We start from the raw sequence: 72,089 nt of genomic DNA, 5'->3' as shown, positions 1-72,089 counted from the left end.
AGATATGAAAACCAGGAAGGAAAGAAATAAAGATAGAGGGTTTAAAAAAAGAGGGAAAAACACAGAAGAACAAAAGGAGGGGGAAGGTATCAGAAAAATGGGTAAGTGAGGTAAGTATACACAGAAGTATTGGGGAAATAGAAATGAGGGAAAGTGGGTTTTTCTTCTCTCTGTATCGCAAGGCTCTCTAGTACTGCTTCTCAAACCTTTTCAACTGTAATTAACTGGTAAGAATATATTCTACATTGCTACTCACTATTTATATTCATACTCAATTGGGAAAAACTTTTTATTTATTTATTTTTTAAAGAACTAGGGTTGACCCTTGTGGTCCGCCATGAATCTCCATCATTCCTGTCCTGGGTAGTCCCCTCTCACGATGACTCCAGTCTTGGCCGGGTCACTGGCTTCAGTCACAAGACATTAGCAAGGGTGTTGTGAGTGGAGACATGATAAGCTCTTACACATGGCAGGGCTTGTCCTCTGGGAAAATATGTTTTGGTGTGTACCTCCTGAGAACCCAGGAGTCACACTGGGGGAGCAAACTAGGAATATGGATGGAGAGACCACTCCCTGGAGTATGAAGGCCCTAGCTGACCATCCCAGCAGAGCTCCTGGCCGTATGGATGAGGCATCTTGGACGTGGGCACTCCAGGTCCCGCTGAACCATCCTAACTGTAGCCTATGGAGCAGAGGTGATCTGTCTTCACTGAGCCCTGTCCAAATTTCAGAATTATGAGCAAATAAATGTTGTCGTTTTAAGTCCACTAAGTTTTGGGTTGGGTTAACCAAAACATCCTCACCACAGGAAAGGCACCACGCTATTTTCTATCATATTTAATTCTGTTTTAGTTTTCAAAATGCTAAATTGATTTCATGACCCACTAATGAGTCATGGTCCAGTTTGAAAAGTACTGCCCTAATCAATGGCAGATGTATTTAAGATCATGGGTGCTCCAACCTTTCCCTCCATCTGGTTGCTCTTAGAATCATGACGTATAAGAGGTGAAAGGCAATCTGAAGATGTCACCCAGCCCAGGACTGTGTCTCAGAAGGGGCTGCCCTAAGCCACTGTGTTCTCCAGGTAGACAATTCTACTCAATAGATAATTTTACTCAGGGGAAGTATTTAGCCCTTTTGTGTGCCTAGTTCTGAATCCTGTTAAGCATACTTTATAGCCAAGCAGAGTCTACTGATACCCAATTCTGCCAGAAACTGAATTTGTCCCCACAAATGGTGGAAGGCTATCACTCACCCTCCTGCCAATACCCACCCTTTGGTCCCGGTTTCTCAAGTCTCTGGCTTAAGATAAAGGAAGCATCTTGGTATGTCATTCAAGCTTCGTATCACACAATCTTACCAAATACATGGTTTCTTCCTCTGATACAGTGACTCCTGAATCATATTCCATAGACCAAATGGACCAGAACCACTGGGGGGAGCTAATAAAATGCATATTTCCAGGCCCCACTGGGAGATAGAGCCTCAAAAAATCCCTGGAGCATGGTGCCTGGAAATCTACACTTGAACAAGCTCCCCAACTAGATTTGCTGCACACTGGCCTTTAGAGTCCACTAGGCTAAGGGCTATGGTTTGGATTAGTGCATGTCAACTTTTCCTGCCTCAAGCCATGGGCAAGAAACATTCAGTCCGTATGCACACGTACACATATGTAAAGGAAACAGAAGCTTCATCAAACTCCACACTTGATGAAAGCTGTTTCCTATCTTGTTTTATTTTTTCAAATGCTGGTTGGAACTCATTAAACTTATTTTATGATTCACCAGTGGGTCACGCTCTACGGTTAATAACACAGCTGACCTAAGCAAACACAGGCTACGTGTCTTTTCAGTAGTCACGGCTCCTTCTCCTGAGTTTTGCTATAATAATGACCATTCAGAGTGGCATGCTTGGTCTCCATCTGTCCCCAGCAAGTCCTTGATTCTATTGTTAAGAGGGTTTACATTCAGGAAGTACTTACCTACCATCTTCTTATTCATCAGTGCTGGGTCTCCAGCTGAGCTCAGGCTGGAGCTCAGGGTGCAGCTGGACTGGACTGGGGGCCTGGGGCTCCCTCCAGGGCTCAGTTTGTAAGAGCCAGTTGCTTTAGGAACTTTTGGTTGCAGGGAGAAGGAAATAGTACGGGCAGGATGGTGCAGGGGAGTGATGGCTAACCTTTGCTTTTTCTCCACGATGACTGTTCCTGAGTCCTCAGGAAGCAGGAGCTGTGGTTCAAAGCCCAAGATGGGGTCCGTGCAGGCCACAGGACTCTTCCTTCAAGGGCGGACCTTCTTCAGTGTCCAGCTTCTCGAAGCACCTGTGAGGCACCTCTGGGAGCCCCAGAAATGAACTGGAGAATGCTGCTGAGGTAGAATGTTGGGTTCCTTCCTCTGTGTTATCCAGTAATTTCTGTCACCTTCTCCTGAATTTAGATTTTCATCTTATGTCCCTTCTGGGGCTGAGAGGTTCCCTGGCCTTCTGTGTCATCAGGGCCTGCTCACCGCTAACCTGTCTCTTTCAGATGCAGAGTGGGAGACTCCTGGGCTACTCCAGGCCTGGGGATGGGTCCTCACTCCCTGTTTGACTCTCTCTGGGCCTCTGGCCTGCTTCTCAATCTCCATCTTTCAGCCCAATGAGGCACCATCTCCCTTGTCTCTCCTTAGACTTCAGCCCTCTGGCCCCTCCATCATTTTTGACATTTGAGACACCCACATTTAAAAATGTGCCATTTATGGTGTCCAAGAAAGCCAAACAGATCCCCAAATGATTGATTTAGTGGTTGCAGCTGGGCCTGGTTGCAGACAGACAGCTAATGAGGTAATTTTTCTAAATGCACAGTGTAAACAGGATAACACCTCCCTCCTTCTCCGCCAAGTCTCTCTGGGCTTCCACACCTCTCCCTCAACTTTCTGCAGAGATGCACACACTCGTTTGCTCTAGTACACTGTTGTGGGTCGAGTTGTGGCCCCTCCAAATGATACGGTGGAGTCCTGACCCCCAGTTTTTCTGAATGTGGCCTGATTTGGAGACAGAGACTTTATGGAAGTTACTAAGTTACAATGGGGTTATTAGGGTGGGCCCTCACCCAGTATGATGGGTGCCCTTCTGGAAAGGGGAAAACGTGGACACAGAGGAGACAGACATGCAGAGAGAAAATGATATGAAGAGACACAGAGAAGACGGACGTCTATGAACCAAGGAGACAGGCCTGGGACAGATTCCCCCTCAAAGCCCTCAGAAGGACCCACCCTGTTGCCAGCTTGGTCCTGGACTTGGCCTCCAGAACTGTGATACCAAACGTTTTAGCCGTTGAGGCCACCACCGTCTGTGGTATGTTGTGACAGCAGCTGTAGCAAACTGGTACACACAGATTTAACATTTGTGGCTTCTGTGTTCTCTCTGGTGGCAATTCTCCTTCCTGAGGGAAGGTAGGGCAAAGTAGGTGATGGGTGAGGCAGCTGCCCTGGGGGAAAGTGAGGGAGACAGCTGCACCCACCCTTCCAGATCCAAAGGCCCTCTGGGATGACTTCATGTGTTCATAGGTTTCTGTAAACTTTGCAAATCATATTTATTTATTTTTTAATGTTTATTTTTGAAAGATGAGGGGAGAGAAAGAGAGAGAGAGAGAGAGAGGGGGAGAGAGGAAGGGGCAGAGACAGAGGGGGATAGAGGATCTGAAGAGGGCTCTGTGCTGTCATGTAGGGCTCAAACTCACGAACCATGAGATCATGACCTGAGCCAAAGTTGGATGCCCAACTGACTGAGGCACCCAGGCACCCCTGCAAATGATATTTAAACTGCAGTCAGGTCCAACTGCTGATATTTTCTGCAGCTTTCCGTCCAGCACACCTTCTGTCACAGCAGGTGGCCTTTGAATGGCCATACGGGTAATCTCAGATCCAGACAAAGGGAATCAGAGTTGAGAACGTATACATGGGGGTCGAGTGGGATATATTATGGTTTGCAGTTACTTCCGCATAGAATTAAATTCCTCTAGGCATCCCAATGTAGGCAAGGCCTCTAGGGATGCTCCTACTGCCTTCTGTGTCTATTTACCTTGTGATGTAACATAAAGGTGTGGACCAAGTCAAGTCACTATGTGGACAGAACCCAAGGCACCCAGCACCAGAAGTCTGTGGACAGTGGAGAAAAGTCAGGCTTGAAATATGGAAGCAGAAGCTAGTCAGTGGAAAGGCTTCCAGTCATTAAATGTGGAAAAATTGTAAGTCCTTATAAACAGAGTATCAGAAGGGTATGATAAGCCACCAGTTTATAAATATGTATTTTTCTGGATTGTGTGACTTTTGTGGTATTTGTGAGCTTTCTAGAATTTGTAATTTGTTATGACTTCTTTCTTTATTTGAAATGTTTGCTTTTGAACCTAATTTTGTGCTCTCATTGCCAGCTTTTCCTTAAAATGGCTCCTAACTGGGGGTGCCTGGGTGGCTCAGTTGCTTAAGCGTCTGATTTAGGCTCAGGTCATGATCTCATGGTTCGGGGGTTCGAGCCCTGCATTGGGCTCTGTGCTGACAGCTCAGAGCCTGGAGCCTGCTTTGGATTCTGTGTCTCCCTCACTCTCTGCTCCTCCCCCCACTCACATTCTGTGTGTGTATGCATGTGTCTCTTTCAAAAATAAATAAAACATTAACAATTTTTTTAAAGGACTCCTAAGATGGCAAAAGCTTCAGGACCCATCTGACTTCTATCCAGCCCTGAGTGTGGGAAATGAGCAGGGAGGGGGGCTCTGTAGTCGGCAGGCAGGGGACTGATGGAAAGTGAGGGGCACATCTGGACACACTGGAGAGGGAAGCAAAGGTGAAGGGACAAGTTGGGGACAGTGAGCAGGGCTTTGTTCTGGGAGGCAGAAGACCCACTAGCCAGGCCTAGCTCTGCCACTCAGTCTGCTCCATACCCCTGGGCAAGTCAATTTCCTTCCTGGAATTTCTTAACCTGCATAAGAGCTGTGTGCCTGTGTGGGGCCACCTCTAATATGCCTTGGGCTCTAATAGTCTTGGATTCTCTTATCTTAATCACTGAGTGGAGAAAATGGAGTCAAAATTGTTAGTGGTTGGTGAAGCCATTTTCTGAGGGATGAGAAAAGGCACCTGAGAAGCACCTGTCAGATGAGACTTTCCAGAGCCTCAGCTGGTGACAGGTAAGGCTGTGTGTGACAGGTGTGGTCGCTATGGTCATTCACTTGTGCGTTCACTCATTCCTTCCTCCAACAGCTGCACACCAGGCAGATCCCACATTCCGGCCCTACCACGGTACCAGGGAAAGCATGGTGAAGGAGACACGGCCCTGCCTTCTAGAAGCTGCCAGTCCAGGTGGGGAGAGAGCGCACCCAACAGGCAACCAAACCTATCACAGAGGTATCCATACTCTCGCACAGGCTCCCCATCTCCAGCAAAGTTGCTTAGTGACGCTGGAAAGTGTGGATGTGTGTGATCCAGTGGTCTGACCCTGACCACACATTTGAATAATCAGAGAAATTTTTAAAATAAATATATGTATGGGACCCATCTCCGGAAACTCTTAATCAGTCTGGGAAGGGCAGCAGCATTTTTGAAAGCCCCCCAGGAGGAGTGCCTGGGGGGCTCAGTCCGTTAAGCATCTGACTCTTGATTTTGGCTCAGGTCACGACCTCATGATTGTGGGTTTGAGCTCCGCACCAGGCTCTGCACTGACAACGTGGAGCCTGCTTGGGATTCTCTGTCTCCCCCACTCTCTGCCCCTCCCTCACTTTCTCTCTCTCTCTCTCTCTCCTTCTCTCTCTCTCAAAAATAAATTAATTAAAAAAAATAAAAGTGCCCCAAGTGATCATCATATACAGCTAGAGTTGAGACTCCCTCCCCCATGTTTCCCTGACCTTCTTCTCAACCTTAGTTGTGCACAGAAATCCCCTGGGGATCTTGATCAGGGCAGATTCTGACTTTGGGGCCTGGGGGAGGCCTGAGATTCTGGGTTTTAAGCAGCTCTCGGGAGATGCTGATGTTGTACTTGAAACAGCGAAGCTCTGAGATCTGGTTCCCACACCCTCTGATCCCATCTCCACCTATATTCCCCTCGTTCTCTCTGCTCCAGCCACATTGGCCTTCTTGAGGATCCTAAACCACTCCAGATCTGCTCCCTCCTTGGGGTCTTTGCACACACTCTATCCGGCACACGCATCCCCCAGATGTCCTCATGGCTTTCTCCCGCACATGATTCAGGGGTGGGTGACAAAGCACCCTGACTGAGAGTCATCCTTCAAGCCTTCTCAGTCTATTAAACAAGGGAAATGGATTTGAAATTGAGCACACATCAGTACAGTTTTGGGATACCACTTTTATTAATCAACATTGATTTTATTTTTCAAGGTTGCAAAACGATGCTTTTTAAGTTCTCCTACAAAGCGAGGGTTGTGGGGCCATTTGGAAGTAATGGCCCCGGCCTGTGGTTCTTCCAGCAGCAGCCTGGGGCAGGGATGATGCCTGGTTCCTTCAGAGTCTCAGGCAGTCTCTCTCCAGGGGCCATCTACATGGACTCTCCTTCTGCTGGGACCCATTTGGTACTGAGAGTCTCCATCATCCTCGAGGGCCAGAGGGAGGCAGATACCTCTGAACCTCGGGATCCCATGAGGGTCTTTTCAGGAGAATAAAGGAGCTAGGTCAGCAAAACCCAGCAAAACGCTTCCCCCTGCTCTGGTGGGTAGGGTTAGGGTCTGGTGGTGTGGAGCTGGAGCCCTGTGGTAACTCCTGGATGTGCAGTAATTCTGCTGGGAGGGGTCTCTGGTGGATAAACTGGATGTGACAATTTGAAGAGCTCCTGGTATGCACTTCACATGACAGTATGATGAACCAGAGCCAGTTCCTTTGTCCAGAATAAGGATGTTCAGTGACAGGCCACCCGTTGTATGCAAAGAGACCCAAGCTGGCTCCCTGCACCCAGCACACAGTAGGGACACAATGTAAGTGAATTTGAGTTAAAACTATTGAATGATGGCACTCTGGTGCTTCTTCATGGACCCACAGATGATCTGGGGCATGGGAAGAGGGACGCATGAGCATTCACACCCAGCTTGTCGGCCCAGCCAGACCCCAAGAAGCCTTAGGGGAGCTCAGGGCTGCAGGTGAAGGGCAAAGTAGTTTTCTTCCCCAAATACTGGATACATGCTACTCTAATTCTGGAGGTCATTTATTCACTCAACAGATATATTCACTAACTGCCTACTGTGCCCAAAGTCAATGTGAACCTGTGCCTATCTGAGTGATGGGGGCACCGACAGTTTTATCTTAGAGGGGCAAGGTAGCCTGAGGGGGACCTGTGGAAAAGGCCCTGGTCTGGGCACTGGGAGCCCTGGGGACTCCCTGAGCTGTCTCACCAGGGCAGAATTACTCCCTTCCTTGGGTTCGATTCCCTCACTTGAAGAACAAGGAGTTTGAATGAGGTGGCTTCCAAGGCCCTTTTAGCTCCGACATTTTTAGGATCCTGAGATTCTTGAACCACTGACGGCAGCCCTGGCCTCAGAGCTGCCCTGACATGGCTACTTTAAACAGAGAAGGGGTTGGCTCCTGTGCCCCACAGGGACAGGCGCCATATTGGTAGCTCTGTCCAGGGCCCAAGGGCAGAGCAGGAAATCCAACCTTTCCCAAAGAAATGTTTCCATCATGCAGTCAGCAAACGTCCATCTGCCACTGTCCGTGACCCTGCCCACACTGTCCAGGTTCTGTGGGTGACACAAAATCATGACACATGGCCCTCGCCCTTAAGGGGTCTCTCAAGTTGAGGACACGGCCAGGCATACCTGAGAGCACAACAGGAGATTCCAGTGGGTGCATGAACAGGTACAGGAGAAAGGTTGTGGCTTGTGAGAGCGATCTCTCCGGGAAAGCATCACAAATCCCCACATTTTAAAACACAAATGTTTGTGCAGCTTCCTGGCCTTTCCCTGAAACACATTTCTGTCCAGAACTGTGATTCTGGAGCACAGCTGCCCAGGACACATGTTCCCGCTTTGGCACATTGAGGGGAAATGAGTACTGAGCACGACCACGTGCCAGGTACCAAGGAGTCAAGAGTGAGCCACGCAGGCAGAGCCTACAGTCAAACTGGGGAGGAGGCCGACTCCACCAGCCCCACAAAAAGACTGCTGTTCGCATCATCGCTAAACTTGTTTTGTACCCCTTGGGGGAAAAATTGGTTATTTTCAGGAGGAAAGAACATATTCTTACATCACTTATGACAACCTCTGCATCTGTGATAGGCCAACAGAGTGAAATAAAACTCAGTTTAGGTTTGGGTGCTGGAGGGTCTGCTGGGTTCTCTCACTGGAGAAGTCACCCAACTCCCAAACACCAGCCATACTGCATTGTGTTATAATCTGCCTCAGCCAATTACCATGCGGAGGGGCTGTTGGGCAGAGACTATAAACCCTAAATGTTACACCTGATCTCCTCAAGGGCGGTTACCGGAAAAGGGAGGGGCTGGCCACAAAGGGTTTCTTTGTTCATTGATCATCAGGAATGTGGGTTTTGACTGGAAGGACGCACTGACCACTCACCACGCAGCAAGAACTTGGTCTTTGGGAAAGTTCAGCATTGCCACCTCTTCGGTTCAAGCCACAGAGATGGATCGGCCAGGGAGAGCACAGGTGTGAGGTGGGGAAAATGGGAAAGTGGGGATCTGTGGGTGGGCAGCACTGAGGCCCGCAGGGAAAGTAGGGTGGGGGGGGTGGCTACCACAGATAAGCCTTGCCAGGAAGTGAGGAGCTGAGATGATTCAAGGCAGAGGGCAGGAGATGGCTGGTGGAGGGCCTTCATTCCCATGCGGGTTCTATTCAGTGGGTCCTAAGGAGCTATCGAATGTTCCAGAGTCCTGGGGGACAAAATGAATACAGTCATGTTTGAGGACAGCCTGTTTTTCAGCCAAGGGGCAGGAAGATGAGTTTGGGAGTAGACACATAGGTTCCTGGTTCCTGTTAGTTCTGGGGAGAGGTCTAGGACTCTGAAGCAGACCTTAGCACCTGAGGGAGGTGCTGGATTTGGGAGAAGGAGGTGGCTTGAGACTGGAGGGGGTTAAACCTAGTAGCAAGACAGGGCCTGGCCTCTAGGCGAAGAGTGAACAGCAATCAGGCCCTGGGGCCATGCTGGCCTGACTCAGCGCCATCCAATCACTGTCCTCATTAGAACACTCAGACCCAGGTGGTATGTCTGTAAGTGTGTGTTTTTGCACTAATTAATGCATCCTCATCAGAGGGCGCAGTCCAAGTACTCAGTCCCTCTCTCCAGGGGTGGATGAACCACAGACCAAAGTTTTTAAACTTAGGTGGCGTTGCAGGAAGGAAGATGGCGGGGGTCGTTTGTTGTGGTGAATCATGGCTGTGTCTTCAGCAGGTGCCCTGTGCAGGAAGGCTGGAAATCAGAGATATATTTTTGAGACTGCTTTATAACCGCCTGCGAGAGCCTCCTTCTTTGTTTTACGCTTCCCTGAAGCAGAGCCTCTGAACCATGACTGCTTCCCAAACAGCAGCCTTGGCTGCAAATCAAGACAGTCTCTCACCTGTAGGATGCAGGAGGCCAGAGGTGGCTCTGGACGAGTATCAGTCTCTCTCTGCCACGCCTCGGGGTCCCCAAGTCAGTAGCAGCCATCTGTCTTTGTGTCAGCTTTGGCCACAAAGGCAGAAGAAACCTATCACAGTCAAGCGAGTCTTCACCCTTGCCCCCTGTTGCCTTTCTACTCACCTATTTGCCACGGAGTTGGGCACCCTCCTCTGGAAAGCATTGCATCTCAGCCCCGGAGACCTCTTCCTCCTCTAGCCCCTTGAAGACTAGTCTCACTTGGCAGTTCGTCTGTGCCTCCTGTTTTTTTTCCCTTCAGATTTGAGCCGATTCTTAACTTTCCCCCAATAAATCCATTCTTTGAAAGGAAGGACTGTATCTTGTACCTAGGGTGACATATAATCTTTCATCTAAACCAAGACACTTCCAAGAGTGGTATAGATGTTGCCGATGCCTGCTCATATTTTCTTGACACTCACCGTTCTTGTACATCCTGACATTTTCTTACTGCAAGCTGGAGGCCCTTCTCTATTCACAGGAACAGGCTGGAAAGGCCAGAACTATCCCACAATCCAGGAGCAGCTGCAGTCAGGGACAAACCAGAGTTGGTGCAGAGATACCCAGCTTCTTCCCTTGGGAGAACTCTGAAGGGTGCCCTCCACAGTCTCCCAGAATTCCCCAGTGAGGTTGAGCCCCAGGTGCTCACCGTGGTAACCTGCTCCTTCCTAGACCCCGGACTGGCTCCCTCCCTTCCTGTCATTTCCCACATCCACCTCCCAAATCGTTGCCTCAGAGATAATCCTGGGCCAGCAGGGATGTGTGGGAGCCTGATTCTAGGCTCCGTGGTCTGGCACTGTCTAGCATGATGCCGGCCCAGAGCACTCACTCACCTTTGGCCAAATGAATGTATGAATGGATTTAAAGAATGCTCCATTGTGCCCCCCCCCCCACCGTGGGGACACGTGAACCAGTTTCTTGTGGCCCAGAAAGAAATCATACATTTTCTGTGTCCGTTCTTGCTCCCATTCGGCTGTGTAACTATTTCAGAGCCTCTGGTGCTCCCCCCATCCCATCTGCCCACTCAGGTGGTGACCTCGCTTCTTCACTGTGATCACAGAAATCATGGGAAAGGACCTTTCACATGCTCGCTCACGCACACCTACACCCGCACCCACACCCGCACCCGCACCCGCACCCGCACTCTCACCCGCACCTGTACTGGCACCCGCACCTGTGCTCAGAAACTCTGTCCGGCCTCCAGTCGCTGCAGATGACCTGCCTGCACTTGGAAGAACACTGGGGTCCTTGCACTTCTGCCCTCTCTGTTTCCCTCTCCTTCCCCAGGTCTTTGCTCAGTTGCTGCCCCTCAGAGAGACCCTTCCCCAGTTAAAATTGCAGACCCTCTTACTCCTCATCCCTACTGCCTAATTTTTGTCCGCAGCTCTTCTAACTGCCTGGTGTCCTGTACGTTTTGCTTGTCTTTATTGTCTGCTCCTTCTCCACATGTACACTCAGTGTGGGCAGGGATCCTTGTTAAAAAACATTCACAGACAGAAGAAAAGCAGGCAGGAAGTCTTTTGAAGTGAGAGAATAAAAAAAATTCATTTTTAACTTATTTTTAAAAAATGCTTATTTTTTGTTTTGAGAAAGAGAGAGAGAGAGAGAGAGAGAGAGAGAGTCCAAGGTGGGGGAGGGGCAGAGAGAGGAGGGAGAGAGAGAATCCCAAGCAGGCTCTGTGCTACCAGCGCAGAGCCCGACTTGGGGCTAGAACTCATGAACTGCGAGACCATGACCTGAGCCAAAACGAAGAGCTGGACAGTTGAGCAACTGAGCCACCCAGGAGTCCTGAAAATTAAAACAAACAAACAAAGAAACAAACACACATTTATGAACATAAGGCCAGAGATGGACGTTGGAGGTTAATCTAGCCCAACTTTCTTGTTTTACACATGAGGGAATAGAGGCCCACAGGCTCCCAACAGTTAGCTATAGAGCTGGGATTGGAATCTCCCAACCTCAGAGCCCCAGTCTGGGGGTTCATCCCATGGTTAATCATCACATACTGGGGTCCTGATCTCTAGTTCTGTGATCCTCAGGGGTCAGCTTACTCTCTGCCACGGTGTGTTGGTATCTCTTCATGTTCTCTAACGTGGCATTAGCTCCCCCCTCTCCAGAACCAAAGCCCTTGAAATCACGAACTGGGGCTTCTTCCTTTGAAATTCTGGGCGCATAACCCGGTGCTTCCTGCAGTGTGAGCTGGAGGCCCTGGGAAAGCCTCCTGCCCTCCTCTAAACCCTCGATTGCAAAAATCGCCGCTGTTGCTGCACTTCCTTCATGTGCCGGGGCTTCAGGCATGTTGACACAGCAACCATGAGAAGTTCCCTGGGAAGGTAGGCACTGTTTACCCATTTTATGGGCTCGGAGAGTTGAGCAAGTTGCCCCGAGACTGATCCTGAGCTAGCAAGTGGCAGTGCCAGAACCCATTCCTGCTCCATGATGGGGTGGGGGTGGGGTAGAGGACAGATGGCACATTAGAGAACACGTGTATGCCACCGGCTTATTCCCTGATGCCCGAAAGTCCCGTGGGAATGCACAAAACTGTCCTTTGAGCAGCGTGAGTTCAAGGCCTCAGTGGCTGAGATAGATTCTCTCCTGAGACAGAGTTTGGATCAGGCAAAGGAGTGGGAAGGAGAGTACTAGGTCCTGGAACAAGAAGGGGCCCAGAAGGTGCAGAGGCTGTGGGAACAGGAGGGCAGGGCTACCAGACAGACTGCTTCGTTCACAAGTTAGCTGATGGCACAGGACAAGGAGTCAACAAATATTGATTGATTGCTTGGTTGATTACCTCTGACATCTCCCACATTAGCCCCAGAAACAGGGCCTAACGTGCCAACTGTCTGCTTGATGTGGGATTTTAACAGTTAGGATTTTCACGTTGGAACCAAATATAGCCCCACATTGAGCTGGAGCGCTTTGCCTGCAAGTAAAAGGCACAGACTTCGTAGCCATAAACAAGCTCAGATAAATAAAGGCTGGGTCGATTTCCTGGCTGTGAATCTCAGAATGCTCCCTCGGAGGTGTTGATTGATATGCTAAGATTCAAAAGTGAGCATCCCACCTGCCTCTTTAGGATGAGACAATTGTGTCACAACTTTACAGACAACTCTGCGGAGGGAGGGGCCAGCCTGATTTGGTGGTTGCCAGGCCCCAGTGGGGCCGGTGTTCCCACCGCCCTGGGCACCCGAAGAGAGAGATCCATGCCATTGAGTCCACACCACCGGCCTTCCTGAAGAGAAAGTTGAGCCTCAGGGGTCAGTGACTTGCCAGGGGGAAGGAGATCATTAGAGGCCACAGCAGGACTAGAAGTGCACCCGTGCCCATGCACGTCTGTCCCTGGGCCTTGCTCCGTGGCCATTTTGAGCAAAGTGAATGTGTCTGTGTCTAGATTTCCAAAAAGTCTGCACCAAGGGCACACTCTGGACATCCTTCCTAAAGGCAGGGCCACCAGGGCAAAGGCTTTTGCTAGAAATGCACCTAGAGAGAGTTTTTCTGAACTGGAAGAACTTAAAAGGAGAACATGAACCAAATCTCATGACAGTGCAGCTCCTGGGACTTGTAAAGGAAGAAAGCTGTGAGCACAGCCATTCTCAAACAAGAGAACTACACTATCGCTGGGAAGAAAAGGAATATATAACAGAAGAGAACAAACAATCCCTTGCAGTGTGATATGGGTGAGTTTCTCCTGAGCTGCTGCCCCAGTTCAAGACTTTATTACTTCTCTCCCAGGTGGGTACAGATGCCTTATAAAACACTTTTTTAAAAAATATATTAGAAGTTTTTTTTAAGTTTATTTATTTATTGAGAGAGAGACAGAGAGAGAGAGAGAGAGAGAGAGAGAATGAGTAGGGAAGGGGCAGAGAGAGAGAGAGAGAGAGAATCCCAAGTAGGCTCCTTGCTGTCAGCACAGAGCTGGATGCCAGATTCGAACTCACAAACCTTGAGATCATGACCTGAGTTGAAACCAAGAGTTGGATGTTTAACGGACTGAGCCATCCAGGTGCCCCAGAAAACATTATCAAAAGGTTTTAGGATACAGTACAATGCAGAGGAAAAACATGCCATGTGCCTAACACCACAATTTAAACAATATTTACATCTGTTCCTTCTGTCCCCATGTGCGTGAGATACATTCCATGTATGTATACATAATATGTATTATAACACATACATTCTATGTGTGGGCTTATAGATGGTCTTACAGTGGAAGCCCCTTCCCACCTCCCTGCTGGCTCATTCCTCCCTTCCCTCCCCAGTTACTGCTATCCTGAAATGGCTCTGTATTGTTTCCAGCCATGTTGCGGAAAGAATAGGGCCTCAGACTGATGGATGTTTTGCAACTTTGCCTTTGATTTACTATTATGTCTTTAAGCTGTAGCCATGTTGATGCATGTAGATACAATTTCTTCTTTTAATTGAATTAATATATTTAAAAAAAATTTTAAAGTGTATTTATTTTTGAGAGAGAGAGAGTGGGGGAGAGGGGCAGAGAGAAAGAGAGAGAGACAGAGACAGAGACAGAGAGAAAGAAACAGAGAAACCTAAGCAGGCTCCCTGCTGTCAGTGCAGAGCCCAGCTTGGGGCTCCATCTCAGGAACCCGTGAGATTATGATCAGAGCTGAAATAAGGAGCCTGATGCTTAACTGACTGAGCCACCCAGGCGTCTCTAAGTGAATTAATTTTAATTTTATGCCTTCATTGAAGTCTATTGTATTAGTTTGCCAAGGCTGCCATAACAAAGTGCCACTGACTAGGTGGCTAAACAGCAGAAATTTATTTCCTCTCCATTCTGGAGACTAGAGGACCACGATGAGTGTGTCAGCAGGGTTGCTGTCTTCTGAGGGCTCTCTCCTTTGCTCCTAGATGGCTGCTTCTCCTCCCTGTGTCCTCACAGGGTCTTCCCTCTTCACCTGTCTGTGTCCTCATTTCCTCTTCTTATAAGGTCGCAAGTCATATAGGATTAGGGCCCCACCCTAATGGCCTCACTGTAACTTAATTACCTCTTTAAAGACCCTATCTCCGAATAGAGTCACATTTGGAGGTATTGGAGGGCTAGGACTTCAACATATGAACTTTGGGGGAGCTCCGTTCAGCCCAAAGAGAAAGAGTGGCTTGTCTCTCTCTCTTTCTCTCCTTTTCCACTCTTATAAGCAATGCCATCTTCATATATGTCTCTTAGAACACATGAGCAAATTTCCCCAGGACCAGCACTGGCGAGGGCGAGGGCGAGGGAGAGTACTGGATGCAATGGTGTGCACATTGTAACTTGATTACGTATTGACAGATTGCTTTCCAAAGCAGTCCTATAATGGATACTCTATCAGCCTGCAAGGGTTTCATGAATGCTCAGTATGGCCAGACTTCAAAGTTTTGCCAATTGGATGGTTGTGAAATGGCGACACATTGTGGTCTTAATTTTAGTTTCCCTGATGGTTCATGAGTTTGACATTTTTAGGTATACTTAGTGGCTATTCATGTTTTCCATTCTATGAATTACCTGTCCGTATCTTGGCCTATTTTGCTATTCTGTTTTTATCCTTATTGATCTGCAAGAAATTTATATGTATTCTAGATACCACTCCTCAGTTAACTATAGTGATCTCTTCTCTGCTCTCCTTGCTTCCAGTGTCTCCACTTGGCAATTCCTCTTCAAGGATCTTTACCCCCCTCCCAGAGACCACGGGATAAAATGCAGACTCCAGGCCCTCACAATTGAGTTGGAACATAGTTTCCAGCCTACCTCCCTAACCTCTTTCTCTATAGATTCCAACCATCCAAGATGAGCCCCAGCTCCAGGAGCACATATCCCATTTGTGCCTGGAGTAGCTGGTTTCTCCATTGCTGACTGCAGAAATTAGACATGCCTTTCCAAATGCAGCTCTGATTTCAGTTCTTGGGTAAGGCCCCACAGTCCCTGAGCAGTGGGAGGACAGTTTGTGCATATCATGACCATGGTCCCTGCACCCACTGCTAGGGTTGGGTTGTTGAGCTGAATCTCCTTGGCCAGAAGGTGAGCCCCACCAAAAGCAAGCAATTTTTCCCCCTTATTCATCTTCATGTTCTCGATGCTGGTACATGGAAAGAACTTGATGTTTGTTGATTTTTATTTTTTAAGTCCTTATGTGTTATTTAAATGGTTACGATTGTAGGCAGTGGCGATAGAATTGTTCAGCTTATTCTTCCTGCCTGAAATTCACTTATTATCCCTAAGGTCATAAACTTGGGTTCACAAAAATCTCTGCAGGGTATGTAATGGAGAGATGTAGCTTGGCTGAGTAAGCCCAAGTTTGGGGTATTGGGAGAGAACCCACTGTGAGTAAACACAGAGGTTGTTGCTTTAATAATCACAGCAATGCTAAGATAAAGCAATGAACGTGTAATGTCTAGAATGAGACAATAGTCTGTTCTCTCATCAGACAGTGTCTGAGTGTTGGGTTCTAAGCATCGTACTTTAAGAGGAAGGAACAGACCAAATAGAGGACCAACAGGAGGGATGGTAGCCAGGAGAGTAAGGGGGTAAGATGTCATGTCACCTGAGGTAAGACTGGCAGAGCCTTGGCTGTTTATCCTGGAGGCTGGAGGAAACAAGTGTGTATAACTGCCATCACACACCATGTACAAAGCGCTCTCTTTTGGCACAAGGAATAGAAATGTCCTGTTTCTTTCCAAGAGATAAGCCAGAGCCCATGGAGGGAATTTACAAAGAGAGAGATTTTTGCCAAATAGATTAAGAAATTTTAAGCATATGGAATGTGAGAAGATGGTTTGGCTTCTTTGAGTATTGAGAACTGTTTCATCAGAGGAATATATGGTGGCTGGGTGACCAGTTGGCAAGGGATGAGATCTAGGGGACTTGGGGATCAAATGGTGATTGGATTTGGATTACATGGCCCTTAAAGTCTTTCCCAAAGCTTTTCACAAGTCGGTGGCTTTGAGTTAGATAGATCCAAGTGGGGGACCAAAGTCTCAAAGCATCTTTGAGTCTTGTTAAATGACAGTTACTCTTTGATAGGAAGGGCCACCTCTGCTGACAGTCTTCCATTGCCCTCCATCCTCAACCCTGTCACCGTCTTAACCAACTCCATATCTGTATAGATGTCTGAGCCAATATACTTTCTGTACTTCCCACCTCCAAAGATCTTCTCTACTCCTTGGGTACCCACTTATGTGGACAGACCCTGGGCCAACAGTTCCCAAACTGTAGAAAAACATGGGTAGCTTGTTAAAAGCATAGCTTCTTGAGCTGCAGGAATACAGCATACGGTCTAGGCTTAAGCCACTCAGCACACTGCATTTCCATGGCTCCTGTGATTGGTCTGGGGATTGGCATGTAAGCAAATCGAGCCCATGAGATCCCATAAGACAGGGTAGATGCTCTTTTCCATTGGCTGAGACATCATTAGGTCTGAAGCTGTCACCACTGCCATCGTTTTACGAGGAAGAGACTAGAAGCAAAGTCAAAATATGAGAAGATGAAGCTGAGAGATTTGGAAAATCTTGTTTAATGATACAATTTGAATTCTTAATCCAAATACACCTGAAGCCCAGCCTATCCCTGGGTTGTGTGGTTATCTGAATGAATTAATTCTGTCTTTTAAGCCATTTGAATTAAGTTTTCTGTCACCTGAAAGTTTTCCGAGTGGTACAGACCTAAACACCATTCCTTGTCCACAGATTTGGTTGGGTTGGGATGCCAGAAGAGGTGTGCTAACTTTGCAAAACTTGTGCCCTTGCTAAAGGGCACGGCTGCCACCCAAGCTCCAGTGGGTCAGCACCTATTTACCATGGATTGAGGCTCCATTAGGAAACAAGCATTCTGCCAGGTCCATAAATGACAGTCAGAAATAGAAGATTCGGGGCGCTTGGGTGGCTCAGTTGGTTAAGTGTCTGACTTTGACTTAGGTCATGATCTTACAGTTCGTCATTTCAAGCCCCATGTCAGATTCTGAGTTATGCAGAGCCTCCTTTGAATCCTCTGTCTCTCTCTCTCTCTCTCTCTCTCTCTCTCTGTGTCACTCTCTTTCTCAGAAAAAATATAGGGGTACCTGGGTGGCTCAGTCGGTTAAGCGTCTGACTTCAGCTCAGGTCATAACCTCACAGTTTGTGAGTTCGAGCCCCGTGTCGGGCTCTGTGCTGACAGCTCAGAGCCAGGAGCCTGCTTTGAATTCTGTGTCTCCCCCTCTCTCTCTGCCCCTCCCATGCTCGTGCTCTGTCTCTCTTTCTCAGGAATAAATAAACATTAAAAAGAAAAAAAGAAATAGGAGACTTGGTCCTTCCCCTCACCGAGTTTATAGTCTACTAGGCACAAAGCAATTTATGAGGCAAGTGTCAGGTTAGTGATGTGGGATAAGGACCTTTGGGGAGTCACTGTGTTTTGGGTTGGCCAAGTAAAAATTCATGAACAAGAAGGCTTTAACATATTCTTAAAAAGGGTATGAGTAAAAGAAAGGAAGGAGGCTTTATTAAAAGCTGGGACCTGGGACACCATTTCTAGGCACCTTACATAAAACCATGAGCAGTATATGGATCACGGATAGGAAATAGAGTTAAATAAAATTCTATATAATGATATCACATAGTGTCCTTTGGATGATATAAGTGCACAGGTAGATGTACCTGGGCAGAAAGATTAAAAATCCTAAGGGCCTAGGAGTTAGAGACCTTTGGGGTTACTAGTACACTAACCCTATGTGGCTAACAGTGGCATAAAATGTTTAATTGGATAAATTACATGCTTTGAAAGTTGCCAGGTTGTCTGTGTTCCTGTGGCTTTACAGGTTAATTGCTCTGTTAATTTGGAACAGGGCCTGCCTCCTCTAAAACTGACAGTGGACTTAATCTTCACAGTCTCTCTCTTACTTTCTTGGGAAAGCTGGGACGGAATGAACATTGGACCATACTCCATGCTGTTCCTGTTTTTAGAATGAGGTTGACAGAGGTCCCCTCTACCAGACCTGCTCTCCTGCTTCCAAGCCAGGAGACCACCACTTCCTATAAGTATTCAGAACCCTGGAGCAATACCTAAAGTCCCTCCCAGTCTTTTACCCTGGTGACTTGGAACCCTGGTGCTGGCTAGGTCCATATTCATTCCATATGTAACATCCTCATGCCAGATGCTTATTTTACCTGTTTCTGCTCTACCTATACAGCTAGTTCATAAGGGCCTTGTGGCAAAGGGCCACGTTTTGTGGGGGGAGCCACACTAATGTCCATTAGCCTCTCCTACCCCGAACCCTCACTCCATGCTTTGTTCATATGAGTCACTCAACACGAAGTTTGCTGAAGAAATGGATGTGTACCTTTCATTGTGCCACTAGATCTTGGAAATTCATCTTCAATTCTCATCAGCCAGGAGTCTGGATCATAGTGAAACAGGTCTTTACCCTTCCCCTGTGTCACCTTTCCATCTCCAGGTGGGCACCTGGACACCCTACTCCCCTGAAATCTCCCTCTTCAAGCACTATCCTCCAGGTCCAGATTTCATTTGTCACCTATCCTTGAATATATTCCAGCAAGTTCTTGTTCCCTGGGTTCCCAAGACTTGTTCATATGTCAATGTCACTAGGCCGGAAGACCCCATTCCCCCAGGGATGAGGCTTGGGAGGGGCACAGGGGTGATGGGGGTAGACATCAACATCCTGTCTCAGAAAATAAATACAAATCCACAAAAAGGTTTTATGGAGGCTTATGGAGGTTCCCACTGGCAAATGGCCATCCCTGTAACGGCTTATTTCTGATGCCAGAATTTTCATCTTCTGGGGATTAAAACATTGTTTCATGTTAAACTAAGAACTCTTTCCACCCATCACATTAAGCTGTTATATATTATTATCTCAGCATGAATGAGTTCATACGGGCTTTCAGGTGTGCAGATGACAAGAGGGAAAGGGGCGTAAAGGAGGGGAGAACTAATTAGGATACACTGATGGAGTGGAGCAATCCAAAGAGCCAGGGTCAGGTCAAGGGCACACAGGGCCCAGAGGTCACAGCAGGAAGAATGTGAAGCAGCCTTCTGACTGTCAGCCCTGAGTCTGGAGTGAGGGGAGTAACTGAGCCATGGGATCTGGATCAACAAGCCTCATTCATACCTTCCTTCACTCATTCGATACACATTTGCCAAGTGGGTAATAGAGTGGCTCACGTATTAGCTAACCTATGGCATTTTTCAGGGGGAAGGAAGTTACCATTAATATCTATGCTGGGATAACAGACAAACCTGGATGTGCAGTCACCTTAGTAACATTTGCAAGACTTCATGCAGGACAGACATAAACACCCTGCTGTGCTCGAGACACCTGCAAATGAGAGGCAGGGCAATGACACAGTGGTAACGAGATTAGCAAACACCCGGGAAATACTTTCTTTTAGTGTGCCAGGCACTGTGCTAAATGCTTTCTGTGACTCATTTAATCCTTGTAGTTGCTGATGTTATTCCTATCACACTGTGGAAAAGGAGGCAGCAGACCCACCATGGAGGCACTTGTGCTAAACCTGATGTCAGCAAACCAAGACTTAATGCCCAGGGTCCCCTTCCTTATGAATTTGTTAACAGCATTTGCTTTTCTTTAGCTTACTTTATTATTATAATACAGTATATAATACATATAACATACAAAATTGGTGTTAATTAACTGTTTATGCTATCGGTAAGTCTTTTTGGTCAATAGTAGGCTATTAGTAGATACATTTTGGGGGGAGTCTTAAGTTATATGGGGATTTGCAACTGCGCAGGGGGAGTCAGTGCCCATAAACCCTGTGTTGTTCAAAGGTCATCTATACCTTCTTTGCTAATAATTTCCTTTTGCCGCCTTTAAAAATCTCTCTTTTCTATAGCTCTGCGGAGCTCCTTTCTACTTGCTGGATGGATGCCGCCTGCCTGATTCGTGAATCATTTAATAAAGCCAACTTGCTCTTCCAATGTACTCGGTTGTTTTTTGTTATTTAATAACACAGATGTGAAAACTTGCCAGCACCGAATGGCTAGGCAGAGGTGGACAGGATTCCCATGCAAGCTGGCTGGCTCCCGAGCCAGGCTCTTCTGTGCCAAGACAAGAGTAGATGCAGCACCGAGAAGGTTCCAAGGAGGGGGGGAAACTTCCATCTGGGGAACCCAAGTTGGGTTTCCTGGCAAAGAAAGCATTTAGCCTTCTCTGTGAAGAAGATGAAAGGAGAAGAGTATTCTGGCAGGGGAAAAAAAGTGGTGGGATCAGAAGCATAGAAGCAGGAAAAACATGAGCGTGTTTGGAAACCAAGATGATTAGGTTTGGGCCAGAGGATTTTGGAATTCATGATTGCTAACGATTCCTGAGGGCTTACTGAGGGTTGTGCCTTTTAATCACCACAGCACTTTGTGAGGGTGCCACTATTTTTATTCCCATTTTACAGATGAGGAGACTGAGGCTGTGAGAAATAAAATAACTGGCTGCAGTCAACCACTGGTAAGAGGTGGTTCTGGGAAGCCCATCCTAGCAGTCTGACTCCAGAGGGCACACTCTTAATCTTTATATCATAACCCCTTCCAGTAGACTAGGTGACACAGGGCACCTGTGATGCTGACTAGGCTGAGGAGGGCTTAATTTATCATGGGTGCGAGGTAAGGGCAGAGGGGAGGAAGGGATGAAGGGCCATACTGTTGGTGCTCTGTTTGGGGTGAGAAGAATCTGGAAAGCTCATTTTTATGGGGCTGTGGTGGTTTTTAATTTGTTGGAGGAGGGAGTATTTGTTGTGGATGTCCTGCTTCAACTCTAACTCATCGACTCCAGCAATTTCTCATGAAGCCTACTGCCTGGCTTTAATTTTTCCCTTTGTATAAACAAATGGGATTCTCTAAGCAAGGGAGTCATGATATTAGAATATTAAGTAGATGACTTTGTGGGCCTGTCAAGAGGGTTGGGAAGTGAGATGAATGTGTATCATCAAGGTCTTTAAAGTAGCCGGGAATCCTCTGTCACCTACTTCTGCAAAATTCTGGTTCCCTCCAGGTCCTTTGAAGAAAAGGACTTTTGCTAGAAAAGGGAAAGGGGAAAATGTCCTCGATGTCCTTTGAGTGAGATGGAAAGGACTTCCTTCTCGATGCTTTGATTCTTCAGCAGCGTCCCCCAGCCAGGCTGAGGCTGTGGGTCAGTTCTGGCATGAGTCAGCAGTGAGAGGGTTTGCTGGCAGGTCCCACCCGTGAGAATGCATTCTTATTTCAGCAAATGCCGGCTCTCCCTGACGTTGGCACCTGCTACTGAAAACCTGGAAGGGCCTTCCCATTCCTGGAGGGCTAGACGGCGTTGGCCTGGCATTTGCTGCCCCTTCCTTGGGGCACACCTGTGGAACTGTCATGCTCATCTGGCCCAATGATTAGTGTTCTCAGAAGGGTTCCCAGCATCTCAGATCTAATCGCGCATGATGATAAGTGGTTGCACCTTTCTACGGAAATCAGCTCTCGGATTAAAAAATTCTTCATGTCCTTAGGGTGCTTGGGTGGCTTAGTTGGTTGAGTGTGCAACTCTTGATTTTGGATCAGGTCATGATCTCATGGGTTAGGCTTTGTGCTGACAGCGCGGAGCCTGCTTGGGATTTTCTCTCTCTCCCTTTCTCTCTGCCTCTTCCTTGCTCATGCTCAATCTCTCTCTCAAAATAAATAAACATTTACAAATCTTCTACGTGTTCTCTAACACTTGTGAGATAGCTTTGTGCAAGAGCTAGAGGGATACAAAAGTCTAAGCACAATGGGTAGTTTCCCACCATTTTAAGTGCTATCAGTCACAACTCTGGCCTGCTATCCTGCTTTAAAGAGAAACTTTATGCATTCATTAATTTACTTGACAATTAGTTCACAAACACCTCCTGTGTCAGGAATGAAGCTCGTACTGGGGCCCCTGTTGAAAGGGTAGAAACCATTCCTGTCCTGTGGGGCTTGCAGCCAGAGGCGATGAGCGCGAAGATGAAGACAGTCGCCTAGACAAGAGAGTGAAGTTGCGGGCAAGTCTGCGAGAGGAAGCCTGGTGTTTAAGGCATCCAGACCTCCCAGCGCGCATACGTGGTCTGAGTAAACATGCCGACCTAAGTTTTTTCTCTATATAACTTCAGGTTTTATACCATTGTATCGGAAAGGCCAATTCTAGTGCTATTGGATCCTCAGTGGTTGCAGCAAATCTTTTTACGGGCTTGACTTATTTGCCCCAAATGAATGATAAATTCCAGCTTGATTCTTGGAGCATTTCCCGAGATGCTTGGTGATGAACCCAGAGAGACGGAACTAGAGAACCCCTTTTCCCAAACTGCTGCTTAAGCAGCTGTGAATGGCAGCAAGGAGCCTACCAGCAGCTGCCAAGTCCCCCTCTGCCCAGAGGCTACAGCTGCAGTGAACTCAGTTAAGGTGGGATGGTTTGCCTGACTCTTCCCTATAAATTGAGCTACTTAGGGAGGAATTAGGGTTTTCTTCCCCTTAACATCAAAAGGATGGTACGTGGGGGTTCCTGGGTGGCTCCGTTGGTTAAGTGTCTGACTGTGGCTCTGGTAATGATCTCTTGGTTCATGGGCTCAAACCCTGGGTCGGGCTCTGTGCTGACAGCTAAGAGTCTGGAGCCTGTTTCAGATTCTGTGTCTCCCTCTCTCTCTCTAACTATCCCCGTCTCGTGCTCTGTCTCTCTCTCAAAAATAAATAAACATTAAAAAAAAAAAGAGGATGGCACACGAGGTAATGCATGACATCTCTCTCCTTGCCCAGGAGCATCAGCTTCCTGAGCCCACGCCACACTCCATCACCATCCCCCTCCTACCCCAGTTCTGAGCCAACCCAAGAGAACTTAGTGCAGGGATTAGAGAGTCCTGCTCCCTCCAACTTTTATCATTTCCACATTCCTCTGCCAGGACTCTCACTGATTTCCATGATATGGGCTGTAAATAGAGACTCGGCAAAAGAGAGGGAAGCAAGTCACAGATTCACCACTGCTTTGTGCTGGGACAGGAAATATGAGAATACTGGCTTTCCCTTCCCCTTAGCAGCCACCACTGCTCTCCTTAGACATGGAGGGATAGAAGGGGTGGCCGTGGGTATCACTGAATCATCCAACTACCAGGTTATGGCTGCCTGGTCCTGCATATCAGAGGCAGCTTCTAGGCACCACTGTTTCCCTTCCAGCATCCTGCAGGTGAGCAGTTCATGTACTCGGTCAGAACCTCCGCATGTCTGTCCTATACCAGGCGCTGCTCCCGGGGGCATGGCATGGCCCCATCTCTGCCCTCAGGGTGCTCACAGAGTAGCAGAGACCACACCAGATGTGTTCTAGAGTCTCCTGTGGTTACTGAAGCTTGGAGTTTGGGATGGGAAGCGTGGAGCTGGTGGCACCTTCCAACCCTGTGGAAGAAATATCTCCTGGTAGCTCATCGGAGTTTAGGTAGGTGAAGACAAAAGATGAACCATGGCACTAGGTCAGCGCAGGACACAGCGGGAGGCTGGTGACCTGGCCACACGGCACCGCTGCTAACTGAGCACAGGCACCCTCCTGTAGGTGAGGGCCACTCGAGGTGGGCTATCTGGGTCTGTGTGGTCGGGCCCCCAGCCAGGGTGCAGGTATCACAAGGAGGCCCCGCCCCTAGGAAATGGTGAGCAGCTGTGGTTCTGGCCAGAGATCTGGCCTACAGGAGCCTGGGGTAACTCTGGAGGGTGCCCTTGGGTGGAATCTTGGTGTCTGGTGATCTGAGTGGCACAGGTGGCCACAGCACATGGGGACTTGGTGACCTCAGCCCCCCCCCCCCAACCCCCACCCCTAGACTTCCCCTGGGCACATGGACTCGGAAGAGCTGGAAGTGTAGGCTGAAGCTGCCGCTGATATTCCAGCCTGGCCAGATGGGGCTTGGGGTGTGGGATGGGCCTGGATCTCATATGTGTTTTGAGGGGCATCTATGTCTCCAGGGAGACAGAGGCAGGGAAAACAAGGCCTCATCACAGGTTCTCCCTCTTTGCAAGTTCTTCCTGGGGAGCACCAGTAAGTCCACAGCTCCCAGGGCTCCGTGGCTGCCAGGAGCCCCCAGCCATACACACCAGCCCGGCTGCCTTTCTCCCTTACTCTTTCCCATATCACCGCTGCCTGCAAACTATCACCCATCCACTTAGGTGGTGTGGCAGGAAGAATTCTACGATGGCCCTATGATCCCTCCCTCCGAGTGCTACTCCTATGATCACATTACATTACATGGGGAAGGGATTTTGCAGATGTCATCAAGGCTTCTAGTCAGTTGATGCTCAGAGTGGAGATCCTCTGGGTGGGCTTAATCTAATCACTGGAGCCCTTTCAAACCACAGTGCTTTCTCTGGCTGGCTGCAGGAGGGGAAGTAGATCTGAAGTCTTTCAAAGCTCTGAGCACCACTGCTGGCTTTGAGGGTAGAGGGACCACATGGGAAGAACCTGAGAGGGCCCTCTAGCTGCTGAAACAACCCCGGACCAGCAAGGAAATGCCCTCCTCAGTCCTACAACTGCAAGGAACTAAGTCCTGCCTATGTCCTTAACTGGCCCTGGAAGTGGATTCTTCCCCAAAGCTAAGAGCCCAGCCTAGCTTGCACCTTGATTTTGACCTTGTGAGACCCTGAGCACCCATGGCCCCTGACTGACAAGTAAATGGACGTTGTTTGAAGCCACCATTTCTGGTCATTTGTTATACGGCACAGAACATGAAGGCATTGGGAAGTGCAGACAAACAGGAAACCTGGCTGGAGTGCCTCCCAGCACCCCATCCCCAGCCCTTAGGGTCTCGGGGACCTTGCAGAGTCCACGGAGTCCTCTTGGAAGAGGATTTCTGACCTTGTCTTGTTCTAGCCCCTTCAGTTCTCCCTTTAAGATTCATTTGCCCCAAATGTCATCCAGCTCCAGTTGCTTCTGGGGCTCTAGGTTGGCAGGCTGGGTTTCCTCTTCATCTTTTCTGTTTCCTCTTTCTCTCTCATCTGGGACCGATTCCAGAGCCTTTCTTAGCCAGAGTTCCTCCAGAGCTGTTGCTCCTTCTCCAGCAGCTCAGGCCTGGCCAGCATGTTTTCCCACATTCCCTCATCTGGAGGGAGTGAGGGCCGATGCCAGCCTCTCTTTCGCTGCTGCTGCCCCGGCCCATCCCTCAGCCTCTATCTGGACATGATGTCTGGACCACGATGTCTCAGCCCTGGTGTCCCATGGCTGGCATCCTGATCCCTGCCCAGGGGTCTGCATCCCCTCTAGCTCTGGATCTACCAACCCCTTCCTGGCCAGCACAATCTCTGCCCCGGATTAACATCTCTGCCCCTCGGCTGGCCTGTCTTCTTCCTGCTCACCCGTCTGGCATGGTGAGCTTCTGGCACAGGGTAACACACCCTCTGGATTTCTCCCTTGCCTCCATGGTGAGGTCAGAGGCCACCATGAAACCAGAAGCCAACATGGAGTGGCTCATCCTCACCTGTGTAGTGATCAGAGCTGTGCTCCATGTGCATGGGGCAGAGGGCCCTGAATGGTTTCTGACTGAGGGTGTGACAGAGAGAAGGCCAGGATACCCACATAGGGTTTGTGTGGGCCCCACGGTCTCTCCCTTGCCAGATTTATCCTCCTATCCTGAACTCTGACCTGCATCCACAGGTAGCCTGTCCCCTACTATGAGGTCTTCAGGTGTTAAGAACAAGTTCAAGGCCATCTATCATCCCAAGTTATCTCCACTCCAACATGGAGTATATGCCAGGGATATGCCAACTTAAAGATGTATCACTCTGGATTAAGCTCAGGCATTATCAGTCTTTAAGAGCTCACTGTTAAACACACGAAGCTAATTTTCTATTATTATCTCCTCCAAAGGAAGGGGCTTATCAGCTTCTCAGTTCCTTTCTAGCTCGGGAATGAGAAATGAAGAAGAAAGCTTTAAGGACAGACTGGTGGAGACACGAGTCCCAGAACCCCAGACCTGGGAGGGACCCTGAAGGTCTTGTGGTTCAGCCTGCTGTGTGTGGCCAGCCTCCTGGACAGGTGGCTGTTCCAGTCTCCCCTGGAGTAATTCTAATGATCGCAGATTCATTAGCAATCAACTGAGGCAACCCATCTTTGGACCCTCAAATCGACATGTCCTCCTTATAGAAGTTGCTATCTCTGTCTTGACAGCGTCCACGCATTGTAAAAGCCTGACCCATGGGACCTCACAGACTCCCCCTTCCTTCCCTCAGCAAGCTTTTACTTAATGCCTATTATATGCTGGGCATGGTGTGGGGTTTTAGAGAATAATATGACTCCGGCATGGCACCAGCAGCAAGAAGGGAGCCCCAGTGCTTGAAGACAGCAGCCAGCCCCTCCCCATGCAACCCCTTCTCTGGTGGGATAGAGCCTCTCAGAGTCTTTTTAACTGAACACTTTTTCAGAGTCCCCTCAAAGAGGGACTCATTGCCATTATTCATTTCCAGACCTGCCCCAGTCAGAGCTCCCACTTTCCTCTCTGATCTCCCAGGGTCCCCAGACTGAAAGTGAGCTTATAAGAAGGAGGACTGCCCAGCACAGGGCAGAGTAGGATCATGCTATATGCTCTGATCTTGTCCACCAGCAAGACTGTAGGCAGGTCACAGACCACCACAAAACCCTTGCTATACCTCAGTTTGCTCATCTATGAAATGGGAATAATAATCGTACCCACCCCATAGGGATGCTTGAAGCTGAAGTGAGTTAATATGTAGCACAGTGCCTGGCACACAGTAAATGCTATCATCATCAGCAGCAGTAGTATCATCATTACCACCATCATCATCATCATCACCACCACCATCATCACCATCACCATCATCACCATCACCATCACCACTACCATCATCATCACCACCATCACCACATCGCCATCATCATCACCATCATCATCGCCACCATTACCATCACCATCATCATCACCATCACCACCATCATCACATCACCACCATCACCACCATCATCATCACCACCACCACCATTACTATCACCATCACCATCACCATCATCACCACCATCATCACCACCACCACCATTGTCATCACCATCATCATCATCACCACCATCATCCTATTAGCCTTGCCTTTGGAGTAGATGGAAAATGAAACCCTTACAATTTCCCTCAGCATTCACATTTTTCTTCCCTGTCTTATACTCAATAGAAGCGGAGGGTTTGCTTCTAACCCTAAGGAAGTGATCTTTCTTGAGATGGCTCCTTTCTGGTCTGTTGAGATAATAGAAATGGCTACCCATAATTGAGTAGCATGTGTCACACAGCATCGTCTTGCATCCTTACCACACCCTGGGAGGTAGGTATTATTATCTCCATTTTACAGACAAGGCAGTTGGGTCCTTGGGAGCGAAAAGTGCCCCAAGGCTGTGTAGCTGGTAAATACCAGAGCCTAGGATACAAACCCAGATGTAGATGTTTCTTCTTTATTTACTGAATCTTAGATGCCAGAGTCTGTTCCTACCACCAGTATAGGTCTCTGTCCCCCAGCTGCAAGGCACCCACAAGCAGCGGGTTCAGTAAGCCTCCTAAACCCTTGTCTGGGTTGCTGCTAGAAGTTTTGAAGTTTCCAGGCTTCCAGATACAACCAGAAAGGACAGGCATGAAAGGACTGTGTAGAAGGGGACTTAGGGAATGGGAATCGCTGAGTGACAGAACCCGCAGAAGAGGGGACTAGAGGAAGTCAGGAATAACAGGGACCCTGGAGCCTGACTGCTGTGGGTCAGGACCACCATCTACTAGCTGTGTGACCTCTGGGTCTCAGCGTCTTTAACTGCAAAATGGGGAACAAAATAATGATACCTACATTACTGGCTGGTTGTGAGGATTAGATGAGATCAATTTTATGAAGTTTCCAGTGCAGAGCTCAGTCTATGTTAGGTATTATTATTATGTTGATAGCTTCCCAAACATGGTTGGTGATGGCTTCTCCTTCATCAAAGGCAGAGCTGAGGAACGACCTGGCAGCTCAAGAGAGGGTGGGAGCTGGGGGCAAACCCCCTTCCACCTTCTCCTTCTCGGCCTTCCGTGTCCACTTGGACCCAGGCCCCAGCTTCCATCCCCCACTTCTCCAAGCTCTGGTCAGGTTAGGGCACCTCATTTCCTGAGCATGCACACCTCAGAAATGCTACACATGTTGCCAAGAAACCACCATCCTCATCTATTTTAAAACGTTGTCAAGCTCCCTGCTTAATGTTTTAAAAGGTTATGTTCTAAAGACAGACATGGTTAAGTAAATTATGGTACATCAACCTGATGGGATATTAAGCAGCCATTAAAGCGATAATTATGGGCATTGTATAGCAACACGGAAAGTGCTTATAGATTAATCTGAAATGAAAAACAGGATAAAAAAGCGGATTGCACAATGGTGGTAACTAATCAAAACTATATACCTGTGAACAAGTGCGGGAAAATAGTGGCATTGCTTTCCCTTTCTTTATTGCCTTCTTCCTTCTTCACGCCTTTCTCCATTCTTCCTTGTTTGCTCTTCCTTTCACTTAACAGAAGTTACCGAGCTCCTACTCTGCACAGACATCATGCTTATTACCCGACTTAGAGGGGTGAAGAGACAGTTTCTGCCCTCAAGACATCTAACCAGAGAGACACATCTGAAAACAATCTCGACGGGTCAGGATATAAATAATTCAGTGTGACAAGGAAAGTAATTAACTCTGATCAGGGAAACCAGCAAAGCTTCCCTGATCAGTATCCTGCTAGCTGAATCAGAAGGCATTCAGTTGGAAGAGGGTTCCAAGCAGAGGGAACAGCATGTGCAAATGCATGGAGATGTGGGAGAAGGAGACTCACACCTCTTTGGACTTTTGATTGATCTCTGGGTTCTGTGTCCAATAGGTACGTGGAGGGACTACACGTCCACCTGGCATTACTTCATGGGTCAGGAGTGTCTCAACCCCATAACTATATCTAGGATCCTATCATAGCTCTGGAATTCAGGAATTTATCAAAATAATTGTGAATCCACCTGATAGTTTCATAGAATCTGTGGATGTTGGTTGGGAGAAGTTCATGGAGCATCTAGCTCCTGATCATCCTAATCACCCAGGAAGCTAGTTGGAAATAGGAGTTCATCTCCATTAGGGCATTTGGGCACAACTGGTCAGGCCCATAACCTTTGTTTCAGGAGTATGGAGATTATAGTCCAAAGAGGGGAAGTCAGTGATTTATTCAGTCACTGAGCGAATTACTCAGCTCAGTCTCCAAAGCCAGTGCTCTGTGCAGCACTATGTTCCCTTTCCATCAAGACCAGTGTAACCTTCTCCCTCCCATGAAACAGCACTTTCCTATTTGCCCTATTCTTACATCTCTCTGTTGGGAGCTGTCAGCCTTTCCTAAGATTATAAGAGGTCATGGACAAGCCCTTCTCATGACCCACTCATGACCTTCAAGGTTCTGCCCCCCATGACTTCCATCTTCCTAGGCAATGCTGTTTAGCATAGTGCCTGATCCCTTCTGTCTGCCAGGAGCAGCTGTGGGGGGGTGGGGTCTCAAGGTCACATGACCCATCCCTCCTCCACGTGCAGCTCCTTCTTGCTCCCTTGAGAAACCAGATCTAGGTAAGGCATTCTGGCTAGAATAAGGAAAAGTGGCAGACTGGGTAAAATAGTCCAGAGTTCTCATCCTCCTTCCAGCTCAGAAGTTAGCAAGAGAAAATCCTTCCTGACTGCAGCTCAGCCTTCTTATCTGGCAATGGTGAGGCGCTAGGAATGTTTGAACCAGTGACCTCAGGCTGGCAACCTGAGTGACCTCAGACCTCCAGGCCTGACAACCATGTGCCTAAGTTTCCGAGAATCTTCAAGTGGAATGATAATGACTTAGCTATTGTAGATAACCTTGCTTTCTTCAGTTTGACCTACATGCTTGTGGGGTACAAAACAGTGAGGGCCAGCACTGAAATGACACAGTGGAAGGACCAATGTGGACCACAAAGAGTCTTTGGGCCATTTGCTGCTTGTTTTTCTACCTATAAATGTGTTCCTTTGCTTTGGCATTTATATGGTTTCAGAACGCTATTATCTTGTCAGCATTGTTCTACAGCATTGACATTATCTCTTAATTACACAATTACTTTGTTATGTACTGTGGACCTAGTAATAAAATATTTGATGTAGTCAAGCACAGACCAGGTTTTTGAAAACATAATTTGAGTCAACCCATCTTATAAAAATCACTAATGAGTGTCACAAGTCTGAAGAGACCTTTGCTGTGTTCTATTTATTCCCCCATTGAAAGGAGGGAGAGACTGAGGTCCAGAGAGGATAAAGGGGCTGTTGTTGCTCATGCAGGTAGTTATTAGAATGAGTTTTGTGGACAAGAAACCCCACCTTAGGTCACACAGCAACTAGGCAGAGCTGGAGGCTAGAGCCCAGGCCTGCTGATCCCAGAGCCACCACATCTTCCCTTTTTTATGAGGAGGTTACTTTCCTTCTGTCCTCTGTCACTCACAAGATCTGTCCAGGTCAGCCAGTCACCATGAGTTTAGAAGGCAATCCCCAAGGAACTGGCTTACTCCAAGGACCAGGTCCCATTTCTCACAGATGGCTCAGTGATTGAAGGAAGGAACGTGACAAAGTCCCACTGGGCTCAGTCTCTTCTCTGTGTCAAAGGATTGCGTCTCCAGAAAGCTACTAGTAAGAAGCAAACTGCCAGTTGGCAGAGGCAGGGTCTGAAACCATTCGTGCTGTTGGCAACCGTTAGTTAGCCAAGGAATTAAGCCTAAGGGAACAGCACTTGAGAAAAGGAGGGTGGTTGAGGGGAAGGGGGGAGAAAGAGAAAAGAGTGGGGTGCCCTGGGGAGCATGGGTGACGAGCTGGCAGCAGCATAAGAATCATCATCAAAGGGGCAGGATTTACCCGTTGATGACATTCACATTTCACCTTATCACTTTGCATTGCTTGTGACCCTGGTCTGACCCAGGCATGGCAGACACCTGCAATCATTCCTCTGCAGTGACCTCAGAGGGCCTTGCAGATCACTTTATCTTTCTGAGCTTGGAGGCAGCCCCTGGATTCTTCCAGAACAAAATCTTCGCTGTCTTCATCGTATTTGCCCTCTGTTGTCAGTTGAATTGTGTCCCCTGAGAGATATGTTGGAGTCCTAACCCCCAGTACCTGTGCAATTGACCTTATTTGGCAATAGGATTTTTGCAAATGTAGTCAAGTTCAGATGAGGCCAAACTGGAGTAGGATGGGCCCTAAATCCGATGGCTGGTGTCCTTATAAGAAGAGGGGACATTTTAAAAAGGGATTTTTTAAATGTTTGTTTATTTTGAGAGAGACAGAGCATGAGCCAGGGAGGGGCAGAGAGAGAGAGGGAGACACAGAATCTGAAGCAGACTCCAGGCTCAGAGCTGTCAGCACAGAGTTCGATGTGGAGCTTGAACTCACGAATTGTGAGATCATGACTTGAGCCGAAGTTGGATGCTCAACTGACTGAGCCATCCAGGTGCCCCAGAAGAGAGAACTTTTGACATGAGCGAGGAGCCTGCCATGTGATGATAAAGGCAGAGGCAGACACTTTAGTGTCTACAAGCTAAGGAACACTGAGGACTGCAGCAGCCACGAGGAACAACCAGCGGGAGTTGGGAAGAGGCAGCAAAGGACCCCACCCTAGAGCCTCCAGAGAGAGCACAGCCCTGCTGACACCTTGATTTCAGACCTCTGGCCTCCAGAACTATGAGGGAATTAATTTTATTGTCTTAAGCCACCTACTTCGTGGCACTCTGTGACAGCAGCCCTAAGGAACTCATGTGCCGTCTCTGGGCATCACCTCATCCTGGCTCAGAGTTCTATCTATTTGGCCTTTCTTTCCCACTAAATGCCTCCATGTTTTCCACCTGCCTGCCATTTCTTTTCCCTTCTCCTTTCCCGACACTCATGTCATGCCATTTTCCTGTCTCCAGATGTCCCCTTCCTATTCCCACCTGGGGCCTTCTTGCCCATCCAGGCCCAGCGCAGATGGCCCCTCCTCAATTACATCATCTACAAACACTTCCAAAGGCATTTGTTTTTCATCTGGGCCACTTCCATATCACTGCTTGAATCTTTATTCGGTCCCTCCAGGAGAGGGGGACCCCGAGGAGGAGAAGGAGAGGGAATGTAAAAAGAGGCTTCTCTGGTTGAGTTCTGCCCTCCTTCAGCCCTGCAGTGACTCGGAGGTGCCAGCTGGTGACCCCATCCTTCCTTCAAAGCATGAGGCCGTTTCTCTAGACAAAGGCCCAAATATCACAATCATATTTTAGGAGTAGGGGTTGTCTATCCTCTTTTTTTCCTCAGTTCAAGGTGATTCTAGGTGAACTAGTATCAACCACAGCTGGGTCTCCCTCTGGGCCCAGTCGCTCTGTCTAGCTATGTATAGCTGGATCTGGTCAGAAGGACAGAACTGCTCCACAGATGGGAACCTCAGATGTAATGCTTGCCAACCTCAAGGTCCATCCTGCAGAGGTACTCTCTGTGCATTGTCACACACACTGAGGGGGAGGTAGTTGTGACACACGCGTGCGCATGTGCGCACACACACACACACACACTATCTTGTTTGTGCATCCCTCATTAGATCAGACTGTACTGTGTGTGATCGTCAAGTGTACTGTGTACTGTGCTCTTCCTCGGGTGTTCTCCCAGCCTGGAGTGTTCTTCACCAGACACAATCTGATGCCTCCCTCAAGTCTCAGGTCAAATAATGTCTTCTGGATCAAACTTTCCTGTGGCCCATCAGACTGAACCAATCACCCCTCTTCAGTGCCTCTGGGCACCACATACCCACCCCTACAGTTGTACCTGTCACACTGCAGTGCTGGGGCTTCACAGCCCAAGGGACCATGGCCTTTCCCCAGAACTGGCACAAGGACTAGGGTGGAGCTTAGATAGTCTTTGTGGAGCCCATGAATGAACACATGCATGCCTGTGTGACACCTTGCAGGGTGTTTTTATAAAGTGGATGAATTTTTATTTTTACAAAACAGATTGTACTTATTTATATAATAGGTACAAAATCAAAAAGTTCAAACAGGGTATGTGGTATAAAATCTCCCTCCCTCTCTGTCCTCTAACCACCCGATTTCTCTCTACAGAATTGTTAGCTGACTCCTGTTTTATGTGTGTCCTTTCAGAGAATCTCTGCTAATATAAACATGCATGAATTCCTTTTTCCCCTTTTAGCACAGATTATAGCATCTTGCTTTTTTAGATTTTACTTTTTAATGTATCTTGTAGATCCTTGAGTATCAGTCCTTTGAGGGCTACCTTTTCTCGTCAGCTGTGTGGCGTTCCTCTACAAGAGTGCCCTGTGATTATTCAGCCATCTTTGAAGGTTGTTTCTGGTCCTTTGCTGGTATAAGCCATGCTGCCATGGATAAACTTGTACATTCACTGACAATACTTAATACTGAGAAGTTACTTTCAAGTGGTGGGATTTGGGGCTCCAATAGGGTAGACAGAATAATTTTTCTGGCACTGTAGTGGTTCCTGCTAAGGGGCTCGTTCAACACTTGTTTCAATCCCTCTCTCATGTGCTGAGTCTGAGAAGCTAAAAACCACATTTCCCAGGCTTCCATGCAGGTGGATTTAGGGTGTGATTCAGGATCGACCAAACAGCTGTCCTTGGGTGAGATTCTGATTTGGAACTGAGTTGCTGAGCAGAGAGGTGGGCAGTGTTTTGCTAGGGAATCGTGGCAGAGAAACCGGGTTCTGCAGCTGACAGTTGCAGGGGCAACAGCAGCTCCTCAGCTGGCCCAGTCCTGTGCTGTAGTCTTGGGAGATGATCCTGGGAGCTCAGTTTAGTGGCTTTCCCCCAGATTGTGGTCCTCAGATCAGGAGCAAATGCCAAGCCCCAGCTCAGTCCTGTATTTTATTTTATTTTATTTTATTTTATTTTATTTTTTTAAATTTTTTTTTCAACGTTTATTTTTGGGACAGAGAGAGACAGAGCATGAATGGGGGAGGGGCAGAGAGAGAGGGAGACACAGAATCGGAAACAGGCTCCAGGCTCTGAGCCATCAGCCCAGAGCCCGACGCGGGGCTCGAACTCGCCGACCGCGAGATCGTGACCTGGCTGAAGCCGGACGCTTAACCGACTGTGCCACCCAGGCGCCCCAGCACTTCAGTCCTGTATTTTAGAAGTCCAGCTATATTTTATAAGTCCCCCAGGTGATCTACATGCACATTCAAGGTTAAAAAGTACTAGCCTGGGCTATAGAGGATCTCAGCTAATGTAGTAATTATAATCACCCAGAGAGAAATGACTGCTCCAGAATCCGAGGGCATACCTTCAAATGATTAAATCATAATCTCTGGAAATAGGGCCTGGGCATCAGCATTGCCCCCCCCCCCTCAGGTGATTCTAGTACACAACCAAAGTTGTGACCCATTGGCCTAGAGTAACAGTTCTGAATCTTGATTGTACATTAGAATTATAAGGACCAATATGGATGATAAAGGAATAATGATATCTCAGTTAGAAAACTGCCAGCTGCAGCTAACAACATAATCTTAAAACTCAGAGGGGGCATGTATTAGTCACATAATGAACAGTAGTTGGGATTCTGCCTTCACATGTTTGTAGCAGTTCCAGGCCTCACATCTGGACACAGTGAAATCCAGGGGCAGAAATGGGTCTATCTTTCATGGGGTCTTTGTCTTAAGAGCAAGGAAACTTTCTCAGAAGGATGCCCAGAGATCTTCTCTCAGATCTCACTTGCCAGACCTGTACTCTATGCTCACTCAGAAACCAGTCACTGGCAAAAGGAATGGGACAGTCAGCTCTAACTTGAAGAATCCACCACAATGAGAAAGATAGGAGGTGAGCCTGCAAAGGGAATCTGGAGCTTTTAATTTAACTTCATCTTACTCTTTGAGAGAGTTTGTTCTGTTCACTGATGTCTAATTTCCATTGCTAAAGATTTTCCTTTTAAGATTATCCTTTTAAGACTGAAACTTTTAAAATTTTAGGATTTTAAGCAACCATAAAGCCATTAACAATTATTATGGCACCATTAATACATCAAAAGGCTTTTTGTTTTGGGTAACAAAGAATAAATCGTTTTATGAATTATATGTTGAAAAGGTAATATATACATTTAAGTAAAAAAAAAAAGATACAAAGATATTTATAGTAAGATAAATTGATGTCTCCCCTATGTGTGCCCTCCCCAAGGCAGTTACTATTAAGGATTTCTTGTGTATCCTTCCAGAAATACTATAAGCATGTTCAAACATATACTCATCTATATTTACCACATAAACATTAAGCAAACAATATGTACTGTCCTTCATCTTGTCTTTTACACTTGTGTACAACTTTAAAATTGACATTCCTGTTTTTACATTTTACTTGAAGTGGTACGTTATTAACTCTAAGTAGACTGTGAAAGATTAGATATACATATTATCCTTCCTAGAGCAACCATTAAAAAATAATATAAAGAGATGTAGTTTAAAAAGTCAGTAGGATGGGGCGCCTGGGTGGTGCAGTCGGTTAAGCGTCCAACTTCAGCCAGGTCACGATCTCGCGGTCCGTGAGTTCGAGCCCCGCATCAGGCTCTGGGCTGATGGCTCGGAGCCTGGAGCCTGTTTCCGATTCTGTGTCTCCCTCTCTCTCTGCCCCTCCCCCGTTCATGCTCTGTCTCTCTCTGTCCCAAAAATAAATAAACGTTGAAAAAAAAATTAAAAAGTCAATAGGTTAATTAAAATATATTACAAAAAATCAAACACTGCAAACCAAGGCAGAAAAGAGGAAACAGAGGAACAAAAAATAGAGAAGAACAAAAAACTAATAAAATGGAAGGCCTAAATTCAATCATGTTGGTTGAATTACATTAAATGCAAATTATGCTAAATTACATTAAATGTAAATGGTCTAAACTTACCAATTGTCAGATTGGACAACAGAACAACATCCCAATATATACTGTTCCAAGAGACACACTTTAATATGAAAACACAGTTGGTAAAAAGTAAATGTTGGAAAAGATAAACCATTTAAACATTAATCACAAAGTGACTGAAGCAATGTAAAATGGTGCAGCCACTATGGAAAACAGCACAGCAGTTCAGCAAAAAATTAAAAATAGAATTACTATATGATCAAGCAATTCCACTTCTGGGTATCCAAAAGAATTTAAAGCAGGGTCAAAAAAAGATTTGTACACTCATGCTCATAGCAGCATTATTCATAATAATCAAGAGGTGTAACTAACCCAAATGTCCATTGACAGATGAATGGGTAAACAAAATGTGGTCTATACATACAATGGAATATTACTCAGTCTTAAAAAGGAAGGATATTCTAACATATGCTACGACATGGATGAACTTTGAGGACATAAAGCTGACTGTAATAAGCTAATCACACAGAAACAAATACTGTATGATTCTACTTACAGAAAGCATCTAGAGTAGTCAAAATCATGAAGAGTGGTTGTCAGGGGATGAGGGGAGGAGGGAATGGGAGAGATATTATTAAATGGGTATAAAGTTTCAGTTTTACAAGATGAAAATATTCTGGAGATTGGTTACAACAACAGTGTGAATATACTTAATACCACTGAATATTTAAAAATGGTTAGATAATAAATTTTATGTGTATTTTAACACAATTAAAGAAAAGATAAGTGAAGTGGCTACATTAAAGTAGACTTCAGACTAAGGAAAATCACCAGGGAGAAGAGAAATATTACAGAATGATAAAAAAGGGTCAATTCACAGGAAGCCATAACAATTCTAAATTCTAAATGCACCTAATGATGGAGCTTCAAAATATATTAAACAACCATTGGTAAAACTGGAAGGAGACAGAAAACATGCAACTATAGTTGGAGATGTCAGTAGTCCTTTCTCAGTGACTGATCCAAGTGGACATCAGTAAAAGTACAGACGACCTAAGCAACTCTTGCCAACTTGATCTCATAGACATTTATAGAGCCTCTCACAGCAGAATGCATATTCTTTTCAAAAGTGACATTCTTAGTGTGCAGCAAGTCCTTCCAACCTTCCCTTCTCCTCTGGCTCTACCTTCATATAATTATTTCTCTCTTCCTACTTTTCTCTCTTTCTTTTCTTTACTCTCTTCTTCCTCCACTCTCATTCCAATTTCTCTTTCTCCCACTCTTTAATGGGCATATATTCTGTCTAGAACTAATTTCACAAAACTAGATGTTCTTAATTTAAAAACAAGTGAGTTGACTGTTTTCTTCCTAAATAAAAAAAAATAAACATTTGTAAATCAACTTGCTTTTTGCATGAGGTGGTCAGTTGATTTCTCCTCCTAAATTCTGGTCTTGGATATCTGCTGTAAGTTACATTGGGAGTTCACAGCAAGATCACTGGGACTGCAGTTATTGGAGGAAGGAAAACTTCATGGAGGAGGTAAAATTTGGAATTGGATACAGTTTGTATTACAGTTCAAGGGAGCTTCCTTTTAGCTTATCTCTCTGTCTTCAAATCATTGTAAATGGTCTGGCTGTCCACATGGCATCAAATGATGAGAACACACAAATGTGGGCATCCAACCTCTCTCCACTGTGTCTCTCTCTCCCACCTCCTCCAGTTTGAGGATAATCTTTTCTTTCCTCATAAATGCCTTTTCCCCCTTTGCTTTACAGAGCCAGGACTATGGTTCTGGCTCTCTGTGATAACTGTAGGTTTTCTCCTCCTGGGACTCTCCATTTTGCCCTAATTGCCTCACATTGTATGGCTGGGGTTTGCAATTAGTTTTGCCACTTCTCTCAGGGCCTGCCAGCTCATTATTGGTTTGTCTCTGGATTTCCTGCAGCCTCTGCTACACTGTCTTGCTAGCTTTGGACCAGAGCCCTGTGCGTGACCTGGCTGCATGCTGCCTGCTTCCTGAGGACCCCTGGGAATCTCTTGCTGTTTCTGTGTCTCACTAGATGAGTGCTGCTTTCCTTTTGGAGTGGAGACGGCTACCCATGATACCTGAGAAAAATGGAAGAAAGCGTGAATTCTGCATAGGTGGTCACACCGTGTGTGCATGTGGATGCTTGCACTTATGGAAGTGTATGTGTGTGCCAGAAGACAGCGTGCTCATGAAATGGCCTGTGTGAGCAGCCTAGACCAGCAGCATGTGCGTGGTGGTACAAATGAAGGGAACAGAAGACCTGCCTGGAGTCCTGGAGCCAGCCTACCACCTCCTGTGATTTCCCATATGTTCATGGGGTTCACATGGATTCTGAATTATGATTTGAAGGTACCCAGTTTCTCCTCCACTGGGGCCTAAAGTTTTGCCATTTGGCATTTTTTAATTTGTGTTAAACATTGTCCTCTGGAGACTTCCCTTAAAAATGCAAAATCTTCTGGAAAGAAGCTCCCAGAGCCAGAAAGATGAGAGACTAAAAATTAATCCCCTTTACAGTTTTATAGATGAGGAAAGTGGCATGCCATTTGGCATGTGGATGGCAGAACTGGGATTTGAACCCAGATGTTCTGACCCCTGTTCCAGCATGCATCACATACCTGGATCACAGGGCACCACCTATGGGTCCTTCACAATGTGCCAAAAAGGCTTCCTTACCTATGAAGGCCATTCTTCTTCTTTTTTTTTTTTTTACATTTATTTATTTTTGAGAAACCGAGAGAGACAGAGCACAAGCAGGGGAAGGGCAGAGAGAGAGGGAGACACAGAACCCAAAGCAGCCTCCAGGCTCTGAGCTGTCAGCACAGAGCCTGATGCGGGGCTTGAACCCACAAACTGTGAGATCATGACCTGAGCCGAAGTTGGACATTTAACCGACTGAGTCACTCAGGCGTCCCCTATCAAGGCCATTCTTAAGAACATGGTGGACAAGACCAATTGGAACCAAATATGGTGGTGATGTTCATAAGTTTGGATGTTTCCATAACTTGGGGTATTGGTTTTTCCTCTAGAACAGTGGTATTTAATAGAAGTCAAACATGAGCCACATATTTGAGTCACATATGCAATTTAAAATTTTCTAGTAGCCACATTAAACAAAAGCAAAAAAAAGTAGAATTAATTTTAATACTATACTCAGCTAAATATTTATAAAACCAATATTGTAAAAAAATACTATCATTTCAAACTCTGAACTCTGTATAAAATTATTAATAAGATCTACTTACATGTTTTTTTAAACTGAGTCTTTGAAATCTAGTGAGTACTTTACACTTTCAGCTCATCTCAGTTTGGACTAGCCACATCAAGGGTTCAATAACCACATGTGGCTAGTGGCCCCCTAACTGGACAGCACTGCCCTAGACCCTCCCTATTCAAAGCCCAGAATTCTGCACCCCTTGTTCTGTCCAGGGCACTATCTCTACACACTGTTTTTCCTCAGACCCAATGTCCATAGGCCCGTAGACACCTTAGGAGCTGGGGTATTTCTAAGGGATTTCATGTTTTATTTATTCCATAGAGTCCTCAGAGACAGATGGGGTGCTGGGGAGGACGTGGCGGGTGTTTGAGGTGTTTGCGTTCAACTACCTGCATTGTTGTAATGTGGGTGTCATGATGAACATTTGCAGATTACTTTATCAAATGTTAGACTAAACCAACCCCCCTGAAAGGGCAAACAGCTTAAAGATATCCCTACAAAGAAATCACAGATTGCAGATATACCTGTAATGCAAATGCACGTGGGCACTGAGAAACAGTGAGTTGATATTTTTTTCCTCCCAGGACAGTTATGTGATGGGATTAAAACACTGGTGATGGGGCCAGGCTTCAAATTTCAGAATTACCAAGAAGACCACGTGAAATGTGAATTTATGTTCAATGTTATTAACAAAGAACTTCATCCTAAGTGTATTTTATGTCTTGGGATATTAGCATGTGACAGTTCTAGTTTTTGGCATATGTTTTGTCATGTATGCAATTCATTTGTTCTAGAGTATGTGAACAAAATTCAGAAATACAGACTTTATTGAAAAATGTATTATTTATTTTTGAGAGAGCTCAAGCAGGGGAGGGCCAGAGGGAGAGGGACAGAGGATCTGAAGTGGGTTCTGCGCTGACAGCAGTGAGCCCAACGTGGGGTTGGAACTCACGAACTGTGTGATCATGACCTGAGACAAAGTCAGATGCTCAACTGACTAAGCCACCCAGATGCCCCCAGAAATACAAACTTTAAAAAAATAAGTCAGATCAGGTCATTCTTCTGCTCAAAACCATGCAGTGATTTTCCATCAGACTCTGGAAAACCCCAGGGCCTTATGATGACCATGGGTCCTCACCCTTCATGCCTGCTCCATCAGTCCCTGATGCCACCCACGTTTCTTGACTCTCATTCCCATTTTCTCTGCTCCAGCCACACTGACCTCCTCACTGTTTACCATTTTTGTTGAATCTACAATAAAAGACATTCAGCTTTACACATTTGTTTAGTGTTTTATAAGTGGAGTCATACTGTGCAAATTCTTCTGCTAGTCTCTTGGTCAACTTTATTCCTAACATTCGCCCATGACATGATTTGTAGCTATAATTTATTCATTTTTACTACTGTGTAGTATCTCATTGTATAATTATGCCATATTTTTAAGAACACCCTCCTGCTGTTGTTTCAAGGTTTGTTTTGTTCCTATTCAAATGGGGCCATCATGAACATTTTTTCAGGAGTCCTGGGGCATATGGGCCTGCCCAGGGTTCATAGGTATGACATCATCTACATGTCTTTCCACATTCAGCATCACTATAGGTGCTTCCCCTTAAGCTCCAAATGTCCCCCTCATTGTCCTTCTTTTGTCTGCCAAACTTAAGACCAACTTACTGGATGTCTCCTTTGAGAAATATTCTCCCGAAGTCTTGACAACTTTGCTGTGTTTGTGCCTCTGCTTGAATACCACTCACTGTGTCTGTTAAAGGTAGTGGTGCCTCTCTTAACTAACATTTGCCCGTCTGGGATGCACACTTGCCAGTACCTGAGGCCCCTGAACCCTGAGGCTGGGAAGCTGCCTTTGGGTTCCCACTTCTGTTTTTCCCTGTTGAGTTGTACACTAACCAGGAACTGGTGATGTTTGTTCCCAGACCCACGTAGGTGAATGCTTCTTGTTACCCTAGTGATGTGACTTAATCATGTGTGATGTGGACCAATAAAATATAAGTGCAAAAGAGTGAAATTTGTTCCTATACAACCTAAATGGAATGCGCCAGAAAGACATATAAGAATGTTGATACATGAAGAGGTTTGAATGAGCTGACATCCAGCTGACACAAAATGCTCTTCACTGGTCACAGATGTGTGTCTCCTCAAGACTAATATGGTAGAGACAACTGTGGGCCCATCTTTGTGTCTGTGTTCTAGCCCAAGGCCTAAAACAGAGTAAGAGTTGATGAGTGTATATTGATCAAGAGATGACTGAATAGGGGCACCTAGGTGGCTCGGTTGATCGTCTGACTTTGGCTCAGGTCATGATCTCACAATACGTGAGTTCGAGCCCCTGGTCATATTCTGTGCTGACAGCTCAGAGCCTGGAGCCTGTTTCAGATTCTGTGTCTCCCTCTCTCTGCCTCTCCCTGCTCACACTCTCTCTCTCTCTCTCTCTCTTAAAAATAAATAAACAGTAAAAAAAAGATGACTGAGGGGAAAATGGATGATGGGCATTGAGGAGGGCACTTGTTGGGATGAGCACTGGGTGTTATAAGGAAGCCAATTTGACAATAAATTATATTAAAAAAAACTAATAAAAAAAGATGACCAAATAAATAAATGTTGTCTTTAAAAAAAGAAAAAAGGTCTCTCTATAGGTTAATCATGCAAGCAAATCACAGGAAAAGTAGGTGTGGGGGAAACAACTGTAAAAGATTGGGAATGACCTGCAGATATCTTGAAAGATTCTGCACTTGGAGTGCTGTAGCAAGTGTCCTTAAATCCTAACTCCAATTTAAAGATAAAGAAACTGGCAAATTGTAGTCATACATGATGGATGTGGTTTATGCATGGCAGATGATGTGGACCTTCAGCCAGCAGACCCACACTCAAAGAAAAGGGCCTGGCTGCACATTAAAGAAGAGGAGAATTAGTATGTTTGTATGTTTTAAGATAAAATATTTAGTAAAAGATGTGTGTCAGTTGGTCTCAGCAGGAAAAAATTGGCATTCTCAAATGAGGTACTTTAAAGAGAGTGTAAGAAAAGGACTTTGTAGAACTGTGAGCAGAAGGAAGGGGCGCCACAAGAGAGAGAGAACCACAGGTGAGGGGAGCCAGGGCTCCTTCTGACAGAAGCTGGGCTTGGGGTTGAGAGAGAGAGCTGGGGGATTAATACTCTGGGCTCTCACTTTTCTCTCTCTTGATCTCCTACCGGTGTCTCCTCTTGGTCAAACCCAACATGGGGGCAGAAAACAAAGGAGCCTGTTGACATAGTCTATGCAGTTGAAACCCCCAGGGTAAAGAGCAGACAGAGAGGGGATCAGGGAGCAAATGGAAGATGCCCAGGAAGGTATCCTTTGTTAATGATTCTCTACTTGGATATTTTCAATTTTCTGACAAACCGTGAGTCCCAGTCCAGCCAGATTGGAGGGCTTCTCTTTTGTGTGTTTCCAGGTTTATCTCTTCCACTAGATGGTGAATATCTAGAGTCAGGGGCTCTGTCGTGGACATCATTGGGTCTCCAAGCCTGGCTTTGGGGTTGGCACGTGGAAAAGGCTCAATAATTCAATGAATGAATGTTGGTGACACTGTAAGAAAACTTATTTGTCAAAAAATCAGTAATCTCTGTGCTTATTCATTTATTTAACAAATATTTATTGAATGACTACTATGTGCCAGGTGCTGCCCTAACCAAAGACACAATGGACACCAGAGCTACAGTCTAGGATGGAAAGCAGTCACCAAATTATTTCACACATTTGACAAACATTTATTGAACAAGTATGTGCTAGGCACTGTCCTCGGTTCTGGGAGTTAAACAATCAACAAGATGAGATTCTACTTTCATTGACTTTACACTTGAATGGGCATGTTGCACACTATGGTAGCCATCTTTAAAGCTGAAGGTAGGCAATGGGACACCACTTTTTCAGAAGCAAATTATGTCTGTGGCTCCTGATAGGTGAGAGGCAAGCAGGATGCCACTTTAGGTCATGGAAAGACAATCTGCTGGGCTGGATGGAAGCCAGAGCTTCGGGTGAATGTCCTTACAGGGCAAGAGTGTCCTTGTTAACCACATCTGATCCTCTGGCATTGGATGACTGGGATGGGTCCCAAGTAAGAATATCTGAGCTCTTCATACTTCTCCAATAACAGAGCTTTACATGGTAGGTCTTCAATTAATTTCTGTAGAATTAAGTTGACTCTTACCAGCCTTTTGGTGGATGTTGACTCTCCAGAAGCTGGACTTGGGTGATGAAGGACTAGCTGGCACCCCAGTGGAGCCTTGGCAGGGGAATGGGGATAACATTGCCTTGTTTAGATGCTTGGGATTGTTTTACAGCATGTGTCACTTGGCTCTGTATGTTAGAGGCAGCGTTTTCTGGGAAGCTAAAGAGTGGATTAAACCTAGCTTCTTATCATATTAATACTCCCCTAAACTCCTACACTACCAAGCTTTGGGAGTCTGTATTCCTCTTGTGAGCAAGTACCAAACTGCTGGGAAAGTGGTATGAAAGGCTGCATTCTGTTCGCACATTCCTCCCATCTTGATGTGAGGCTGTGAGGATTCAGCTGGATGGAATGATCTCTCAGGGTCCCTTTCAGCTGGGTCATTCCCTCTTTGAGAACTTTTTCATCCTCCCAGGATTTGGCTGTGGTGGTTGGGCTGCTCCCTCTGACTGGTCCATCTCTGACCACCAAATGAGCTGCTGTGAATCAGCAGGATTCACATTCAGCATTGGCCTTTGGAGACAGCTGCCTGCCCAGTGTGATTTTGTATGCTCCCTGGAAGGGACTTTTCTCCCTACGCATGTCCCCAAATACCTTCTCTAATCAGCCTTTTGATGTCTGGGATTGCTTTCCTGTGGACAAAGCCTTCCATTCCACAATGAAGGACTGAAAATAGAAATGAATGCACATGTGTTTGGCATTGCACACAACAGACTGTTCTTGGCCTCCTTGCTGCTTGCTGCTCGTGCTGTCCCCTCTGCCAGGAATATCCTTCCTGTGCCCTTATTTCCCTTACACTGATTCTTTAAGAGTCAGTTCAAACATTTCTTGCTTGAGGGGATGTTGTAATTGTCTTGATTACAAGGAACAGACTTACTCTGACTACCTGAAATAGAGGCTAGTTGGGAGGGCAGGGGTGGCAAAGATAAAAGTCAGCTCATAAGGGGGTGAACTTGTGGATATACAAGAATAAAGGACCTAAGTCTCTGCTTCTACAACTTGTCTCCCCCACCCTGGACTATAAGATCTTACAGATCTTATAGTAAGAACTAGAAAGTAGAGACTATGCATTATTCATTTTTGAAAGCTCAGACCTAGCACAGAGCCTAGTACATAGTATAAACCCAATAGATGTTTGTTGAATAGGTGAACGAATAAACAACTGGATCCCAAGTATGAGTAGAGGATGTTGGTGTTATCTTTGGGGGACTTATAGTCTATCTGGGGAACTAGAAAACAAGTAAAGAATAAGTAAGAGCTAAACAGTGCAAAACAGTGGTTAGGAACCAACACATATCTTGCAAGGTGAATCAAAGGTGCCTTAGGGGAGAGGAGATTTAGTTAGCAAATCTCCCTGAGAAAGACTTCAATTCACAGTAACACGTGGCTGCCCCATGTTAGACCTTTCAGAGTGTAGACTTTTGATGGGGAAACTGGAAAGAACGTTGAGTGGTATCCAGTTTCATATAGGGCCCCACAAAGGGTGCCTAGGGATGGCCAGGGGGCAGGCACAGGGAGCTGAGATGCTTGGCCAAGGGCTAGCTTGCAACATTGCCTTAGACACTTTCCCAACTCCTTTGGGACCCATGAGTGGCACTGGCTGGTAATCCTCGTTGGTCTAATCTGACTGGTTGGTCTAACAAAGAAAGTGAGGCTTGTGCACTGTGTCTGTTGAGTTACTGCCAGCTGCTGGTTATGGATGACTGCAAGGCCCTGGGTGGCCCTCAGGGATCCACAGTGAACCACACAAGTTATCCCGATGCTTCTGATTTTATAGACTTAGATCAAAGGTCAAGAAAGAAGGGATCTTAGCAGCTCTCTTTGTTTTGGAGACTGGCCCCGGGGTGAATCCCATACCATTCCCTCTTCTGTGAAGTGCTTCACTGAACTTTCCCACAGAATTTGTTGCCCTTGCACAGGCTGTCAGTGAACAATTATGAGGGAACGTCCTGCACCCGGAACTTCATCTTTTCTTATACTCGAAATGGAGTAAGTGGCTACACAACTGAACTCATTGAGCCCAGCCCCTCGATGAGAAAACAGGCCCCGAGAAATTAATCTCTGCATCTTCATGCAGCGCTCTGAGTTTAACCTGTTTCCTCACATATACCCACACTTTTGTTTTTCATTTCACTCATTGAGGAGGGCTCCCCATGCTCTGGGCACTGTTCTCGGTATTTGAATGGTATGGTCGGGTGGCAGGGAACAGAATGCTCATCTAACTGTGGCTTCAACGATACAGACACCCATTGTCTCATAAAACGAGAAAGAAGTCTGGGACTGGGGTGTGCAGGGGCTGCTGTATCACCAGCTCAGCAATGTTACCAAGCACCGAGGCGTTGCCAACCGCCTGCTCTGCTGTGCTTGTGCGTCAGATGGGGGGATGGCTGTTCCCGCCTCCCCGGCAGCATCCTGATGTCTGAAGATGGAAGGGAGCCAGGTCAGGAACCTCCACCTCTCTCTCTTTACCAGGGAAGACTATCCTTGGAAGTTTTCCGCTGACTTCTTTTTATATCCCATTGGCCACCCCATCACGTGCCTGTTCCTGCACCAATCACAGGCAGATGGGAACGGTATGCTAAAGCTGGCTGCCACGGGCCGGTTGTGACGCACTGTTCATGAGAAAGACAGTGTAGCATCCCCATTCAGAGTACAACCTCTGGGGCCAGATGGCCAAGTTCAAATCCTGACTCCACCAATTCTCAGTTACATAACCTTGGGCAAGGGGCTTGACCTCTCTTCTTCTCAGTTTTCCTATGTGTAAAATGGTGATAATGAGGCCTTAAAGGTTGATGTGAGGAAGCGCTTAGCACCATATTTGGCTCATGGTAAGTGTTAACTTCTAATATAGCTATCCTTCCCTGGGCTGAGCATTTCTCTGCTTGAATAACACCAAGAAAAGGGGTAAGATGTTGGGTAGACAACTCTAGTGTAAAGAGGCAATGTTAAAAATCCTGTGAGTGGTGCCTTGGTGCAGGATAGTGGTGACAAAGGTACCTGATTCAGAGCTGGGGGTTATCAGGGAGGGCTTCTCAGAGGAGGTGGCACTAATGTATGATTTCAGCAAAGGTAGCAGTTACTCAGGCAAAAGTAGGTTTGGGAGGGTGGGAAAAGCAGGTCTGTCTTCCAGGCAGAGGGAATAACAGGCATAGAGACTCCCCAGTGTGATAGTCTGTGGTATATGCAAGACAAGTACAAACAGTTTATGGAATGAAGTGGTGGCTGGGGTGGCTCTGGAGGAGTGTGTTGCCAGGCTGGGGAGGGCCCTGAATGCTGAGCTAAGGAGCTTGGGTCTTCCTAGTCTATGGCTTGTAAACTGGAAGTGATGCTGGGTTTATAGTTTTGGTCAATGACTCAGGTGGTGAAGGGGGTGGGGGTTCGGATGGATGGGAGGGGAGAGGACCAAGGTAGGAGGCTATGGTAATATTCCAGGGGAGGGAGTAACAGCCTCAACTAGGCTGGAGAGTAGGGAAGGACGGTCAATCAGCAGGATGTGGTTATTAGATGTTGGGGGGAGACAAGACAGCCCAGTATGACCCAGTATTGTAGGTTTGGTGACTGGGGAATGAGAGGGATTGGAGAATACAGGCAGGGGGATATCGAGAAAAGGGGTGGTGTATTCAAGTTTAGCCATGCGGTGTCAGGGGCATCTGGCGATGTCAGCAGATCTTCCCACGCACAAAGCCTGAAGGTTAGGAGACAGACCGGGGCTGAAGACGACAGATTCAGGAGTTACCAACACAGAGGAAGTTGAGAGATAGTTGAGATAAATGCAGTCATCCTGGGAAATCAGAAACACAAACAAGGGACAAAACCGCAGCTCCCGGCTTCGCAGGGATTGCCTGTGTTGTGCTTTGTTTAGGCCCTTTGTTGGGCGGGTGATGGTTCAAGACCTGTAGCAAGGCAGGGGTCTTACCTGACTGTCTTGCTGTTTGATACTCAGCCTGCTGTGTGCATTGCGGCATGCCTGCCCCCTGGGTTCCTTAAATTTGCAAGCCTTGATGCAAGGTGAGGAAAGAAGGGGCTTGAGATGGAGCCCTGCAGAGCACTGGCATTTATGGACAGGTGCAAAATAGAGTGCTGCTCGAGGGAGATGCAAAGGGGCACAGGGGGTAAGAGGGGACATGCTGGAAGGATGTCACAGGACCAAAGGGCGGTCGTGTTCATGCTGAAGGCACATTGCATGGTTTTCTTCTATCCTGGCACAGTGCCAGGGACAGGTGTCTGGTATAAACTTACTTCTCTATATTACATTAACAGCAAGAGTCAGGCATCCCGAGTGGAGGGGATGGGGAAGCAGGTTGTCTTCCTGATGGTACCCTGTGGGTGGGGTTAACATCCCAGCCTCTGGAACCACACAAAGCTGAGGCTGAGGACTGACTATCTGTGTGACATTGGGCAGCTTACTTGGTGATTCCAGGCCTTAGTTACCCTGTCTAAGAATCAGAGACACTAATACCTTCCCTAAGGATGGGAGAGGGTTAAAGGAAATACCGTGTGCTTACATTCAGCATATATGGATCCTTATATGCTCGAACATCACTTTTTTTTTTTTAGTTTATGTTTGAGAGAGAGAGAGAAACAGAGCACAAGCAGGGGAGGGTCAGAGAGAGAGGGAAACACAGAATCTGAAGCAGGTTCCAGCCTCTGCGCTGTCAGCACTGAGCCCTATGTGGGGCTCGAACTCACAAGCCGTGAGATCATGACCTGAGCTGAAGTCAGACACTCAACTGACTGAGCCACCCAGGTGCCCCTCAAACATCATGTTTTGAATGAAGGTGGGAGAATGATGTTGCTAGTGGGAAAAAAAAAAGCCTGGAGCAGCATAGGCTTGCCAAGAACTAAGGGAGTGAATTAGGACAAGGATATAAGAGAGAAACATAGCCGCGTCGGGGAGCCAGCACAAGGACTTTCAGTAAAGAACAGTCTGGTGCCAGGAGGCTTGTTATTCTAGAGAGATCCAGACTGGATGAAGAAACCAAGTCTAGGTTCTAGAAGCATTCTGTGTCTTCGCAACTTCCGGTCTTTCTGGAGCTTGCTTCCTCGAGCATCCTCATGCTTTTAGGTGGCTGGCATGGTGGAAAGGATATGGGTACTGGAGTCAGAGAATTCAGGGTTCCCAAATCCCTGCTCTATCACTTTACCACCTGTGTGATCTCGTAAAAGATACCCAACCTCTCTGGGCTTCAGTTTCCTCATCTTAAAAATGAGGTGAACGCCCTTCAACTGCTTATTATGTGGAGTAAATGAGATTAGTGTATATAAACTGGCTCACAATGTCTGGCTCTTAACAGGGGCCCAATTATTTTTGTCTTGTTTTTCTTGTGCCTTAAGTAGTTTCTAGTGCCCTCAAGAAGAGGGGCTTAAAAGTGTCTCTTGGCCAGTCAAGAGACCTCACTGTGAGGAGGGGAAGAGGACCTGGAAGGATCTTGTTTTCTGGTCTAGGGGCCTCATCCTGAAAGAAGGAATCCCAGGCTCTGTGGGAAGGGAAAGGCAATGGGACCCCTTGAAGGTGGTGGAAACCACTGGCAAGCAGGGTCCCAGCGGGTCCTGTGAAACTCCAGCACCTTACCTTTCTATCTCTAACACCATGACATAACTCAGCCACATCCCTGGTCTTCCTCTGCCCTTACACCCCAGGGATCCTGGGGCAGGGAGGAGCCAGGATATCAGGGCTCCATAGCTCCTCCTCTGCTGCCTCCCAGAGGCCACTTCCGGGATGGCCGCCCTGGCCCAGCCTTCCTTCCAAGTACAGATGGCATTGGCCCCTGTTGTCCTACCTGGATCTGCAGTCAATCCTCGAGTCTGTGGGATCTGGAGGAAAAATCTCTCAGGGGGCTTCTCTTCTCCTACTTCCCCTCCCCCCAATATATTTGCAGCACACAATCGTACAGCATTTGGCTGTTCTCAAAAAGCTTTCACATCCCATAATTTACAGAGAAGGGAAATGGAGTCAGAGAAATGACCCGCCTAAGATCACATGGCTAATACATGGTGGAACAGGACTAGAACCCAAGTACTCCCAGCCCAGGGCCATTCTGTGCTATAAAATATTAAGCACCTATATTTTATCTCTTTGACTTATTTTTAGTGGGTGGTTTGCTGGCAGCTTGTTTGGGTATTGGGTATGAGCCTTACCTATGTTCTGGCACCAGGAGGAAATCTATATTCCTTCTCCACCCCCCACCGTTCATCCCCTACATTCACTGTCTCCTTGAGTCCTTAAAAAAGTGTCCTGAAGGACAGAACCCCATCCCCCATCTCCCTGAGAGTCTCTGCCAACCCCCCATGGGTACCTCTAATACTCCATCTCTGGAAAATGAAGCTGTTTCCTGGCTTGCTTAATGGCATTGCCTGGAGCTCAAGAGATCTGCACCTTCAGGTGACTTATTGCAATACCCATCTACGCGGACATCCCTTTCCCTTCTGCATGCATCTGCCACAGCGGCAGCCCAGCTCCAGAGGCAGGCAAAATCGTGTCTGTTGCTTTCCATTAAGGGGCAGGAGGAAGTTACCAGCATTGATTGAAATTCTCAGGTAGCATGAGTCCGGGCGGCATTTGAAGAGGGGAATTTAATTCAATAGTTTATATTCCACTTAGGTTCCTTCTCTATCTGCCTGCTAGTAACAGCTGTAAACTGCCACAGCTGTCTCGCGGTGTAGAGGAAACAGTCTGGAGAGTAAAATGGAGAATGTTGGGATAAATGTCAAGAGGATAAAGAGCACGGGCAGAATGGGAGTAAGTGGCCAGGTGTGTGTGCAGGGACCCCATTCACACCTTCCTTCCTGGACCTCAGCTAAATGAGGGGCTCAGTACATGATCATTCAAGTCCCCTCCTGCCCTGAGCTTCACACTGTCAGAGAGAGCAGTGTGGGGGAGGTGGTGTAGGGGAGGGGACCTGAGTCTGGAATCAGATAATAGGGGCTCAAACCCAGTCTTGGTTCTCACTTCTGACAGCACAATGGGTGTCATACGGGCCTCCCCTCATCTCTGAGGGTGAAATGGCAAGCCACACAAGCCTTCTCCCTCCTGGGTGCAGTGAGGTCAATGAGAAGTGTGAGACAGCGTCTTATGCCCTGGAAAGCCCCATCAGACCTTACTAACTACTGTCACCGTTGTTACTGGGCCACAGAAAACCCCACAGCCTGCTTCTCACTGGTCCCTTGCCCATGGGCTGCGGCTCTGACTGGGTAGGATCCTTTTCCTGTAGGGGTCTAGGCCTGTGCTAAGCCAAGGAGGCAGTTGTGAAAGTGTTCAAACAATTCCTAGCCACCTCTTCCAGCAAAGCTCATCTCCAGAAGGCACCTGTCAGAGGATGTTAGTATATTTCCCTGAAGAGGTAATCAATATTCTCGGCCCCCAATGGTGGGGCTTCCTTCCCGTAGCCATTGGTCAGTTAGTTCTCACCTTAGGAAACTGTCAGTAGACACTTGAGGAGGTGGGACCTAGGATGGGCAAGTGTAATCATCTTGGCAATCTTCAACTTACTTTCTTCTGTGCCCCAGGCACCATGCTGGGCATGGGGGTACAGGGCAGCTAGCTTCCCTTATCTTCATTTTGTGGTCTGTGCATTTAGCAGGCACCCAAAGATCATTAGCTATGACAGGGGCTGGGGACACGGTGGGAGCTTGGGTGCTTTATGTCTGATTAAGGGGACAGACACACACACAAAGGATCTGACTTTTCATGCTGGGCTTCATAGCTCCCGTGGACACCTCAGGAAACTTGCTATGATCCGTCTCCTGCTCTCTCCTTTAAAATCTATTTATACATGGGGCACCTGGGTGGCTCAGTCAGTTGAGTGTCCAACTTTGTCTCAGGTCATGATCTCGCAGTTCATGATCTCCGCGTCAGGCTCTGTGCTGACATCTCAGAGCCTGGAGCCTGCTTCGGATTCTGTGTCTCCCCCGTTCGCACTCTGTCTCTCTCTCCCTTTCTCAAAAATAAATAAAATTTAAAAATAAAAATATTTATACATATATAATTGTAAATAAAACCCTGTGATCTGTTTAATACAACTATCTAGTTCATCACCATATCATTTAGCTCCTACTCTGCACTGACATGAGTAAATTATGATATATTTCCTCCAAAATGGCAGCCCATATGTTGACAAAAATCTTGTTATTTTCTAAAAGTGCCACTTTGGCTAAATATGCAAGAGAAGGAGAAGACAGGAGCAGGCAGACAGCCTCACTACAAGCCCAGTCTCCTGTCCTGAGAATGATCTAGCAGGCTGGACCCTGGTGTGTGGTCATGTGTGCGAGCAAGGTGTTTGTCCTGAAAGAGTCTGGCATCACCCCACTGGGGACACAGAGGTCCTGATCGTAAAATTCCAAGCCTCTGCCACAATGAAGGGGCCATGCCAGCTCTAGCACCTGATGGGGGTTAACCCACCCTTATCCACCACTTCCGGCAACCCTGGCTGTGGTCCCTCTGTGTCCTGAGCATCCTATGTCATTCACGGGGCCACTGCTTACCCACCCATGCTCCTGGACACTGACCTGATCCCTCCCTGCCCATGCCCACCCTGCTCCCAGCTGCTGGAAGCCCACTCTGGGTGAGATCTCTCGGCCTCCCACCGGCCTGAGAGGATCCTCTTGGGAGAAGCAAAGGGAGACCGAGGAGAGATAGTCCCATGTGGGGAAAGCCCTGAGAGACACTCTAAGCCACTTCGTTACACTGTGATCTGGGACAGGCAAAAGCTTGAGGAGGAACAATCCCCGAGGGAGATGATGTGAAATCAGAAGGTAGAAAACATAAGCTCTGTGAACCAAAGACGCTGCCCACTTCTCACCACCCCACTGGACCGCCCCAACCTGGCTACCACATTACCCACCTGGATTGTTGGAGCAGCCTCGTCCTGGCCCCTGCACTTCACACCTGGCCCCAAAGTATGCTTCTCACCTTGTAGTGTACCACCCTCCCTTCCTCGTCTGCTATGCCACTGGGTCTCCCTCCACACACTGGGTACCTTGCAGCCCTGTCCCAGGCCTTTTGCACTGCGATCCCCCTCCCTCCACTTCATTCAGCTCCTTGCTCCAATGTCACCTCCCCAGACTTTCTCTGACCACTCCACCAAAAGTCAGACCCCATCACAATTATATCCCCAGCACATAGTAGGGATTTAATACATGTTTGTTGGATAAGGGAACATGTGAATGAGTGGCTGGCGATAGCAGGAAGGGAGTGGGGAAGCAGACCGCAGGCCCCAGGGCACAGGGTTGGCGCAAGACGGAGGACTGGGGTCCTGGGTGTTTGCCAGGACACTGAGGGTCCCCAGGCTGGGGAGGGGGGCGGGGCAATGAAGGGCGAGGGGTGCCCAGGTCAGCGTGGTCAACATGCCTGCTCTCCCCCCGGGGCGCCCTCGCTGAGTCCCCTCTCGCGTTCCCCTTTTCCCCTTGTGCCTCTTGCGTTTCCACTCTGCTGGTCCATGTGCAGGAATAATGGATAATGACAGGCTGGTAATTAGACTGGCAGTGGGGTCTCTGTTGTCCCAGACAGTCTGGCCTCTGAGTCAAAGTTCTGCCCTCCCCTCCCGCCCCAGCACCATGGCCTCGCACTCGCCATACCCTTGCTCGAGGCCTCTGTCTTCTATAAAGCAACTTGCCTTCCTGGATCCTGAACAGTCCGAAAGGAGCTGGATGGCATGTTGTGCTCTGGACAAAATTGGAGAGGTGTGGAGCACCTTTCAGCTGGTGGTCACATGTTGTGAGAAAAGGTTGAATGAAGAGTGTAGGCTGGGGTGCTGGGGGTGTCCCTTCACCCCCCAGGTTTCAATTTTCTCCTCCATAAACCTCTCAGAATTGGACAGGATCAGCAGTCTCAATACTGTGTTTGGAATAATCTGGGGAATGCAAATGACATTATTTGGATTCTACGAACAAAACCATGACCATTACCTGGCCAGAGGTCTTCTGTGGGGTCTGTGGGCACCCGTGGGGCTTCGGAAGGGGGCAAAGGGCAGAGAGGGCATGGCACCTCTTCCACTTCAACCAAGGCAGCCCCCCTCTGCTTCTGACTCGGTAGTGAATCATGATTATGATTTCACTTGAAAAAAGGCTTTTCCCACTAACACTTGAGAAATACCAGCAGATGGTCCCCAAATTCTCTTCCAGTTCTGACACTTATGGTCTTAATTTCCTTAGGAGCAGGAAGGCTCACAGGATTATTTTGTTCCTTCCACTAAGTGGTGGCCCTAGTAGGTGCTGTTTGGTGAAGGCAGGTTGATGTGAGGTAGTCAGGTGCACCCCTCAGGAACAAGCCTGGAACGTAGTAGGTGCTCATTCATACCTGACTGTCCCAACTGGAGAGCCAGAGTGGAGAGAAGCCTTATCCTGAAACAGCATGTCAACGGAAAGAAGTGTGACAAGGACGCTAGGAGCCTGGGGCATGTCTACAGACAAGCAAGTGGTTGGCTCAACTCCCTGACTCCCGAAGGCACCTCTTATACCTCCTGGGAGAAGCTGACAGCAGCAATTAAGCAAGAAGTCCTTGAGTGTTCCCTTCCCCACAACACCCCTTCCCCAGCTTAGGAGTAGCCAGTGCTTTGTCTGAGTGACAGCTCATTTAAATGGGCATGAGTTTTTGGTCTCATCCAGAGACAGAGAAGCATTCATTATCTCCTGATCCCACTAGCAAACCATTTTCAGCTCTCTGACCAGCCTACCCTGGGCTTGGCCTTGATGGAGGTGGAGTGCCATTGGGAAGCCCAAAGACTGATGGGAAGCAAGTGGCACTGAAAACTGAGAAGGAGGGACAGAGATGGAGGGGCCAGAGTAAACCCCACGAGAAAGAGAATCAGGAGTCCCATGTGGTAGAACATGCTCTGAGAAATATGGTGCCTCGCTGAGGTGACGAGCCCTCCTGTAAGTGGTGGGTCTGTTTGGCTGCAGGCTACAGAGGCTCTGATTGAAATGAGGACACGTATTTGTCTCATAAGGGGGAGACCAGAGGAAAGATGGCTGTGAAGCCACATGGCTGTGAAGTAGCAGAGACAAGATTTGAAGTTCACCAACAGGTTTATGACTGTGGGCATGAGGTGGGAAAGCCTGGGGAACGTTCCTCAGCTCACTCTTCCCAGCCAGCTCCTTCCTCTGGGTCTTCGTGGGGAAAGTGCCACATCTTAGCCTCTGGGGGTACGGGCCGGCCCAGGAGGGCAGGATGGGGCTGGTGGCCCGGGTCACCAGGCTGTAAGGCTGACCCACAACAGGGGTGTGGTGGGAAGTAGGGAGGAGGCAGCCTTCACAGAGGGCTGGGTGGGTGCAGAGTCTTAAAAGGAAGCCCCATTGGGAACAGAATAAGTGGACAAGGGGTGGAGAACTCAGGCTTCAGGGTGGGGCCGGAGTCTTATGAATCCGACTATCAAGAAAGAAGAAAATGGGTTCATCTTCCAGACACACAGGCCTTTCAGTCCTTAAATGACCCTGTGAATTAACAGACGAGGAAACAGAGAGAGAATCGTTAAGTCATTTGTCTGAGATTATTCAACTACAAAATGGCGGAGCTAGGATTGGAACCCAGGTCTGCATGGAGGTCATTCAGTGTTTTCCATTTGTCAGCTCGGTGAGGGCTCAGGGGAGGCAGCTGCCTGGTGGATGTAGGTGTGCCTGAGACTCACCCCTGGTGCTCTGGGTGTCATGGCTATGAAACTGGCTCTGTTGCACGGCCAGGGTAGATCCCAGTGCTGTGCAGGCTGCCTGAGTCAGAACTGGCCAAGGGTCTGTCTGGCTGGGCCCACTCTCCCTGAAGGTCTCCCGGCTGCTGGGCAGGGCCAGTGAAGGTGGCGGGAGCTATCAGCACCATTATCTTTGTTTCATTAAGAGAATTTGTGCATTTTGTGGGCTCCTCAGCCTCACAGACACCTGGGTCCAAGGTGGATTCCTCTCTTCTCACCCACTATGATCTGGTTTTTATTTCATTTACATCCTGATGGCGTCCTTTCTTTTTCCCAGGCTGCTTACACAAGCGACGCCCAGCCTTTTGGGAGTCTGTGGCCTGCTGTCATTGTTTGCTTGATTTTTCAACACCTTTCTCTTGCCCAAAGGGTTGTTTGGCAAGGAGTTTTAAAAATTTCATTACTGCGGTTTTCCCTGGTCTTTCATTCTTCTCTCTTCTAACATGAAAGGGAATATAATTACTTTGTGTCACCCCCACCCCACCTCTCACCCTGGTTGCTGCTCTTTGTCAGGGAACCCTTGTCTCACATCCCCAAGGTCTTAACCAGAATAGCCAGAGACCGAGCCCCTGGGCAGGGCAAGATATCAAGGGTCCTCTGGTTTGACGTGGCACCCCAGAGAACATTCAGTATAAACAGAAGCCACCTCGCTGCTCGAACATGAATTTCTCTAACTCAAACACACTCTCCAACACAGACTGATCCACGTGCAGAAAACCCGTACTTCTCAAGGGTAAACTACGTTTTTAGAAGGAAGCTGTTTCTGGTTTACTGCATACATTTTAAAGTTTTGCAGAGAAATGATGCTCTTTCAGCAGTTAGAATGTAAAAGAGCCAAAAACTGAGCAAGTTGCTGTGTGAGGACTCTTTGGTATGCTTCCCAGAGCACACAGAACCCAAGCAGTTGTGAGTTTGGGGGCGAGGGAGGAGGAGAGTATTTTAATTTGTATTAAAGATATACAAAGAATTTAGGACTCTAATAATTTTACTGTAGTAAAGAATGTATTAAGTAGGGATAGGCTAAGACACTGTGACAAAGAGACTATCGAAATTCAGTGGGTTTACTTTTCTCTTCTGCAACCATCCAGAAGTGGGCAGATGGTCCACAGTGGGTAGATGGCTAGGCTCTACGAGGTCATCAAACATCTAGAACAACGCTCTCACCCACATGGTCACCACCAATTCGTGGGCACTATGTCCAGCTGCTAAAACATCCGAACATCTAAATATTTCAAAGGCAGGATTCCAAAGTTGTGGCAGCATTTCTCTTTAAATCCCTTGACAAGAGCATGGCCCCACAGCCTGCGGCAGGAGGGACTGAGGTGGGGTATGCTACTGGGAAGCCAGAGCCGAAGCATGAGGTGTTTGTTAAGAAGAGGAAGGGAGAATACATACTGGCAAGTAATTAGCAGATTCTACTATCAAAAAACTGTTTTCCCAGATGATCCAATCAATCCCTTACTTTAATCTGACCTTTAAGAACATCAACGATTAAGCGTCTGACTTTGGCTCAGGTCACGATCTCATGGTTTGTGAGTTCGAGCCCCACGTCCAGCTCTGTGCTGACAGCTCGGAGCCTGGAGCCTGCTTCAGATTCTGTGTCTCCCTGTCTCTCTGCCCCTCCCCCACTCTTTCTCTCTGTCTGTCTGTCTCTCTCACTCACTCTCTCTCTCTCAAAAATAACATAAACATTTAAAAAAATAAAAAAAGAAAACAACAACCAGGGTGCCTTACGCCACGCTTGATCTCAGGGTCATGGGTTTGAGACCCACTTTGGGTGTAAAGGCTACTTTAAAAAAAAAGAAATAAAAATAAACTAAAAATGGGTGAGTACTATCTAAAGAAATAAGTAAATAAATAAATAAAAACAGCAATAACCTTCTCCTCTCTCCCCTAAAAGACCACTCCAAATGAACCACTGCAGTGAATTAAGGTGGCTTCAGGGGAAAAAAAAGAAAAAAAAAAAGGTAACTTGTGCCCTTTCAAGCTAATCTACTAAAATAATGCAGCCCCCTTGTTTGCCAATGCCCCATGAGGCTGAGATCTTATTTTTTCCCTCCAAGGAAGCCACAGGAACAATAAATAGCAGCACACTGAGCTATACACATTTTATTCTGTAAAGGCATAGAAATCCTACCTGGAGGCTTCACTGACAAGGCTTCCCAATCTTTCCCGAGATTTAATACAGGAAATAAATTAAATTTTAGCACTTAGTGCCTGCCTCATGGTGGGCTCCTGGTAAATGGCTGTTGAATAAATGCTTTAGAAAGTGCCTGTCTCCATAATGTCTAGGGAGATCTCAGAGGAGGGAGTCAGCTTTCGCCAGCACAGATGGGTTTTCTTATCTTGTTTGTGCAAAGAGAATGGGAAGGGCGGTTTTGCTTGCTCCGGTCAGGCCCTGCCAAGCAGCCCTGTGCCCGGGAGTCACCCCAACCCCCAGTTGGAATCGTTGCTGCGTTCAGGTGGGGTTGGGGGCAATCTCTCTGCCAGCCTCCCCTTATTCGTCCGTCACGCTAGTGGTTGAAAGTTGGGAAAATCAGTATCACAAACATCTGTATTCTGTTAACATTCTGACAAGTATATGAAGTGCCTTGAGTTCGCTGGAGACTCTTCAGGTCCTGCTGGGTTGTAGCTCTCAGAAGGTTGATGGTTCAGGGCGAGGAGCTAGAGAGGCCAAAATTATGCATTGGGCAGGGAAGCCAGGCCAGTCAGGAGCCAGGAGATTGCCAAGAGCAAGGGGGGCATCAGCATCAGAGGGGAGGGCCATATAGGGGCTCAGCATCCCGGAGAACAGGAATCAGGCGCTGTCTGCAGATGCTACTGGGGCAGAAAGGGGGATGCTCCTGTGTCCAGGAGACAGGTGTGAGAGCAAGGGAGTGACAACAACATCAATGGCATTTGGGAGGTATATAGGTAAGCGTTATTCACGTAGTGTGGTATTACAAGGGCAGGGCGATTGTCATCATTTTACAGATGAGGAAATGGGCTTAGAGAGGTTAAATAAATGTCTAACTTTACACAAATGCTTGATGACTGAGCCAGGACCACACCCCAGAGAAGGTGGAAGGAGCGAGCAGAGAAACAGTACACAGGAGAGGATGGCTGAGCTGATGGCTCAGTGGGCTTTGGTGATGGAGGCATCCATCAGCTTCCTGAGCACCTCCAGACAGGTGCAAGAATTCTTGCACAAACAAGTGCAAGAATCACCTGGCAAGAACAGTGAGTGTGGGAACTTGGAGAAAGCTGCTGTCAATAGTCAGCATTGACCTGGCAGACCTCCAAACTTGAGAGGACAATTACAAGGGGGAATAGGCAGAGAACAGTCAGAAGAGAGGTATTGCATGTAGGATATTTCTGTCCTCAGCTCCCTAGGATATTAGTGTTTTTCCAGTGACTTGGGCTTCCTTCCTTTCCTATGCTCTCCTCCGCTCTCCCCTGCCCTCCTCTCCTCTCTTCCCCGTCTCCTCAAGACCATGTCCATCCCTCGGTTTAAACTTCTCCTCTGAGCTACAGTCTTATACAACCAACCACTTGTGAAATATCCCCCATGGCTGTCCCACAAATGAAATGTCTAGAAGAACCTCTCATCTCTTACCCCACCTGGCCCTCTGCCTGTGTGCCCCATTATGGCTGAGAGATGGTATCACCATCCCCTCAGGCATCCAACAACAAACCCACCCCAAATACCTCCCCTGAGCTGGACACAAAGCCCTGTAGATTCTACATCCTGAGTATCTCTGGAGTCCCCTTCCCACTGCTGTGCTTTGGCCCTGATGCTTTTCACCTTTCACCTAGACCCTTGAAATGGCCATAACTTGTTTTCCCTCATGAGGTTTTCCCATCCCAGTCCAATCTCCATAGAAAAGCCCAAGTAAACTGAGCAAAACGTGTGTCTCTCCATGCATCCTTCATCTGAAATCCTTTACTACCCGCACCTACCAGCATACCCAAGAGCCTGAGAGCAGCGTAGTCAGCTCTGGATAGTGGCCCCTGCTCTTCTCCAGTGGTCCACACAGGGAGTATGCTCTTTCCACACAGGTGCCCACCTTCCTTCCTCTTTCTTCCTGGCCTGGCTAGTGCCCAGTCCTCTCTGAGTTGAACCTTGCCACCATAGCAGGAGATGCTCTCTGACTCATCCTGCCTGGGCATCAGTCTAGGATTTCATTCACCACCTACTTGTCACCTACATTTCCTTCCTTCCTTCCTTCCTTCCTTCCTTCCTTCCTTCCTTCCTTCCCTCTTTCTCCTCCCTCCCTCCCTCCCTCCCTTCCTTTCTGCCTTCCTGCCTTCTCTTTCTCTCCCTCTCTCTTCCTTTCCTTCCTTCCTTCCTTCCTTCCTTCCACTTCTATTATGAAAATTTGAAACATATACAGAGTTTGGAGAATAATATAATGAACTCTCATATACCCATCATCAGCTACAGTGATCAAATCTTGGGCAACCTTGTTTGATATAGACACTAGACACCCCTTCAACTCTACGCATACACACACACTCACACACACACATACATAAACACAGTTATACACACACATGTATGCTGAGTTAGTTTGAAGCCAATTCTACATATCATATCATTTCACCTATAAATATTTTAGAATTTGGGGCACCTGGGTGGCTCAGTAGGTTGAGCATCTGACTTTGGCTCAGGTCATGATCTTGAGGTTTGTGAGTTCGAGCCCCGTGTTGGGCTCTGTGCTGACAGCTCAGAGCCTGAAGCCTACTTCAGATTCTGTGTCCCCCTCTCTCTCCGCCCCACCCCTGCTTGTGCTCTCTCTCTCTCTGTCTTTCAAAAGTGAATAAACATTAAAAAAATAATAAATATTTTAGAATTTATGCCTAAAGGTAAGGACTCTAAAAAATAACCACAATTCCATCAACATACCTTTTAATTGCTTAAAATCATCAAATATCCACAAATGTTCAGATTTTTCAACTTCATTTCATGAATGCTGTTTTTAACAGCCAGTTTGTTCAAACCAGGATGCAGGAAAGGTCTCACATTGCAATTGACTGATTTGTTCCTTCAGTCCCCTTTAATCTAGAAATTGTCTCTTATTCTTGCCCTTTGAAGAAAACCAAGTCTTTGTTCTATAGTTTCCAACTGTCTGGATCTTGTGGACAATGTTTGCATGGTGTCTCTTAATATGATCTCTGTCCCCTATGCTTCTTGTAAACTCTCCCACTGGGTATTCTGACTGTCTGCTTCTCAAAGACCATAGTCACCTTTTACCTCTGCATCCCTAGAATCTGGACAATGCCTTCCTTAAGGTAACATAGAGATGTTTTGGTAGGCAAGAGGGAAGGATGGAAGGAGGAAGGGAAGAAAGGAAGGAAGAAAGGAGGGAGGGAGGGAAGGAGGGAAGGAAGGAAGGGAGAAAGGAATGGACAGGACAGGAAGAGAATGGAAAAGAAAGACCAGGTAGTGTGGACCTGTGTTTCTCAGTATAATCCAGAGACCAGAATCACTTCTGACAAACCTGTAAAAAATGGTATTTCCTGGGCCTTATTTCAACTTTATTAACATCAGAACTGAGTCTTGAGCCCTCAAATCTCTATTCTTATCTCTGTCTGGGTCTGAGTTTCCCCACCTATGCAGAGAAGGACCCCTTCACTATGGCCCTTGCCAGCTCCAACACTCTGAGCCTGAGCCAGGTTTCTGTGGTTCTGAAAAAGGGGGTGATTCATTTCAAATGTCCTGCATTTGGAAAAGCAAAAACCAAGATAAAAACTTAGTCTTTTCTTTTAGTGAATTCACCCCATCCAGGCTATGGGTTTCTTCAGGGTACAGCCCGCAGTTTCCCAATCTCTTCAGGTGGGCCATGTGTCCATTGAATGGTTGGTGAAGCCCACCATCTGGTGGGGCTTCTGGTCAACCCTGCCTCTCCCCCACCTCCCCAGATACCGAGTCCCCTTCCACACCTTCTCATATTTCTGAATCTGATGGAAAAGCCAGGCTTCCCCTCTCACAACACTCTCCCTCCTTTCCCTACCTCAGGGCTGTGGGCTTTGGTTTTCTTTAATCATTATTTGTTTGTTTATCTTTCCACTGGTTTTCAACCCCAGGGACAGTTCTCCCCACCAAGCCAATTTGAATTAATTTTGCAGGGACAATTCCACAAGACAATGTATCAATGGCTGTATTAAAATCAAGATGTATTGCCTCTCTCCCATCATTCCCATCCCTTAATTTCTTAGTTCCCTCAAAGGCACAATCAAGTGTGTCTGGTATAATTTGTTCTTTATAAACCCAGACTGCTCATTGCATGCACTTACAATTTTAGAAAGATTTTTGGCAGTGTTTTATTTCCATAATACTTTTCTTTATTGTATTTGGTGATTGAATCTTGGTGATTAAGGTGACATCAAGGTGGACTTTAGGCCAAACCCCGCCTCACAATGGCCTTTCCCTAGACTTCTTCCATCCCATGCAGAGCTGTGCTGTCTGGCTGTGACCAAGTCACACCTACTGCCTGAAGGTAAGGGCCACCCAAAGCAGCTGGGGACATAAGCTGAAGGGTACTTTGTCTAGGATGTAGTGGACAAGCCCAAAGGATAAAAAAGGGCTTGCAGAACAAGGGTCCCTGGAGTGTGGAGGGGCAACAGCAAGCATGGTGGTTGTTATGGGTTGAATGTGTCCCCTCAAATCCAGTACCTGTGAATATAACCTTATTTGGAAATAAGGTTACAATGTTAAGATGAGGTCATCAAGGTGGGCCACAATCTGATATGACTGAAGTCTTATTAAAAGGGGAAATTTGGGGCTCCTGGGTGTCCCAGTCAGTTGAACATGGACTCTGATGTTGGCTCAGGTCATGATCCTAGGGTCGTGGGATCAAGTCCTGTGTCGGGCTCTGCACTGAGCATGGGGCCTGCTTGGGATTCGCTCTCTCCTTCTCTTTCTAACCCTTCCCCACTCATGTTCTCTCTCACTCTCCCTCTCAAAATAAATAAACCTTTTAAAAAAATAAAAGTGGAAATTTGGACACAGAAACTTGCACACAAAAGAGAATGGAATGTGAAGATAAAAACAGAGATGGGGGCAATGTATTCACAAGCTAACAAATGCCAGAGATAGCCAGCAAACCACCAGAAGCTAAGAGAGCAGCATGGAGCAGACTCACTTTCAGAGACTTCCAGAAGGAATCATCTCTGCTGGCCCCTTCATCCCAGACTTCCAGCTTCCAGAACTGTGAGACAGTAGATTTTTGTTGTTGAAGCCACCTCATCTGCCGTACTTTGTTATGGCAGCCCCAGGAAGCTAATCTAATGGGCAAGAATTGGGCTCTGTAGGCAGACAGACCTGAGTTTGAATTCTGGTTCCACACCTCATGAATTGTGGGGACTTGGTCAAGTTAATGTAATCCATTCCAGCCTCTATTGTCCCATCTGAAATGGAGTCATCTGATTACCTTTCTTAGTGGGTTGGGATATGGAACAGATGCTGTCAGTGCCTGCCCACATTCCCTCAGCTTACCTGGAGGTTTCTTGCGTGTGGTTCCCCTACCTGCTCCCTGCCTTTGGAGCCTGCCACAGTGCTCCCTTGGGGCTAAAAGTGTCTGGGATACAGGAAGGCAGGAAACGCCAAGGAGTTGATGTCCCCTGAACATCAACAGAAAGTACAGAAGTCGATGCCTAAATACCCCAGCTTCCCTTTCTCTGGGCGGGGGATGACCCGGAGCTGTGTTACACATGGTCTCCAGAAGCTCCCAGTGGGCACCGGCCCCAGTTGCCCAGAGCAGTAACTCCTTTATTAATAGCCATAAATGGACTTCTGTCCCTTTGCTGTCTCACTTCCCCATTCCATCATACGAATTCCTGGATCACTTCCCAATGCAACTACTTGCTCCTAAATTTTTGCTTCGAGGTTTGCTTTGGAAGGAAACCAAATAAAAAGATGCCATATAAGAGCACTTAACACAGTGGGTGGCACAGGGAAAACATTCAATCCACTTTAGTGGGTGCAAGGTGCCATTTGATGTGCAGCCCATCTGTGGCATTGGTAAGTGGAAGGTGCATGCATGTGAACCAAGGGTCTCCATGAATGGGGAGTCTGGTGGTCTGCTCCTGTGGGAACAGTGAAATAGTCAGGCATTGGAAAGTGTGCAGCAGGGGTGTTGTGTTCAGATGTCACCAGAGGGTACTGACTATGGAAACGGACACAGTAGGTGTAAATGTAGCTGCAGCATGGTCACCCTCCAAAGCTTGCAGCCCCGTCACCCAGGCGTGAGTGCTGAGAAGCCTAGGGAGAGGCCATCTTGCTGGGTCAGGGCCAGGCCCATCTTCATCCACAGCCTGTACCAGGAATTGCTTGGCGTTTTGTCCCCTGCCTGGCCGCTTGGGAATTGGCCTGCTGCCTACTTTGAAAGCTGTCTCCTAAGAAAAAGGCACATACTGAGAGAATTGGAAGGAGTCTCGGGTTTCATTTCAGCTGACCCATCATTGCACATGTGAGAAAACGACTATGCCCTTCACTGTGGAGCAGGATTGACATTTGGACTGGATAATTCTTTATCGTAGGGGCAGTATTGTGCATTGTGTGGTGTTTACCAGCATCCCTGGCCTCTACCCACTGGATGCCAGTGGCACCTGCCCTGGCCCCTGCAAGCTGTAACAACCAAAAGTATCTCCAGGCATTGCCAAATATCCCTGGGGGGTAAAATCACCACTGGGTGAGAACCAGTGCTGTAGAATTGACACGTACATGTGCAGACACACAGAATGAACATGTGTGAGCATGAATAGACAAGGGTACTTGCTTCTCAATCTTGGATGGAGTCTGCTTGCATGACAGTTGAAAGCAGGGCTCTGTAGTGATAGACATCTGGTCTCAAATTCCATATCTCACTCACCAGCTTTGTGACCTCAGATACAAAATGAAAATCAAATTATACCACACCTCTGATTAAAACCCTCCACCAGCCTCCCATTGATCTTAGAATAAAACCCATTCTTACCGTAGTCAACCAGACCCAAATCTCATTTTACATTGCTCCCCGCTCTTGTGCTCTGCTGCAGCCGCGTTGAGCTCCTTTCTGTCCCTCGCGTGGGCAAAGATCTGTTCCCATCTTGAGGCTTTGGCACTAGCTCTTCCCTCTGGCCAGAGCATCCTGTCCCCAGGTGGTTGTGTCTTACCCTTCTCATCACTCATGTCTGAGCTCAAATGTCATCTCCCCAGAAATACCTTTCCCATGCACCCTAGCTACCATAGCCACCCCTGCCTGTCCCTTTCCGTGGTCTTGCCCAGTTCTCTTCTTCCTTACTCTTCAACACACACCCATTTATTTACTTTTCTTTGTTGATTATCCATCTCCTCCAAAACAGTGTAAGATCCATGAAAGCAGGATCAACGACAACATTGGACAAAGAGTACACTTTGGTAGGTTTGTGGGAAAGATTAAGTGAGATAATAATAACCAAATCATAACAGTAGTAATAATAAAGCCCTTAGCAAGCATGTGACTATAGTAAATAATCAATAAATAGCATTTGTAACTTGTTATTTTTCTTATTCAGTTTACAGATTATCTGTCAATGTGGCTGCTCCAAATCAACTAACCTCCTCTTTGATTTTCACAGTTCCCTACCTTCCCAACGTAGGGTCCCAAAACATCACGTTTCCCAGCTCAGGGGGCCAATTCACTCCAGCTTGCCTGAGACTTTTCTGCAAATCCTGCATTTTGGGAAAGCCCCAGTCCTGGCAGACTGGGATGGTTGGTTATCCTACCCCCAGCTTCCAGTATCTGTTCTAATTAGGTGCCATTGAGGCATTGATTGATTGGGAACTGAGGTAAATGAGAGACTGGGGTGGGGGACACCCATTTTGCTGGTGTGGTTCTGTGGTGGGTGACAGCCACTTGCTGACTGTCACAGAGACAGGCCAGTTCTGTAATTTGTCAATGCATTTGTCTCTAGCAGCTGAGCATAAGACTATCTCTTGAACAGTTCTGATGATTCTGTGAGCTTTCTATATCCTTACTAAACTGCTCTCTGTTTAAATTACCTAGAGAGGATTCTGTTGTCTGCAACAAAGAGGCTCAACCGATACATACAGTAATTGTACAATTATCTTCAGTGAGACACTGCAGCATAGAGCCTCTTAAGGGATACTCAAGAAAAATCAATATCTGACAATTGAGAGGATTGCTCATTATCAGTCCATCCACTTGATAGAAAAAGTGCCCGTGTCTGTCATTTCAAATGCTCCAGACAGTCTACCACATGTGTGGCAAGGGGTACACCATGTCAGTAGGGTAAAGCTATGAATGCAGACCCTCCTGACCATGGGCATCTGTGCCTGGGCACCAGCGGACTGGGGTATCAATCATGCTGGATCTTGGGTATCTCTCAGCCAACCAGGAGGGTGGAAACACATTTATCAGGCTTGGAGTAGGCTTGAAGAACTGACCCAGTACAGAAGTTTGCCGTGGAGAAGACCAGGTAGTCCTGGTCAATATACCCACAGGGCATGTAGTTTTCCTGGAAGGTTAGGACAATCACAGGTAAAACCATTATACTTAGATTTGGTGAAGGGCATTCCAAGAGAGGGTTCAATTCAGAAGGCAAGCGTGGCTGTGTTCATAGTGGATAGGACCTCAGGGATCTGGATTCAGCCCTGGGGAATAAATTCAAGTAGGGTCTGGTTGGAAATTGGAGCCAGTAGCCCATGCCTAGGGCTTAGGGAAGAACTCAAATTAGAAACAGAAATTAGGATTTCTTGTGGGACCAATCTAGTGCATTTCCTTGACTTAGCATGAATCCTTACAGAAATGCAATGTTACTTTGTATGCCTGTGATTTTGAGTTTACACACATAGTACACTTGTAGACTTGTTCTGTGCTTCACTTTTTTTTTTAACTCTTAGCACTGAGTTTTCAACTTTTGCTTTCAGGTAAAAATTTTTTTAACTTATTTACTTATGTATAACTTATATAAAATGACATGCAAAACCTTAAGTGTACAGCTCAATGAATTTTTTATGGCAGATTTATTGAGATAGTTCACATTCCACAAAATGCACAGTTTTAAATTTTCAGTAGTTTTTAGTATATTCACCAGTTGTGCAGTTATTACTACTACTTAATTCAGAACATTTTCATCCAAAGTCACTCTCCATTTGTTTTTCCCTGCCCTTCACTCCCGACAACCACTAATCTACTTTCCATCTTTAAAGATTTGCCTATTCTGGCAATTTCATAGAAATAGAATCATACAATATATGACCTTTTATGTCTGACTTCCTTTGCTTAGCATAATGTTTTCAAGGTTCAGTCCTATTGTGGCTTGCACTGGTACTTTATTTCTTTTTATGGTTGAAGAATGCAACAATTGTATGGGCATACCACATTTTGTTTATCCACTCCTCTGTTTATGGACATTGGGTTGTTTCTACATTTTGGCTATTGTGAATAATGTTGCTATGAGTATTTGTGTGAAAGTTTTTGTGTGGACATATATTTTCAGTTCTCTTGGGTATATACCTAGGAGTGGAGTTGCTGAGTCTTATGATTACTCTACCTTTAACATTTTAGGGGAATACTAAGCTGTTTACCAAAGTGGCCGCATCATTTTACATTCCCACCAGAGATCTATGAGGGTTCTAATTTCTCCACATCTTGGCCAGCATTTGTAATTGTCTTTTTGATTAGAGCTATCCTAGTGGGAGTGAGGTGGTATCTCATGGTGGTTTTGATTTACATTTCCCTACTGACTAAAGATGTTGAGTATCATTTCATCTGTTTATTTTATTGGCCAGTTGTAGGTCTTCTTTGGAAAAATGTCTATTCAAATGTTTGTTGAATATCGAAATATATCAAGTTATCCCTGTGTGGCTATTACCCATGTAGCATTTCTAGCACCCTAGAAGACTCCCTTGTGCCCTCTCTCCATCAAATCTTTCCCTCAAAGGTAATTACTCTTCTGACTTCTATCACCACAGACTTATCTGTGAGTCTGTGTTTAATAATTGTATCAGTCTATACCTGATAAATGTTTATGGATGAAATGATGTGATATCTAGAATTGCCCCCAAAATAATCCTGTGTGTGTATGTGTATAGATTTATATAAATCAAACAAAATTGTCCATGAGTTAATCATTGTTAACCAATTTTGCCTAATTTTAAACATCATAAAAATGGAATTAATTCTTTTATATTTGGTTTCTTTTACTTAATACAATACATGTGAAATTCATCAGTGATGTTCTTTCTCTTTGTTCCTTTTCATTACTATGCAGCATTCCATCATATGAATATATGGCCATGTGTTTACTCACTGTACTATTGATGTTGATCTAGATTGTTCCTAGTTTTTGGCTATTACAAATGGGAGTTTCAGCACTTTAAAGGTCTACCCATTCAACTTGTCCCTTCAGGACGGCTGGTTAGTAACCTGGGTCCCAGATCCGGCTGGTCACTGAAACACAGTGTGGACACACACCTGAGGCCCCAGGAGCAGTCAGGCTAGGACCCTGGTTCTTGGGCTGAGGAAGGTGATCCAATCGTAGGGCAGAACCAATGGTGGTGTGGTGGCCTTATAGGGCTTAGCTATGACCTGGAAGGAAAGGCAAAAGCTGAGCAGACAAGGCGGGAGAAAGATGCTGGGGGAGCAGGTAAGGGAGAGGGATCTCAAGAGGGGCTACTGAGAAGTCTTTCTCCCCAGCCAAGTGCTCAGGCGTCCTCTGATGTCTTCTAGTCCAAGTTCTTCCTTCTTAGCCTCACCCCAATGAGCAGCCATGGTGGAGATAAAGCCACTGTAAATCAAAGAAGAAAGCAAAAATGTGCTCTTTTCCCAAGAACTTTAATCATTCAGTGAGTGTAGATGGCATGGGACATCCTGGCCCCACACTCTTGGACACTCTGGGAATTTGCTCCTTCACTAACTTTAAGGGGACAGGGACAGCACAATGCACAGCTCCAGGACACTGTTCACCCTGTGTTCCATGTGAAGGAGTCTGCTGGGACACAACATGGAAGAATACATTGTGAATGGTGTCCCTGGCACTGAGCCACTGACCCTGAGTGGGGTGGGCTTTGTCACTAATGGGCAGGGCACAACCAATAGGTTTCTGGCATTTGCTTAGGCTTAGCTGTGCCTTTGTAAAACCACTAAACAAAACAAGTATTTTCCTAATGCCACGAAATGGGCCAGGGCCACAAAACAGGACCTACCAACCCACAGTACTTGGGCCAATTAAGATTGCATATCTCTTCCAACCCAGACACTCCACTCTGCATATGAACCACAGGCTGATCTCATGAAGATCACCAGGGAGACGGATGTGGACGTTCTGTGCAGTGATGTTGTGGCAGCTGATATCGGAGGCAACACGGGGGTCCGTCAGAGGAATGGAGAGATGGCGTGTGGTGGCGGGCCCTGTAAATTCTGAGCAGCAATCAGAAACAATGAACTAGATGCACATACAACTTCTCAGCTAGATCCTTGGAAATGGTGCTGAGGGCGAAAGAATAAGACAACAGGGTTTACAGTGCACACCACACGTGCAGATGAAAAGGACATAAACAAGGACATGCAACTCCAGGGCACACCCCGAAGGACAGAGTGGTCACCTGTGGGGGTGAGGGTGGGCAATGTGGCTGAGAGAGGGTCTCTGTGGCGCTGAAGGTGAGGGTGCTGTGGCTGATGTGGGAAGGATGAAAACCCTGCCTGAGAAAGGAGGGAGGGAGGGAGGGAGAGAGAGAGAAGACCATTCATTCTCTGACTTGCTCGAGGATGTACACTGAGTTGCAGACAGCCAGTCTAGAGGTTTTCAAGCCATTGCCATTTCCCAGGGTCTGCTATAGGGGAAGGGAGGGCTGAGCTGCCCAATGGGAAAGGAGTGAGTAGTGCTCTGCTCCTCCTACTAATGAGCCCTCACTGGGCTGGCTGGGCTTTATTATGTTTCTGATTCATCAAGGTTATGAATGAAGTTTCTCCTCTGTCCCTTGGAGTCTATTGAGATTTGTACTAGGTCCTGGGCAAAAGACACTCTGGGCTTTATTTTCCTTTCTGGGGCTCATTTCTTTAAGTAGGTGGGCTGGGTTCCCTTCTCCAGAGAAATGCCAAAGCTGGGAGTATTATACCTCCAGTCTGCAAGCAGAAGCCTGTCTTGTGAGGGAAATAGCTTGTACCTCCTGCCATGTCATGTCCCTCCCTCCAGGTGCCACTCTGTCAATCCTTCCCACTCTCACCTCCCTCACCATCCCTCACCAAGGCCTCCTCTCAGGCCCCTTATTATCCTGGGGCAGAGGACAAGACCAAGGGGGATCCTCACTTACATGAACACATGCATGGCTGAGGCATTCGTCTTGCAGGCCTATGTGTGAAGGTCCAGCTGGAGAAAGCAGTTAAGGCAGCACAAAAATGGGGCGTCAAATGTGAGACACTAAAGAGCCTCCTCCAGGCTGCAAGGCTTGGAGCTCTTGGAGCCCCTGCCAGGATCCCTAGTGATGGAAGGACTGAAAAGGAGTTTGTGGACTTGAGTCCTTTGTGCTGCCACTTAAGCCCATTCCTGTAGAATTACAGAGTGTGAGTGCAGGGACACAATGTAAGACCATCTGTCCAGCCAACTCCCCCGACATCCAGATGGGAAGCAGGAAGGGAAGACACTCCTCCAGACATGCACCAGTGGGCATTGATGGCCAGGAAGAAAGGAAGCTGGGTCCCCCTGCCCCTCCCCACTCACCACTGCCTGACTGTGTGTGTGTGTGTGTGTGTGTGTGTGTGTGTGTGCAGGCATGCTTGCATGTGCATGTGCACACGCAAGTCTGGGCTCCCACTAGAACCTGACTCTGTCCTCATCCTGTGTGGGGGTGAGGGTGACCCAGTCTCAGAGCCCAAAGGTGCTAAGTTTTGTTTTGGAGGAAAGCAATTTTGGGAGATAGATGGAGAAAGACCAGGGAAAGACAGGGACAAAGACCTCTGGGCCCAGACAGACCTTATAAAACAGACCAGGCAAGGTGAAGAGAGAAAAGCAGACACGGGATGGAGAAAGTGAGGAGGAAGATAAGGAAGAGCGATGCACGGAGTGGCAAGTGCCTGGCAGACAAGGAGGAGCAGCACCCACCCTCAAAACCCTCCCAGGCCAGCTCTCTCCCCACACCCCATCCCTGCCACCCATCCATGGAGCCCAGCTCCATGGTGTGCACCAAGCCCACGATGGTGCTCCTTCTAGGCCATGCTGGGCCTTCCTTGCTGCACCCAAAACTCTGTCTGGTAACTGGCTTGGCCAGAGTGAGTGGGCAGAACTCCCATTCTCACTGTCTCCCCAAGCTCGAGACCAGCCTGGGCAAACCCGAATTTGCTCTGGTGCCGGAGTACTGGAGTCCCAGTCCCTGGGCAGCGAAGGAGACACTGAGAGGCAGTTAAGTGAAAGCATGGTGTTAGTCCTGAACTTTGCAGCCCTGAGTGTGAGTAAACCAGGACTGGACTGGGACAGTGGGCAATAGCTGCTTCCTGCCAGCCTGCTGAACAGTGAATAGAGGCTAAACCATTTCACCCCACATGGTAGAAGCAGAGAAGCTTTGATCTTGAATGCTGCCCGCCCAGACCTTCATCAACTCTCAGTCTGGAGCACACAAAGCACATCTGAGGCTGGAGGAAATAAGGCTGCCAGAGCGGGCCCCGACTTGGCACCTGTGAGCCCTGTCGTGGTAGGAAGGCACTTTAACGGCCTGGCCTCAGTTTCCGCATCTGTAAAGTGAAGTTAACCTCACAGACCTGTTGCTGTTTAGCAACACCTTCCAGCCCTGCTCCTGCACTCCAGTCAGCATTCCGTCCAGGCTTCCCCATTCCCCATGAGAAGGTACTGAGGCTTCTAGACCCCGCAGAACCCTAGACATGGCAGCAGACCATCAGACAGACAGGCTGAGCCCTTAAAGCTCTGTGCAGCAGCTAGAGCTCCTGGGGGTGTAGAAGGACCACGCAGACACATGGGGGACCCCTAGGATCCTAACACAGATGCACACAGCTTCTCACTTTTACATCCATGTGTTCAGTTTCCTAACCGGGTGGGAGGATAAACTGAGGCAGTCAGTGGAGAAGTGACAGATGACACAGGGTGGGCAAATATAACTTTGGAAAATACAGTTTCCCTGCTTGGAGAGGATCCCCAAATTGGCAAGAGTTAGGACGCGAGGGGGCAGGAACCTCGAGGGGACCAGGCAGCATGGAACACCTTAGTGAGTCCAATTAGCAGCTATCACAGCCGCACCCCTGGCCCACACTCACCCAGCCCCGAGGTACCTTCACTCACTCCTTTCTTGTCGCTCACTCTCTCTGTCTTCATCTCTAGCTGCCAGTCCGTGTATCTCAAAATGACGTGAGTTAAATGTCTTAAAGAACCGGGGATTCATCATGTGGCAACATCAACTCGAAAAGCAGTGCTTCTTGGAGCCTGTCACAAACCCAGGGATTTTTATCTCAGTAATGGATGACTACAGGGTCCTCGGTGCTAGTAAGGACCTATGCGCTCGTGTGTTCTGGTCTGATGTGTAGGCAGTACACATGGGGGCAGTACACCCCACCCCCCAAATCATATTGGAGTCCTAAC

The sequence above is a fragment of the Prionailurus bengalensis genome, chromosome B2, assembly GCF_016509475.1.
Source record: "Prionailurus bengalensis isolate Pbe53 chromosome B2, Fcat_Pben_1.1_paternal_pri, whole genome shotgun sequence".
Lineage (NCBI taxonomy): Eukaryota > Metazoa > Chordata > Mammalia > Carnivora > Felidae > Prionailurus > Prionailurus bengalensis.
Note: the sequence above shows the minus strand (reverse complement) of the source record.